At 48.2% G+C, this 71292-nt stretch overlaps 2 protein-coding genes across 4 annotated transcripts; one reads left to right on the top strand and one right to left on the bottom strand.

The window, feature by feature from the left end:
• The first annotated feature begins 33874 nt into the window (after nucleotides 1–33874).
• Nucleotides 33875–48929, top strand: LOC141157591 (histone-lysine N-methyltransferase SETMAR). 3 transcript variants are annotated; one of them, XM_073645043.1, is made up of 3 exons: nucleotides 33875–34016; nucleotides 40327–40492; nucleotides 47299–48929. In XM_073645043.1, the coding sequence occupies exons 2-3, from the start codon at nucleotides 40409–40411 to the stop codon at nucleotides 48067–48069; spliced, it is 855 nt and encodes a 284-aa protein (XP_073501144.1). In that variant the 5' UTR covers nucleotides 33875–34016; nucleotides 40327–40408; the 3' UTR covers nucleotides 48070–48929. The 3 variants fall into 3 exon arrangements, with proteins under 3 accessions (XP_073501144.1, XP_073501143.1, XP_073501145.1); XM_073645042.1 differs by having other exon boundaries at nucleotides 40330–40492; nucleotides 47299–48928; XM_073645044.1 differs by lacking the exon at nucleotides 33875–34016 and adding an exon at nucleotides 39322–39383 and having other exon boundaries at nucleotides 40330–40492.
• SUMF1 (sulfatase modifying factor 1) lies at nucleotides 48702–69722 on the bottom strand. The gene is made up of 9 exons (XM_073645041.1): nucleotides 69473–69722; nucleotides 65190–65363; nucleotides 64877–64951; nucleotides 62671–62753; nucleotides 52560–52682; nucleotides 50025–50139; nucleotides 49809–49922; nucleotides 49082–49141; nucleotides 48702–48967 (listed from the first exon to the last, which is right to left on the bottom strand). The coding sequence occupies exons 1-9, from the start codon at nucleotides 69671–69673 to the stop codon at nucleotides 48869–48871; spliced, it is 1044 nt and encodes a 347-aa protein (XP_073501142.1). The 5' UTR covers nucleotides 69674–69722; the 3' UTR covers nucleotides 48702–48868.
• Between the last annotated feature and the right edge of the window lie 1570 nt (nucleotides 69723–71292).

Genomic DNA, 71292 nt, shown 5'->3' with positions numbered 1-71292 from the left:
AGGACTGCCGGTGACATCTACTACATTATCTGTACTCAGAGAGTTATCACTGTGTTATCTGTGGTGTTACATAGGACTGCCGGTGACATATACTACATTATCTGTACTCAGAGAGTTATCACTGTGTTATCTGTGGTGTTACATAGGACTGCCGGTGACATCTACTACATTATCTGTACTCAGAGAGTTATCACTGTGTTATCTGTGGTGTTACATAGGACTGCCGGTGACATCTACTACATTATCTGTACTCAGAGAGTTATCACTGTGTTATCTGTGGTGTTACATAGGACTGCAGGTGACCTCTACTACATTATCTGTACTCAGAGAGTTATTACTGTGTTATCTGTGGTGTTACATAGGACTGCAAGTGACATCTACTACATTATCTGTACTCAGAGAGTTATCACTGTGTTATCTGTGGTGTTACATAGGACTGCCGGTGACATCTACTACATTATCTGTACTCAGAGAGTTATCACTGTGTTATCTGTGGTGTTACATAGGACTGCCGGTGACATCTACTACATTATCTGTACTCAGAGAGTTATTACTGTGTTATCTGTGGTGTTACATAGGACTGCAGGTGACATCTACTACATTATCTGTACTCAGAGAGTTATCACTGTGTTATCTGTGGTGTTACATAGGACTGCCGGTGACATCTGCTACATTATCTGTACTCAGAGAGTTATTACTGTGTTATCTGTGGTGTTACATAGGACTGCCGGTGACATCTACTACATTATCTGTATTCAGAGAGATATCACTGTGTTATCTGTGGTGTTAAATAGGACTGCAGGTGACATCTACTACATTATCTGTACTCAGAGAGTTATCACTGTGTTATCTGTGGTGTTACATAGGACTGCAGGTGACATCTACTACATTATCTGTGCTCAGAGAGTTATCACTGTGCTATCTGTGGTGTTACATAGGACTGCCGGTGACATCTACTACATTATCTGTACTCAGAGAGTTATCACTGTTATCTGTGGTGTTACATAGGACTGCAGGTGACATCTACTACATTATCTGTACTCAGAGAGTTATCACTGTGTTATCTGTGGTGTTACATAGGACTGCCGGTGACATCTACTACATTATCTGTACTCAGAGAGTTATCACTGTGTTATCTGTGGTGTTACATAGGACTGCCGGTGACATATACTACATTATCTGTACTCAGAGAGTTATTACTGTGTTATCTGTGGTGTTACATAGGACTGCCGGTGACATCTACTACATTATCTGTACTCAGAGAGTTATCACTGTGTTATCTGTGGTGTTACATAGGACTGCAGGTGACATCTACTACATTATCTGTACTCAGAGAGTTATCACTGTGTTATCTGTGGTGTTACATAGGACTGCAGGTGACATCTACTACATTATCTGTACTCAGAGAGTTATCACTGTGTTATCTGTGGTGTTACATAGGACTGCAGGTGACATCTACTACATTATCTGTACTCAGAGAGTTATCACTGTGTTATCTGTGGTGTTACATAGGACTGCCGGTGACATATACTACATTATCTGTACTCAGAGAGTTATTACTGTGTTATCTGTGGTGTTACATAGGACTGCCGGTGACATCTACTACATTATCTGTACTCAGAGAGTTATCACTGTGTTATCTGTGGTGTTACATAGGACTGCAGGTGACATCTACTACATTATCTGTACTCAGAGAGTTATCACTGTGTTATCTGTGGTGTTACATAGGACTGCAGTTGACCTCTACTACATTATCTGTACTCAGAGAGTTATCACTGTGTTATCTGTGGTGTTACATAGGACTGCCGGTGACATCTACTACATTATCTGTACTCAGAGAGATATCACTGTGTTATCTGTGGTGTTACATAGGACTGCAGGTGACATCTACTACATTATCTGTACTCAGAGAATTATCACTGTTATCTGTGGTGTTACATAGGACTGCAGGTGACATCTACTACATTATCTGTACTCAGAGAGTTATCACTGTGTTATCTGTGGTGTTACATAGGACTGCCGGTGACATCTACTACATTATCTGTACTCAGAGAGTTATCACTGTGTTATCTGTGGTGTTACATAGGACTGCCGGTGACATCTACTACATTATCTGTACTCAGAGAGTTATCACTGTTATCTGTGGTGTTACATAGGACTGCAGGTGACATCTACTACATTATCTGTATTCAGAGAGATATCACTGTGTTATCTGTGGTGTTACATAGGACTGCAGGTGACATCTACTACATTATCTGTACTCAGAGAGTTATCACTGTGTTATCTGTGGTGTTACATAGGACTGCAGGTGACATCTACTACATTATCTGTACTCAGAGAGTTATCACTGTGTTATCTGTGGTGTTACATAGGACTGCAGGTGACATCTACTACATTATCTGTACTCAGAGAGTTATCACTGTGTTATCTGTGGTGTTACATAGGACTGCAGGTGACATCTACTACATTATCTGTACTCAGAGAGTTATCACTGTGTTATCTGTGGTGTTACATAGGACTGCAGGTGACATCTACTACATTATCTGTACTCAGAGAGTTATCACTGTGTTATCTGTGGTGTTACATAGGACTGCAGGTGACATCTACTATATTATCTGTACTCAGAGAGTTATCACTGTTATCTGTGGTGTTACATAGGACTGCAGGTGACATCTACTACATTATCTGTACTCAGAGAGTTATCACTGTGTTATCTGTGGTGTTACATAGGACTGCAGGTGACATCTGCTACATTATCTGTACTCAGAGAGTTATCACTGTGTTATCTGTGGTGTTACATAGGACTGCAGGTGACATCTACTACATTATCTGTACTCAGGGAGTTATCACTGTGTTATCTGTGGTGTTACATAGGACTGCAGGTGACAACTACTACATTATCTGTACTCAGAGAGATATCACTGTGTTATCTGTGGTGTTACATAGGACTGCAGGTGAGATCTACTACATTATCTGTACTCAGAGAATTATCACTGTTATCTGTGGTGTTACATAGGACTGCAGGTGACATCTACTACATTATCTGTACTCAGAGAGTTATCACTGTGTTATCTGTGGTGTTACATAGGACTGCCGGTGACATCTACTACATTATCTGTACTCAGAGAGTTATTACTGTGTTATCTGTGGTGTTACATAGGACTGCCGGTGACATCTACTACATTATCTGTATTCAGAGAGATATCACTGTGTTATCTGTGGTGTTACATAGGACTGCAGGTGACATCTACTACATTATCTGTACTCAGAGAGTTATCACTGTGTTATCTGTGGTGTTACATAGGACTGCAGGTGACATCTACTACATTATCTGTGCTCAGAGAGTTATCACTGTGCTATCTGTGGTGTTACATAGGACTGCCGGTGACATCTACTACATTATCTGTACTCAGAGAGTTATCACTGTTATCTGTGGTGTTACATAGGACTGCAGGTGACATCTACTACATTATCTGTACTCAGAGAGTTATCACTGTGTTATCTGTGGTGTTACATAGGACTGCCGGTGACATCTACTACATTATCTGTACTCAGAGAGTTATCACTGTGTTATCTGTGGTGTTACATAGGACTGCCGGTGACATATACTACATTATCTGTACTCAGAGAGTTATTACTGTGTTATCTGTGGTGTTACATAGGACTGCCGGTGACATCTACTACATTATCTGTACTCAGAGAGTTATCACTGTGTTATCTGTGGTGTTACATAGGACTGCAGGTGACATCTACTACATTATCTGTACTCAGAGAGTTATCACTGTGTTATCTGTGGTGTTACATAGGACTGCAGGTGACATCTACTACATTATCTGTACTCAGAGAGTTATCACTGTGTTATCTGTGGTGTTACATAGGACTGCAGGTGACATCTACTACATTATCTGTACTCAGAGAGTTATCACTGTGTTATCTGTGGTGTTACATAGGACTGCAGGTGACATCTACTACATTATCTGTACTCAGAGAGTTATCACTGTGTTATCTGTGGTGTTACATAGGACTGCAGGTGACATCTACTACATTATCTGTACTCAGAGAGTTATCACTGTGTTATCTGTGGTGTTACATAGGACTGCAGGTGACATCTACTACATTATCTGTACTCAGAGAGTTATCACTGTGTTATCTGTGGTGTTACATAGGACTGCAGGTGACATCTACTACATTATCTGTACTCAGAGAGTTATCACTGTTATCTGTGGTGTTACATAGGACTGCAGGTGACATCTACTACATTATCTGTACTCAGAGAGTTATCACTGTGTTATCTGTGGTGTTACATAGGACTGCAGGTGACATCTGCTACATTATCTGTACTCAGAGAGTTATCACTGTGTTATCTGTGGTGTTACATAGGACTGCAGGTGACATCTACTACATTATCTGTACTCAGGGAGTTATCACTGTGTTATCTGTGGTGTTACATAGGACTGCAGGTGACAACTACTACATTATCTGTACTCAGAGAGATATCACTGTGTTATCTGTGGTGTTACATAGGACTGCAGGTGAGATCTACTACATTATCTGTACTCAGAGAATTATCACTGTTATCTGTGGTGTTACATAGGACTGCAGGTGACATCTACTACATTATCTGTACTCAGAGAGTTATCACTGTGTTATCTGTGGTGTTACATAGGACTGCCGGTGACATCTACTACATTATCTGTACTCAGAGAGTTATCACTGTGTTATCTGTGGTGTTACATAGGACTGCCGGTGACATATACTACATTATCTGTACTCAGAGAGTTATCACTGTGTTATCTGTGGTGTTACATAGGACTGCCGGTGACATCTACTACATTATCTGTACTCAGAGAGTTATCACTGTGTTATCTGTGGTGTTACATAGGACTGCCGGTGACATCTACAACATTATCTGTACTCAGAGAGTTATCACTGTGTTATCTGTGGTGTTACATAGGACTGCAGGTGACCTCTACTACATTATCTGTACTCAGAGAGTTATTACTGTGTTATCTGTGGTGTTACATAGGACTGCAAGTGACATCTACTACATTATCTGTACTCAGAGAGTTATCACTGTGTTATCTGTGGTGTTACATAGGACTGCCGGTGACATCTACTACATTATCTGTACTCAGAGAGTTATCACTGTGTTATCTGTGGTGTTACATAGGACTGCCGGTGACATCTACTACATTATCTGTACTCAGAGAGTTATTACTGTGTTATCTGTGGTGTTACATAGGACTGCAGGTGACATCTACTACATTATCTGTACTCAGAGAGTTATCACTGTGTTATCTGTGGTGTTACATAGGACTGCCGGTGACATCTGCTACATTATCTGTACTCAGAGAGTTATTACTGTGTTATCTGTGGTGTTACATAGGACTGCCGGTGACATCTACTACATTATCTGTATTCAGAGAGATATCACTGTGTTATCTGTGGTGTTAAATAGGACTGCAGGTGACATCTACTACATTATCTGTACTCAGAGAGTTATCACTGTGTTATCTGTGGTGTTACATAGGACTGCAGGTGACATCTACTACATTATCTGTGCTCAGAGAGTTATCACTGTGCTATCTGTGGTGTTACATAGGACTGCCGGTGACATCTACTACATTATCTGTACTCAGAGAGTTATCACTGTTATCTGTGGTGTTACATAGGACTGCAGGTGACATCTACTACATTATCTGTACTCAGAGAGTTATCACTGTGTTATCTGTGGTGTTACATAGGACTGCCGGTGACATCTACTACATTATCTGTACTCAGAGAGTTATCACTGTGTTATCTGTGGTGTTACATAGGACTGCCGGTGACATATACTACATTATCTGTACTCAGAGAGTTATTACTGTGTTATCTGTGGTGTTACATAGGACTGCCGGTGACATCTACTACATTATCTGTACTCAGAGAGTTATCACTGTGTTATCTGTGGTGTTACATAGGACTGCAGGTGACATCTACTACATTATCTGTACTCAGAGAGTTATCACTGTGTTATCTGTGGTGTTACATAGGACTGCAGGTGACATCTACTACATTATCTGTACTCAGAGAGTTATCACTGTGTTATCTGTGGTGTTACATAGGACTGCAGGTGACATCTACTACATTATCTGTACTCAGAGAGTTATCACTGTGTTATCTGTGGTGTTACATAGGACTGCCGGTGACATATACTACATTATCTGTACTCAGAGAGTTATTACTGTGTTATCTGTGGTGTTACATAGGACTGCCGGTGACATCTACTACATTATCTGTACTCAGAGAGTTATCACTGTGTTATCTGTGGTGTTACATAGGACTGCAGGTGACATCTACTACATTATCTGTACTCAGAGAGTTATCACTGTGTTATCTGTAGTGTTACATAGGACTGCAGGTGACATCTACTACATTATCTGTACTCAGAGAGTTATCACTGTGTTATCTGTGGTGTTACATAGGACTGCCGGTGACATCTACTACATTATCTGTACTCAGAGAGATATCACTGTGTTATCTGTGGTGTTACATAGGACTGCAGGTGACATCTACTACATTATCTGTACTCAGAGAATTATCACTGTTATCTGTGGTGTTACATAGGACTGCAGGTGACATCTACTACATTATCTGTACTCAGAGAGTTATCACTGTGTTATCTGTGGTGTTACATAGGACTGCCGGTGACATCTACTACATTATCTGTACTCAGAGAGTTATCACTGTGTTATCTGTGGTGTTACATAGGACTGCCGGTGACATCTACTACATTATCTGTACTCAGAGAGTTATCACTGTTATCTGTGGTGTTACATAGGACTGCAGGTGACATCTACTACATTATCTGTATTCAGAGAGATATCACTGTGTTATCTGTGGTGTTACATAGGACTGCAGGTGACATCTACTACATTATCTGTACTCAGAGAGTTATCACTGTGTTATCTGTGGTGTTACATAGGACTGCAGGTGACATCTACTACATTATCTGTACTCAGAGAGTTATCACTGTGTTATCTGTGGTGTTACATAGGACTGCAGGTGACATCTACTACATTATCTGTACTCAGAGAGTTATCACTGTGTTATCTGTGGTGTTACATAGGACTGCAGGTGACATCTACTACATTATCTGTACTCAGAGAGTTATCACTGTGTTATCTGTGGTGTTACATAGGACTGCAGGTGACATCTACTACATTATCTGTACTCAGAGAGTTATCACTGTGTTATCTGTGGTGTTACATAGGACTGCAGGTGACATCTACTATATTATCTGTACTCAGAGAGTTATCACTGTTATCTGTGGTGTTACATAGGACTGCAGGTGACATCTACTACATTATCTGTACTCAGAGAGTTATCACTGTGTTATCTGTGGTGTTACATAGGACTGCAGGTGACATCTGCTACATTATCTGTACTCAGAGAGTTATCACTGTGTTATCTGTGGTGTTACATAGGACTGCAGGTGACATCTACTACATTATCTGTACTCAGGGAGTTATCACTGTGTTATCTGTGGTGTTACATAGGACTGCAGGTGACAACTACTACATTATCTGTACTCAGAGAGATATCACTGTGTTATCTGTGGTGTTACATAGGACTGCAGGTGAGATCTACTACATTATCTGTACTCAGAGAATTATCACTGTTATCTGTGGTGTTACATAGGACTGCAGGTGACATCTACTACATTATCTGTACTCAGAGAGTTATCACTGTGTTATCTGTGGTGTTACATAGGACTGCCGGTGACATCTACTACATTATCTGTACTCAGAGAGTTATTACTGTGTTATCTGTGGTGTTACATAGGACTGCCGGTGACATCTACTACATTATCTGTATTCAGAGAGATATCACTGTGTTATCTGTGGTGTTACATAGGACTGCAGGTGACATCTACTACATTATCTGTACTCAGAGAGTTATCACTGTGTTATCTGTGGTGTTACATAGGACTGCAGGTGACATCTACTACATTATCTGTGCTCAGAGAGTTATCACTGTGCTATCTGTGGTGTTACATAGGACTGCCGGTGACATCTACTACATTATCTGTACTCAGAGAGTTATCACTGTTATCTGTGGTGTTACATAGGACTGCAGGTGACATCTACTACATTATCTGTACTCAGAGAGTTATCACTGTGTTATCTGTGGTGTTACATAGGACTGCCGGTGACATCTACTACATTATCTGTCCTCAGAGAGTTATCACTGTGTTATCTGTGGTGTTACATAGGACTGCCGGTGACATATACTACATTATCTGTACTCAGAGAGTTATTACTGTGTTATCTGTGGTGTTACATAGGACTGCCGGTGACATCTACTACATTATCTGTACTCAGAGAGTTATCACTGTGTTATCTGTGGTGTTACATAGGACTGCAGGTGACATCTACTACATTATCTGTACTCAGAGAGTTATCACTGTGTTATCTGTGGTGTTACATAGGACTGCAGGTGACATCTACTACATTATCTGTACTCAGAGAGTTATCACTGTGTTATCTGTGGTGTTACATAGGACTGCAGGTGACATCTACTACATTATCTGTACTCAGAGAGTTATCACTGTGTTATCTGTAGTGTTACATAGGACTGCAGGTGACATCTACTACATTATCTGTACTCAGAGAGTTATCACTGTGTTATCTGTGGTGTTACATAGGACTGCCGGTGACATCTACTACATTATCTGTACTCAGAGAGATATCACTGTGTTATCTGTGGTGTTACATAGGACTGCAGGTGACATCTACTACATTATCTGTACTCAGAGAATTATCACTGTTATCTGTGGTGTTACATAGGACTGCAGGTGACATCTACTACATTATCTGTACTCAGAGAGTTATCACTGTGTTATCTGTGGTGTTACATAGGACTGCCGGTGACATCTACTACATTATCTGTACTCAGAGAGTTATCACTGTGTTATCTGTGGTGTTACATAGGACTGCCGGTGACATCTACTACATTATCTGTACTCAGAGAGTTATCACTGTTATCTGTGGTGTTACATAGGACTGCAGGTGACATCTACTACATTATCTGTATTCAGAGAGATATCACTGTGTTATCTGTGGTGTTACATAGGACTGCAGGTGACATCTACTACATTATCTGTACTCAGAGAGTTATCACTGTGTTATCTGTGGTGTTACATAGGACTGCAGGTGACATCTACTACATTATCTGTACTCAGAGAGTTATCACTGTGTTATCTGTGGTGTTACATAGGACTGCAGGTGACATCTACTACATTATCTGTACTCAGAGAGTTATCACTGTGTTATCTGTGGTGTTACATAGGACTGCAGGTGACATCTACTACATTATCTGTACTCAGAGAGTTATCACTGTGTTATCTGTGGTGTTACATAGGACTGCAGGTGACATCTACTACATTATCTGTACTCAGAGAGTTATCACTGTTATCTGTGGTGTTACATAGGACTGCAGGTGACATCTACTACATTATCTGTACTCAGAGAGTTATCACTGTGTTATCTGTGGTGTTACATAGGACTGCAGGTGACATCTGCTACATTATCTGTACTCAGAGAGTTATCACTGTGTTATCTGTGGTGTTACATAGGACTGCAGGTGACATCTACTACATTATCTGTACTCAGGGAGTTATCACTGTGTTATCTGTGGTGTTACATAGGACTGCAGGTGACAACTACTACATTATCTGTACTCAGACAGATATCACTGTGTTATCTGTGGTGTTACATAGGACTGCAGGTGAGATCTACTACATTATCTGTACTCAGAGAATTATCACTGTTATCTGTGGTGTTACATAGGACTGCAGGTGACATCTACTACATTATCTGTACTCAGAGAGTTATCACTGTGTTATCTGTGGTGTTACATAGGACTGCCGGTGACATCTACTACATTATCTGTACTCAGAGAGTTATCACTGTGTTATCTGTGGTGTTACATAGGACTGCAGGTGACATCTACTACATTATCTGTACTCAGAGAGTTATCACTGTGTTATCTGTGGTGTTACATAGGACTGCCGGTGACATCTACAACATTATCTGTACTCAGAGAGTTATCACTGTGTTATCTGTGGTGTTACATAGGACTGCAGGTGACATCTACTACATTATCTGTACTCAGAGAGTTATCACTGTGTTATCTGTGGTGTTACATAGGACTGCCGGTGACATCTACTACATTATCTGTACTCAGAGAGTTATCACTGTGTTATCTGTGGTGTTACATAGGACTGCCGGTGACATCTACAACATTATCTGTACTCAGAGAGTTATCACTGTGTTATCTGTGGTGTTACATAGGACTGCAGGTGACATCTACTACATTATCTGTACTCAGAGAGTTATCACTGTGTTATCTGTGGTGTTACATAGGACTGCAGGTGACATCTACTACATTATCTGTGCTCAGAGAGTTATCACTGTGTTATCTGTGGTGTTACATAGGACTGCCGGTGACATATACTACATTATCTGTACTCAGAGAGTTATCACTGTGTTATCTGTGGTGTTACATAGGACTGCCGGTGACATCTACTACATTATCTGTACTCAGAGAATTATCACTGTTATCTGTGGTGTTACATAGGACTGCCGGTGACATATACTACATTATCTGTACTCAGAGAGTTATCACTGTGTTATCTGTGGTGTTACATAGGACTGCCGGTGACATCTACTACATTATCTGTACTCAGAGAGTTATCACTGTGTTATCTGTGGTGTTACATAGGACTGCAGGTGACATCTACTACATTATCTGTACTCAGAGAGTTATCACTGTGTTATCTGTGGTGTTACATAGGACTGCCGGTGACATCTACTACATTATCTGTACTCAGAGAGTTATTACTGTGTTATCTGTGGTGTTACATAGGACTGCAGGTGACATCTACTACATTATCTGTACTCAGAGAGTTATCACTGTGTTATCTGTGGTGTTACATAGGACTGCCGGTGACATCTACTACATTATCTGTACTCAGAGAGTTATTACTGTGTTATCTGTGGTGTTACATAGGACTGCCGGTGACATCTACTACATTATCTGTATTCAGAGAGATATCACTGTGTTATCTGTGGTGTTACATAGGACTGCAGGTGACATCTACTACATTATCTGTACTCAGAGAGTTATCACTGTGTTATCTGTGGTGTTACATAGGACTGCAGGTGACATCTACTACATTATCTGTGCTCAGAGAGTTATCACTGTGCTATCTGTGGTGTTACATAGGACTGCCGGTGACATCTACTACATTATCTGTACTCAGAGAGTTATCACTGTTATCTGTGGTGTTACATAGGACTGCAGGTGACATCTACTACATTATCTGTACTCAGAGAGTTATCACTGTGTTATCTGTGGTGTTACATAGGACTGCCGGTGACATCTACTACATTATCTGTACTCAGAGAGTTATCACTGTGTTATCTGTGGTGTTACATAGGACTGCCGGTGACATATACTACATTATCTGTACTCAGAGAGTTATTACTGTGTTATCTGTGGTGTTACATAGGACTGCCGGTGACATCTACTACATTATCTGTACTCAGAGAGTTATCACTGTTATCTGTGGTGTTACATAGGACTGCAGGTGACATCTACTACATTATCTGTACTCAGGGAGTTATCACTGTGTTATCTGTGGTGTTACATAGGACTGCAGGTGACATCTACTACATTATCTGTACTCAGAGAGTTATCACTGTGTTATCTGTGGTGTTACATAGGACTGCAGGTGACATCCACTACATTATCTGTACTCAGAGAGTTATCACTGTGTTATCTGTGGTGTTACATAGGACTGCAGGTGACATCTACTACATTATCTGTACTCAGGGAGTTATCACTGTGTTATCTGTGGCGTTACATAGGACTGCAGGTGACATCTACTACATTATCTGTACTCAGAGAGTTATCACTGTGTTATCTGTGGTGTTACATAGGACTGCAGGTGACATCCACTACATTATCTGTACTCAGAGAGTTATCACTGTGTTATCTGTGGTGTTACATAGGACTGCAGGTGACATCTACTACATTATCTGTACTCAGAGAGTTATCACTGTGTTATCTATGGTGTTACATAGGACTGCAGGTGACATCTGCTACATTATATGTACTCAGAGAGTTATCACTGTGTTATCTGTGGTGTTACATAGGACTGCAGGTGACATCTGCTACATTATCTGTACTCAGAGAGTTATCACTGTGTTATCTGTGGTGTTACATAGGACTGCAGGTGACATCTACTACATTATCTGTGCTCAGAGAGTTATCACTGTGCTATCTGTGGTGTTACATAGGACTGCCGGTGACATCTACTACATTATCTGTACTCAGAGAGTTATCACTGTTATCTGTGGTGTTACATAGGACTGCAGGTGACATCTACTACATTATCTGTACTCAGAGAGTTATCACTGTGTTATCTGTGGTGTTACATAGGACTGCCGGTGACATCTACTACATTATCTGTACTCAGAGAGTTATCACTGTGTTATCTGTGGTGTTACATAGGACTGCCGGTGACATATACTACATTATCTGTACTCAGGGAGTTATCACTGTGTTATCTGTGGTGTTACATAGGACTGCAGGTGACATCTACTACATTATCTGTACTCAGAGAGTTATCACTGTGTTATCTGTGGTGTTACATAGGACTGCAGGTGACATCCACTACATTATCTGTACTCAGAGAGTTATCACTGTGTTATCTGTGGTGTTACATAGGACTGCAGGTGACATCTACTACATTATCTGTACTCAGGGAGTTATCACTGTGTTATCTGTGGCGTTACATAGGACTGCAGGTGACATCTACTACATTATCTGTACTCAGAGAGTTATCACTGTGTTATCTGTGGTGTTACATAGGACTGCAGGTGACATCCACTACATTATCTGTACTCAGAGAGTTATCACTGTGTTATATGTGGTGTTACATAGGACTGCAGGTGACATCTACTACATTATCTGTACTCAGAGAGTTATCACTGTGTTATCTATGGTGTTACATAGGACTGCAGGTGACATCTGCTACATTATATGTACTCAGAGAGTTATCACTGTGTTATCTGTGGTGTTACATAGGACTGCAGGTGACATCTGCTACATTATCTGTACTCAGGGAGTTATCACTGTGTTATCTGTGGTGTTACATAGGACTGCAGGTGGCATCTACTACATTATCTGTACTCAGAGAGTTATCACTATGTTATCTGTGGTGTTACATAGGACTGCAGGTGACATCTACTACATTATCTGTACTCAGAGAGTTATCACTGTGTTATCTGTGGTGTTACATAGGACTGCAGGTGACATCTACTACATTATCTGTACTCAGAGAGTTATCACTGTGTTATCTGTGGTGTTACATAGGACTGCAGGTGACATCTACTACATTTTCTGTACTCAACGAGTTATCACTGTGTTATCTGTGGTGTTACATAGGACTGCAGGTGACATCTACTACATTATCTGTACTCAAAGAGTTATCACTGTGTTATCTGTGGTGTTACATAGGACTGCCGGTGACATCTACAACATTATCTGTACTCAGAGAGTTATCACTGTGTTATCTGTGGTGTTACATAGGACTGCAGGTGACATCTACTACATTATCTGTACTCAGAGAGTTATCACTGTTATCTGTGGTGTTACATAGGACTGCAGGTGACATCTACTACATTATCTGTACTCAGAGAGTTATCACTGTGTTATCTGTGGTGTTACATAGGACTGCAGGTGACATCTACTACATTATCTGTACTCAGAGAGTTATCACTGTGTTATCTGTGGTGTTACATAGGACTGCAGGTGACATCTACTACATTATCTGTACTCAGAGAGTTATCACTGTGTTATCTGTGGTGTTACATAGGACTGCAGGTGACATCTACTACATTATCTGTGCTCAGAGAGTTATCACTGTGTTATCTGTGGTGTTACATAGGACTGCAGGTGACATCTACTACATTATCTGTGCTCAGAGAGTTATCACTGTGCTATCTGTGGTGTTACATAGGACTGCCGGTGACATCTACTACATTATCTGTACTCAGAGAGTTATCACTGTGTTATCTGTGGTGTTACATAGGACTGCCGGTGACATCTACTACATTATCTGTACTCAGAGAGTTATCACTGTGTTATCAGTGGTGTTACATAGGACTGCCGGTGACATCTACAACATTATCTGTACTCAGAGAGTTATCACTGTGTTATCTGTGGTGTTACATAGGACTGCAGGTGACATCTACTACATTATCTGTACTCAGAGAGTTATCACTGTGTTATCTGTGGTGTTACATAGGACTGCCGGTGACATCTACTACATTATCTGTATTCAGAGAGATATCACTGTGTTATCTGTGGTGTTACATAGGACTGCCGGTGACATCTACTACATTATCTGTATTCAGAGAGATATCACTGTGTTATCTGTGGTGTTACATAGGACTGCAGGTGACATCTACTACATTATCTGTACTCAGAGAGTTATCACTGTGTTATCTGTGGTGTTACATAGGACTGCAGGTGACATCTACTACATTATCTGTACTCAGAGAGTTATCACTGTGTTATCTGTGGTGTTACATAGGACTGCCGGTGACATCTACTACATTATCTGTACTCAGAGAGTTATCACTGTGTTATCTGTGGAATTACATAGGACTGCAGGTGACATCTACTACATTATCTGTACTCAGAGAGTTATCACTGTGTTATCTGTGGTGTTACATAGGACTGCAGGTGACATCTACTACATTATCTGTACTCAGAGAGTTATCACTGTGTTATCTGTGGTGTTACATAGGACTGCAGGTGACATCTACTACATTATCTGTACTCAGAGAGTTATCACTGTGTTATCTGTGGTGTTACATAGGACTGCAGATGACATCTACTACATTATCTGTACTCAGAGAGTTATCACTGTGTTATCTGTGGTGTTACATAGGACTGCCGGTGACATCTACTACATTATCTGTACTCAGAGAGTTATCACTGTGTTATCTGTGGTGTTACATAGGACTGCCGGTGACATATACTACATTATCTGTACTCAGAGAGTTATTACTGTGTTATCTGTGGTGTTACATAGGACTGCCGGTGACATCTACTACATTATCTGTACTCAGAGAGTTATCACTGTTATCTGTGGTGTTACATAGGACTGCAGGTGACATCTACTACATTATCTGTACTCAGGGAGTTATCACTGTGTTATCTGTGGTGTTACATAGGACTGCAGGTGACATCTACTACATTATCTGTACTCAGAGAGTTATCACTGTGTTATCTGTGGTGTTACATAGGACTGCAGGTGACATCCACTACATTATCTGTACTCAGAGAGTTATCACTGTGTTATCTGTGGTGTTACATAGGACTGCAGGTGACATCTACTACATTATCTGTACTCAGAGAGTTATCACTGTGTTATCTATGGTGTTACATAGGACTGCAGGTGACATCTGCTACATTATATGTACTCAGAGAGTTATCACTGTGTTATCTGTGGTGTTACATAGGACTGCAGGTGACATCTGCTACATTATCTGTACTCAGGGAGTTATCACTGTGTTATCTGTGGTGTTACATAGGACTGCAGGTGGCATCTACTACATTATCTGTACTCAGAGAGTTATCACTATGTTATCTGTGGTGTTACATAGGACTGCAGGTGACATCTACTACATTATCTGTACTCAGAGAGTTATCACTGTGTTATCTGTGGTGTTACATAGGACTGCAGGTGACATCTACTACATTATCTGTACTCAGAGAGTTATCACTGTGTTATCTGTGGTGTTACATAGGACTGCAGGTGACATCTACTACATTTTCTGTACTCAACGAGTTATCACTGTGTTATCTGTGGTGTTACATAGGACTGCAGGTGACATCTACTACATTATCTGTACTCAAAGAGTTATCACTGTGTTATCTGTGGTGTTACATAGGACTGCCGGTGACATCTACAACATTATCTGTACTCAGAGAGTTATCACTGTGTTATCTGTGGTGTTACATAGGACTGCAGGTGACATCTACTACATTATCTGTACTCAGAGAGTTATCACTGTTATCTGTGGTGTTACATAGGACTGCAGGTGACATCTACTACATTATCTGTACTCAGAGAGTTATCACTGTGTTATCTGTGGTGTTACATAGGACTGCAGGTGACATCTACTACATTATCTGTACTCAGAGAGTTATCACTGTGTTATCTGTGGTGTTACATAGGACTGCAGGTGACATCTACTACATTATCTGTACTCAGAGAGTTATCACTGTGTTATCTGTGGTGTTACATAGGACTGCAGGTGACATCTACTACATTATCTGTGCTCAGAGAGTTATCACTGTGTTATCTGTGGTGTTACATAGGACTGCAGGTGACATCTACTACATTATCTGTGCTCAGAGAGTTATCACTGTGCTATCTGTGGTGTTACATAGGACTGCCGGTGACATCTACTACATTATCTGTACTCAGAGAGTTATCACTGTGTTATCTGTGGTGTTACATAGGACTGCCGGTGACATCTACTACATTATCTGTACTCAGAGAGTTATCACTGTGTTATCAGTGGTGTTACATAGGACTGCCGGTGACATCTACAACATTATCTGTACTCAGAGAGTTATCACTGTGTTATCTGTGGTGTTACATAGGACTGCAGGTGACATCTACTACATTATCTGTACTCAGAGAGTTATCACTGTGTTATCTGTGGTGTTACATAGGACTGCCGGTGACATCTACTACATTATCTGTATTCAGAGAGATATCACTGTGTTATCTGTGGTGTTACATAGGACTGCCGGTGACATCTACTACATTATCTGTATTCAGAGAGATATCACTGTGTTATCTGTGGTGTTACATAGGACTGCAGGTGACATCTACTACATTATCTGTACTCAGAGAGTTATCACTGTGTTATCTGTGGTGTTACATAGGACTGCAGGTGACATCTACTACATTATCTGTACTCAGAGAGTTATCACTGTGTTATCTGTGGTGTTACATAGGACTGCCGGTGACATCTACTACATTATCTGTACTCAGAGAGTTATCACTGTGTTATCTGTGGAATTACATAGGACTGCAGGTGACATCTACTACATTATCTGTACTCAGAGAGTTATCACTGTGTTATCTGTGGTGTTACATAGGACTGCAGGTGACATCTACTACATTATCTGTACTCAGAGAGTTATCACTGTGTTATCTGTGGTGTTACATAGGACTGCAGGTGACATCTACTACATTATCTGTACTCAGAGAGTTATCACTGTGTTATCTGTGGTGTTACATAGGACTGCAGATGACATCTACTACATTATCTGTACTCAGAGAGTTATCACTGTGTTATCTGTGGTGTTACATAGGACTGCAGGTGACATCTACTACATTATCTGTACTCAGAGAGTTATCACTGTGTTATCTGTGGTGTTACATAGGACTGCAGGTGACATCTACTACATTATCTGTACTCAGAGAGTTATCACTGTGTTATCTGTGGTGTTACATAGGACTGCAGGTGACATCTACTACATTATCTGTACTCAGAGAGTTATCACTGTGTTATCTGTGGTGTTACATAGGACTGCAGGTGACATCTACTACATTATCTGTACTCAGAGAGTTATCACTGTGTTATCTGTGGTGTTACATAGGACTGCAGGTGACATCTACTACATTATCTGTACTCAGAGAGTTATCACTGTGTTATCTGTAGTGTTACATAGGACTGCAGGTGACATCTACTACATTATCTGTACTCAGAGAGTTATCACTGTGTTATCTGTGGTGTTACATAGGACTGCCGGTGACATCTACTACATTATCTGTACTCAGAGAGATATCACTGTGTTATCTGTGGTGTTACATAGGACTGCAGGTGACATCTACTACATTATCTGTACTCAGAGAATTATCACTGTTATCTGTGGTGTTACATAGGACTGCAGGTGACATCTACTACATTATCTGTACTCAGAGAGTTATCACTGTGTTATCTGTGGTGTTACATAGGACTGCCGGTGACATCTACTACATTATCTGTACTCAGAGAGTTATCACTGTGTTATCTGTGGTGTTACATAGGACTGCCGGTGACATCTACTACATTATCTGTACTCAGAGAGTTATCACTGTGTTATCTGTGGTGTTACATAGGACTGCCGGTGACATCTACAACATTATCTGTACTCAGAGAGTTATCACTGTGTTATCTGTGGTGTTACATAGGACTGCAGGTGACATCTACTACATTATCTGTACTCAGAGAGTTATCACTGTGTTATCTGTGGTGTTACATAGGACTGCCGGTGACATCTACTACATTATCTGTACTCAGAGAGTTATCACTGTGTTATCTGTGGTGTTACATAGGACTGCCGGTGACATCTACAACATTATCTGTACTCAGAGAGTTATCACTGTGTTATCTGTGGTGTTACATAGGACTGTAGGTGACATCTACTACATTATCTGTACTCAGAGAGTTATCACTGTGTTATCTGTGGTGTTACATAGGACTGCAGGTGGCATCTACTACATTATCTGTACTCAGAGAGTTATCACTGTGTTATCTGTGGTGTTACATAGGACTGCAGGTGACATCTACTACATTATCTGTACTCAGAGAGTGATCACTGTGTTATCTGTGGTGTTACATAGGACTGCAGGTGACATCTACTACATTATCTGTACTCAGAGAGTTATCACTGTGCTATCTGTGGTGTTACATAGGACTGCCGGTGACATCTACTACATTATCTGTACTCAGAGAGTTATCACTGTTATCTGTGGTGTTACATAGGACTGCAGGTGACATCTACTACATTATCTGTACTCAGAGAGTTATCACTGTGTTATCTGTGGTGTTACATAGGACTGCAGGTGACATCTACTACATTATCTGTACTCAGAGAGTTATTACTGTGTTATCTGTGGTGTTACACAGGACTGCAAGTGACATCTACTACATTATCTGTACTCAGAGAGTTATCACTGTGTTTTCTGTGGTGTTACATAGGACTGCCGGTGACATCTACTACATTATCTGTACTCAGAGAGTTATCACTGTGTTATCTGTGGTGTTACATAGGACTGCAGGTGACATCTACTACATTATCTGTACCCAGAGAGTTATTACTGTGTTATCTGTGGTGTTACATAGGACTGCAGGTGACATCTCCATTATCTGTACTCAGAGAGTTATCACTGTGTTATCTGTGGTGTTACATAGGACTGCAGGTGACATCTACTACATTATCTGTACTCAGGGAGTTATCACTGTGTTATCTGTGGTGTTACATAGGACTGCAGGTGACATCCACTACATTATCTGTACTCAGAGAGTTATCACTGTGTTATCTGTGGTGTTACATAGGACTGCAGGTGACATCTACTACATTATCTGTACTCAGAGAGTTATCACTGTGTTATCTGTGGTGTTACATAGGACTGCAGGTGACATCTACTACATTATCTGTACTCAGGGAGTTATCACTGTGTTATCTGTGGTGTTACATAGGACTGCAGGTGGCATCTACTACATTATCTGTACTCAGATAGTTACCACTGTGTTATCTGTGGTGTTACATAGGACTGCAGGTGACATCTGCTAAATTATCTGTACTCAGGGAGTTATCACTGTGTTATCTGTGGTGTTACATAGGACTGCAGGTGGCATCTACTACATTATCTGTACTCAGAGAGTTATCACTGTGTTATCTGTGGTGTTACATAGGACTGCAGGTGACATCTACTACATTATCTGTACTCAGGGAGTTATCACTGTGTTATCTGTGGTGTTACATAGGACTGCAGGTGACATCCACTACATTATCTGTACTCAGAGAGTTATCACTGTGTTATCTGTGGTGTTACATAGGACTGCAGGTGACATCTACTACATTATCTGTACTCAGAGAGTTATCACTGTGTTATCTGTGGTGTTACATAGGACTGCAGGTGACATCTACTACATTATCTGTACTCAGGGAGTTATCACTGTGTTATCTGTGGTGTTACATAGGACTGCAGGTGGCATCTACTACATTATCTGTACTCAGATAGTTACCACTGTGTTATCTGTGGTGTTACATAGGACTGCAGGTGACATCTGCTAAATTATCTGTACTCAGGGAGTTATCACTGTGTTATCTGTGGTGTTACATAGGACTGCAGGTGGCATCTACTACATTATCTGTACTCAGATAGTTACCACTGTGTTATCTGTGGTGTTACATAGGACTGCAGGTGACATCTGCTACATTATCTGTACTCAGAGAGTTATCACTGTGTTATCTGTGGTGTTACATAGGACTGCAGGTGACATCTACTACATTATCTGTACCCAGAGAGTTATTACTGTGTTATCTGTGGTGTTACATAGGACTGCAGGTGACATCTACATTATCTGTACTCAGAGAGTTATCACTGTGTTATCTGTGGTGTTACATAGGACTGCAGGTGACATCTACTACATTATCTGTACTCAGAGAGTTATCACTGTGTTATCTGTGGTGTTACATAGGACTGCAGGTGGCATCTACTACATTATCTGTACTCAGAGAGTTATCACTATGTTATCTGTGGTGTTACATAGGACTGCAGGTGACATCTACTACATTATCTGTACTCAGAGAGTTATCACTGTGTTATCTGTGGTGTTACATAGGACTGCAGGTGACATCTACTACATTATCTGTACTCAGGGAGTTATCACTGTGTTATCTGTGGTGTTACATAGGACTGCAGGTGGCATCTACTACATTATCTGTACTCAGATAGTTACCACTGTGTTATCTGTGGTGTTACATAGGACTGCAGGTGACATCTGCTAAATTATCTGTACTCAGGGAGTTATCACTGTGTTATCTGTGGTGTTACATAGGACTGCAGGTGGCATCTACTACATTATCTGTACTCAGAGAGTTATCACTATGTTATCTGTGGTGTTACATAGGACTGCAGGTGACATCTACTACATTATCTGTACTCAGAGAGTTATCACTGTGTTATCTGTGGTGTTACATAGGACTGCAGGTGACATCTACTACATTATCTGTACTCAGAGAGTTATCACTGTGTTATCTGTGGTGTTACATAGGACTGCAGGTGACATCTACTGCATTATCTGTACTCAGAGAATTATCACTGTGTTATCTGTGGTGTTACATAGGACTGCAGGTGACATCTACTACATTATCTGTGCTCAAAGAGTTATCACTGTGTTATCTGTGGTGTTACATAGGACTGCAGGTGACATCTACTACATTATCTGTACTCAAAGAGTTATCACTGTGTTATCTGTGGTGTTACATAGGACTGCAGGTGACATCTACTACATTATCTGTACTCAAAGTGTTATCACTGTGTTATCTGTGGTGTTACATAGGACTGCAGGTGACATCTACTACATTATCTGTACTCAGAGAGTTATCACCGTGTTATCTGTGGTGTTACATAGGACTGCAGGTGACATCTACTACATTATCTGTACTCAAAGAGTTATCACTGTGTTATCTGTGGTGTTACATAGGACTGCAGGTGACATCTACTACATTATCTGTACTCAAAGAGTTATCACTGTGTTATCTGTGGTGTTACATAGGACTGCAGGTGACATCTACTACATTATCTGTACTCAGAGAGTTATCACTGTGTTATCTGTGGTGTTACATAGGACTGCAGGTGACATCTACTACATTATCTGTACTCAGAGAGTTATCACTGTGTTATCTGTGGTGTTACATAGGACTGCAGGGGACATCTACTACATTATCTGTACTCAGAGAGTGATCACTGTGTTATCTGTGGTGTTACATAGGACTGCAGGTGACATCTACTACATTATCTGTACTCAGAGAGTTATCACTGTGTTATCTGTGTTGTTACATAGGACTGCAGGTGACATCTACATTATCTGTACTCAGAATTATCACTGTGTTATCTGTGGTGTTACATAGGACTGCAGGTGACATCTACTACATTATCTGTACTCAGAGAGTTATCACTGTGTTATCTGTGGTGTTACATAGGACTGCAGGTAACATGAGGTTATCCCTGTGCTATCTGTGTGTTACATAGGACTGCAGGTGACATCCTCTGTACATAGCCTTATTACAATATACTGGCTCTGCTGACACTTTCAGCTCTGCTACATCTGTGTGTTCTCGGCTCGGTGTATATATCGGCAGCTGGATACATTTTATCTCTGAGGACACATTTTCTATATTCTCTTCTTTCCCTCCAATGAGAGGCATTGGCAGCAGCTCGAGCCCTGGCTGATAACAGAGGACAACAGCTTGCAGCAGGGGAGATGAGGCACCTGTCGCTGAGCTGTGTTATCTCTGGACGGCATTTATATATGAAGTCACCCCTGGGTTTTCTTATGAAGCCTCTTTATCCTGGAGCAGAGAATAAAGTCTGGGACGCAGTGATAACATTGTATCTGTGGGTGACAATGTACAGAGTGTGAGGAGGGGGCTCGTCCGGCCCGTGAGGGGGTCCGCCAGTCTTATGTACCTGCCTGGTCATGTGTCGTCTGATCTGTGCAGCAGTGTGTGCAGAGGATGGGGGTCCGCAGGCCGCTGGGACGCCTCATCCATAAAAGTCACTACTACAGCCCCCATCATATCATTGGTGCAACCTGGGCAGGCGCACAGGGCCCAGAGAGGTCAGGGGGCCACTAACACCTCCAGAGCAGGTGCAATATGAGGAGCTATTGGACTGCAGAGGGCGCATACACTGTACCTGCACAGGGGTCTCTCCTGTCTGTGTCCGCCTGTCACCCCCATTATTCTCCTCCTGTGGCAGCTGGTTGATGCAGATGTAGTTTCTCACTTTTTGGTTCCTACCTCTGATTCCTCAATATTAGTCTGGGGCTGGCGGTGACCCGGATCCTGTGTGTAGAGATCATTCTGCATCGCAGGTGAATGGGGTCACATTGCAAACGGGGACAGCGACAATGAGTCACAACCTGGAGAATCACAAGACCCCATTCCCCAGCATCGTGCTGCGACGTAGCAGAGGCACAGGGCGACTTTTGAGTTGTGTCGCCCCATTTCAGCACCTGAGCAGCGACCAGTGATTGCACTGTAGTCCAATCAGTGACTCCAGGATGGCGGCATTGTCTGCTGGGGTCTGAGGTGGTCTTATATGTGTGCTCCTCTGACGCTGGTGGTCCTCCCCACACATCAGAGAGCCAGTGATGCTGCCCATGAGCCGCCCTGGTGCAGACTGTCACTAGAGGGGTTGCCCGGTGCAAATCATTTATTGATTGTGAGGGTCCGACTGCTTGGACCCCCACCCATCAGCAGGATGTTAGAATAGATCGGGGGTGCACATGCCTAATCACCTCTCCCTTCATTCCCTATGGGGCTGCTCTCGGCTTTTTCCAGCAGCGCCCTAGAAAACGGATGGAGCGTGCACTGGCAATCCAATCTAATGAGGGTCGAGGGCCCCGTTCTGCAAATCGGTGCGGACCCCACAAACGATAAATGATCACTGATCCTGTGAAGCGGTGATAACTTGTTCTCACTGGACAACCCCTTTAAGGGATGAATCTCCTGGATTAATATGAGGAGCCTCATTCTTCACTCCCCTCACCGGCGCTGGGAGGGTTAATCCTGGATCAATGGCTCCGTGCGTGGTCCAGCAGTGATGTGGTGCTGGCAGAGATGAGGATGGGCGCTGCCTGCTGACACAGAGCCCCTCACTACAGCGCCGCAGCCCCAGGAACGACTCTGCTGCGGCAGCGCTGGAGCCGCGGACTCTGCTGCGCCATAAACGTTTTATATGCACTTAGCAGAGAGGAGAGAGTTGTGCGGGGTCAGTGCGGGTTCATCCAGCTCCGGGGCGGCTGCCAGGCACATTACTGCATTATGCCAACTGGTGTGAACAAGATCCAACCAGCAGCATAGAACAGGCAATCGCTCAAATAGCAATCCATCCGTACAATGACATCACCTGAAATGGCTGATAACAGGGAGCAATAGACTGTATTCACCTGGACTGACAATGGAGATGTCCACGGAGAAGAAAGAACCTGTTCTCATCTTATAAAATGATATTTTGCCAGGAAATCCCACCACATGATTGCTCAGGGCCAAACTCCGGGACCCCCACCGACTGCAAGAATGAAGGGGACACAGCAGGGTTGTACATAGAAAGCATGGCGCCCTATAGCAGAAGTTCTAATTGGTCCCCCCCTCCAAAAATAAAAAAATAATGGTCACAGAAGAGCAGATCTCACAACTTTCCAGCCTTTACAGAGTAATTTTCCTCCTGCTGAAGTCTAGATTCCTTTTTCATTGCCCCGTAAAGTATGATTCCAACAAAAGTGCCCCCCAAACACAGCATGATACCCCCATGGTGAATTCCTCCACATGCGCAGTATAATGACCCTAATGTGCCCCACCTCAACTCCCACAACTCCCAGGGCAAAGTATGGTGACCCCAACACAGTATGATCCCCCAACTGTGACCCCCACACAACCCTCCATGCAGTATAATGGCCTGCACAAACCTTCACACTGTATAATTGCTTGCATACAGTATAATGGACCCACATAACCCTCCAAATATTATAATGCCCCCCATAATCCTCCATACAGTATAATGCACTCCCCATGATCCTCCATGCAGTATAATACACTCCCCATAGTCCTCTATACAATATAATGCACCCCAATGGTCTTGTATAGAGTATAATGCTCCCCCCATGGTCCTCCACATAATATAATGCACTCCCCCATGGTCCTCCACACAATATAATGCACTCCCCCCATAGTTCTCCATACAGTATAATGCACCTCCATACAGTATAATGCACTCCCCTCATGGTCCTCCATACAGTATAATGCACCCCCATAGTTCTCCACACAGTATAATGCACACCCTATGGTCATCCATACAGTATAATGGGCACAACATAACCCTCCAAATATTATAATGGTCCCCCATAATCCTCCATATAGTATAATGCACTCCTTGTGGTCCTCCACACAATATAATGCACTCCCCATGGTCCTCCACACAATATAATGCACTCCCCATATTGTATTATGGCCAGGGGTGGATTAAGAGTAGCAAGGGCCCCGGGCAGTTTAGAAGGCGCGGGCCCCCCCCACACCTGATGTATCACGTGACATGTCACATGATCCCCTGTGATAGATCATGTGATAGTTCATGTGAAATTAATTGGCACAATATTAATATATTAATTATAATACATTTTTTTACATTAATTGTGTGACTTAATATTGAGCACAATTAAGTATGCTGACATCCCCTATATACAGTATGAGACCCTACACACAATATGAGCTTCCACAATCCTCCCATACACAGCAGGAGGCCGCACGTAGCCATCTATACACAGCAGGAGGCCGCACGTAGCCATCTATACACAGCAGGAGGCCGCACGTAGCCATCTATACACAGCGGGAGGCCGCACGTAGCCATCTATACACAGCGGGAGGCCGCACGTAGCCATCTATACACAGCGGGAGGCCGCACGGTGCCATCTATACACAGCGGGAGGCCGCACGTAGCCATCTATACACAGCGGGAGGCCGCACGTAGCCATCTATACACAGCAGGGGGCCGCACGTAGTCATCTATACACAGCGGGAGGCCGCACGTAGCCATCTATACACAGCGGGAGGCCGCACGTAGCCATCTATACACAGCGGGAGGCCGCAAGGTGCCATCTATACACAGCGGGAGGCCGCACGTAGCCATCTATACACAGCGGGAGGCCGCACGTAGCCATCTATACACTGCAGGGGGCCGCACGTAGCTGACTTGCCCAGGAGGATGGGGACGACTCGGTACCCGGTCCTTTGCCTGGCCTTGGGGATGTCGCAATGCTCTGCAGCCTATCAATTTCTGGTATATATTTTTCACTGCTTGTGTGATCTGTCCTGAAAACTGCATTATATCTCCATGCAATGCTCTGCAGCCTATCATTTTCTGGTATATATTTTTCACTGCTTGTGTGATCTGTCCTGAAAACTGCATTATATCTCCATGCAATGCTCTGCAGCCTATCAATTTCTGGTATATATTTTTCACTCCTCTAGCTTTTTTATTCCATGATACTTAAAGGTCATCACACTTACTTTAAGAGTTTATGATCCATGCCGAGTTTACTAGTCTGTTTTTTTTTTTTTTTTTCCCTGCACTTTATGGTCTCCTGTTGTCTTTTAAGCTAGTGATTGATTGTTAATGAGTTAAATCTGTGCAGATCTAAGCAGATACGTCCCTATATATTGAGACTTAGTTAAGGGGAGGCATTTATGCGGGGGCATTTATGCATATAGCATTTATGCATACTTTATCGAAGTGCCATAATTTAGCAAAGTGCCCTGGCAGTTAGAAAATGGCAGTTGGACAGGGCAGGAGACAGGTAAGACATGCAAGACAATTAAACAAACTTGCTTCCAGGTCATCTTTTTGGCAAACAGTATTCACCATTTGTATCTGTGCCATTTATACTCTGGTTGCTACAATCATCCACATTCACCGTTCTCCCACAAATGCGGCACACTTCATCCATATTAATCCCTCACTCCTCTCTTCTCCTATGTACAGTTGTCATGCTCTCTTCACAATGTTATACCACGCAGATCCATTCATTCCCACCATACAACGCAGGAAACGCTCTCACAAATCACTCAATCATCTGCTCACTCTCTGTATCTTCCTTCTATTAGTCGCAGGTGATATTTCTCCCAACCCAGGACCCTCCAGTAATAATAACACTAACTCTTTCCCTGTTACATTCAGAAACCCTGCTAATCTCATTAATATTCCCTGCATATCTTCTGTCTCATTCAACTGTGCCCTTTGGAATGCACGCTCAGCTTGTAATAAACTCTCTTACATCCATGACTTTTTCCTCTCTAATTCCCTCAACCTTCTGGCTCTCACTGAAACCTGGATCCAGCAGTCGGACACCACCGCCGCTGCAGCTCTCTCCTATGGTGGCCTACATTTCTCTCATACCCCGCGACCTGACAACAGATCAGGTGGAGGTGTTGGTCTGCTTCTTTCAACAAAATGTACTTTTCAGGTTATCCCCCCTGTACCCTCCCTTATCTTCCCATCCTTTGAGGCCCACACAGTCAGACTCTACCGGCCCTTCTCCCTGCGAGTGGCGGTTGTCTATCGCCCCCCAGGTCCCCCCCGTCAATTCCTGGATCACTTTGCTGCCTGGCTTACAAATTTTCTATCCTGCGACATCCCCACGATAATCATGGGAGACTTTAACATCCCAATTGGCGATCCTCTTTCCCCATCTGCCACGCATCTTTTATCATTAACCTCCTCCTTCGGCCTTTCACAGCTTGCTAATTCTCCTACACATGAGGATGGGAACACATTGGACCTGATCTTCTCCCGGCTTTGCTCAGTACATGACTTTACTAACTCTCCCCTTCCACTCTCTGACCATAATCTTCTTTCATTCTCTGTCAAGAACTGTGACTCTACTCAAGACACTCCCACCGTCCACACTTATAGAAATTTACGCGCCATTAACACCCAGAAATTTATAAAAAGGTTGCAATCATCATTGGCCCCAATCTCCTCCCTCTCATGTCCCGAATCTGCATTGAAGCATTATAACAAAATAATGCTATGCGCCCTGGATGAAGCCGCACCTACTACACAAAGAACAATTCGGCATAGACGGCGACAACCCTGGCACACGCCTCAAACACGTCTTCTCCAGAGGTGCTCCAGGTGCGCTGAACGGCTGTGGAGAAAATCAAATCTGCCCGAAGATTTCCTCCACTATAAATTTATGCTGAAAACATATAACTCTGCCCTTCACCTCTCCAAACAAACCTACTTTAACAACCTCATCATCTCACTTTCCAATAATCCTAAACGACTCTTTGACACGTTTCATTCTCTCCTCAATCAAACAGCACAGGCCCCGACCACCGACCTCAGCGCTGACGATCTGGCTAACTATTTCAAAGAAAAAATTGACCATATCCGACAGGAAATTTTCTCCCAATCCCCAAATGTTATGCATGCTCCCCCCCGCCACATTGTATCTTGCTCATTTTCTGACTTCGAACCAGTCACGGAAGATGAAGTGATCAGGCTCCTTGCATCTTCTCGCCCTACCACCTGCACCAGCGACCCTATTCCCTCACATCTCCTTCAGTCCCTTGCTCCAGCTGTCACCTCTCACCTAACTAAAATTTTCAACCTTTCCCTCTCATCTGGTATCTTTCCCTCTTCTTTTAAACACGCCAGCATACAACCATTACTTAAAAAACCATCCCTCGACCAGAACTGCACGGCCAACTACAGACCTGTTTCCAATCTTCCCTTTATCTCTAAACTCCTGGAACGCCTGGTCCACTCCCGTCTAATCCGCTATCTCTCAGACAACTCTCTTCTTGACCCTTTACAATCTGGTTTCCGCTCTTTACATTCTACTGAAACTGCCCTCACTAAAGTCTCTAATGATCTACTAACAGCTAAATCTAATGGTCACTACTCCCTGCTGATCTCCTGGATCTCTCTGCAGCATTTGACACTGTGGATCACCAGCTCCTCCTCACTATGCTCCGCACTATTGGCCTCAAGGACACGGTTCTCTCCTGGTTCTCCTCTTATCTCTCTGACCGCTCCTTCTCTGTGTCCTTTGCCGGCTCCTCCTCCTCCCTACTTCCTCTTACTGTCGGGGTTCCTCAAGGATCAGTCCTAGGCCCCCTTCTTTTCTCCTTATACACCGCTCCTATTGGACAAACAATCAGTAGATTCGGTTTTCAGTACCATCTCTATGCTGATGACACCCAATTATACACCTCTGCTCCGGACATCACCCCTGCATTACTACAAAACACCAGTGATTGTCTTTCTGCTGTGTCTAACATTATGTCCTCCCTCTACCTAAAACTGAATCTATCAAAAACTGAACTACTCGTCTTTCCTCCCTCCATTAATCTACCTGTGGCCAATATTGCCATCTCCGTTTGTGGCTCAACCATTACTCCCCAGCTACAAGCCCGCTGTCTTGGGGTCATTTTTGATTCAGATCTTTCTTTCACTCCTCACATCAAATCACTCGCTCGTTCATGTCATCTACACCTCAAAAACATCTCAAGAATCAGGACTTTTCTCACCTTTGACTCGGCAAAAACTCTTACTGTCGCTCTTATTCATTCTCGTCTTGACTATTGCAACGCTCTACTAATCGGTCTCCCTCTTACTAAACTCTCCCCTCTCCAATCCGTCCTGAACGCAGCAGCCAGGATCATATTCCTCGCCAACTGCTACTCGGATGCCTCTTCCCTGTGCCAGTCATTGCATTGGTTGCCCATCCAATATAGAGTTCGTTTTAAACTTATCACGCTTACCCACAAAGCGCTCTGTTATGCACACGCCCGGGCTAAGCGGCGTGTGCGTGTGATTGGTAGTGATTCCACTGGACCGTGCCGGAGAGTGAATGCCTGGAGGGGCGTGACTAAGTATTCACCCGATCCGACCAGGGTCGCACGACGGCATACGACGCCAGTGCACCAAGGAGGAACCGAGCAAAGGGACCAGGTGCTACTCCAGGACAGACCCCGGACACGGCTGTTGACCCACACAGGGGAATACAGGAACAGGCTGGTAGGCTGGCACACAGACTGGAGGGTATAGGCAGGCACGACTGGTATGCAGGCAGGCGGGTATGCAGGCAGGGGGGTAAAGGCAAGCACAGCTAGAGTGCAGACAGGGAGGCACTAGCAGGTAGGAACACAGGCGGGATAGGGCCCAGTACACACTGGGACTCAGGAACATTACAGGCAGAGGGGTACAGGCAGGGCAGGACAGGACTGCCGGAGCAGCGGGCAGAAGCAGGGCAGGACAGGACTGCCGGAGCAGCGGGCAGAAGCAGGGCAGGACAGGACTCTGTTCACACGGAACAGACAGGAAGGGAAAGACAGAGCCAGATACTCACACAGTACTTGCAGGGACAACAAGCAGGAGTTAGGTACGAGTTCAGACTCTGCAGAAAAAGGAAGGGAACGGACATAGAGGCAAAACAGGTAAAGGACAGGAGAAAGTTCAGACTGGAACTGAGTGTACGGAGGAGACCGACACTGCAGAGGGATACAGGAGCGGGTCTGGGAATACGGCCCCCAGAGAGGCGGAACGAACAGGCAAGGAGCGTGTTCAGACAGGACAGACCAGACACAGGAGCGGGTCTAGGAAATCGGCCACTAGAAGGCGGAACGAACAGGCAAGGAGCGTGTTCAGACAGGACAGACAAGAGAACACAGAAAGGACTCAGTTCAGACACGGGAACTAATACCGCAAAGCAGGAGACATACAGGACTTAGTTCAGACACGGGAACTAATACCGCAAAGCAGGAGACATAAAGGACTCAGTTCAGACAGGCCTGGAAATACAGCCTCCAGGAAAGGCAGACAAGGAAACAAAGACGGGACCTGGCACCTTCAGAGTGCAAGCACACACTGAAGGAAAACACTATGCTCAGGCAGGGATAGAAGGGAGCAGCTGAGCTATATACCAAGTGTCAGACAGCAATAGGCTGAGGACGCACAAGGGGTGTGACCCACAGCAGGTACAAAAAGCAGGAAGTGATCGGGCGCCGCCCTTAAGCAGCAGAGACAGACACAAACAGACAGCATGGAGGGAAGCCAGAGAGACATTCTGGACAGGAGATCAAGTGCGCGCTCCTGCACAGTGGGAAATGGACCACTATGCAAGGACGCCGCCAGGTATGTTACAGTACCTCCCCCCTTACGCCCCCTCTTCTTCAGGCCTGCCAGAATCTTCCGCAGGGAATTCGAGGACCAGTCGTTCACTGGGTTGGAGGGGGACAGAGACTTGAGGGTAATCTCTGCTTCGAGGTACATCTTGTCAAGCTCACAGGAAAAAATAGACGGGTTATCAGGTACATAATGAGGAAAAGTCACTGTCTCTTTGTTATCTGGTGGTACCCCGGAGGATTCAGGAAACAACTGGAGGTCCTCCGCCGGGTCAGAAGAGTGCAGAGGCTCAGAGAAAACAACTGCTTCAGAGTACACTAGGTCGGACTCACTGGAGGAAGCAGGCGAGGTATCGGGTACCGAGTATAGGAAAGTCTCTGTCCATTCACCACCAGGTGGCACCCCGAAGGGTTCTGAACACAACTGGAGGTCCTCCGCCTGGTCGGAGGGGTGTAGAGACTCGGGAGTAACCTCTGCTTCGGAGTACACTAGGTTGGACTCACTGGAGGAAGCAGGCGAGGTATCGGGTACCGAGTATAGGAAAGTCTCTGTCCATTCACCACCAGGTGGCACCCCGAAGGGTTCTGAACACAACTGGAGGTCCTCCGCCTGGTCGGAGGGGTGTAGAGACTCGGGAGTAACTTCTGCTTCGGAGTACACTAGGTTGGACTCACTGGACTTAGCGAGCGAGGTATCAGGTACAGAGTATAGGAGAGTCTCTGTCCTTTCGCTACCAGGTAGCACCCCGAAGGGTTCAGGAGACAACTGGAGATCCTCCGCCTGGTCGGAGGGGTGTAGAGACTCGGAGGTAACTACCACTTTGGGGTACCCATTGTCAGGCTCACAGGACGAAGCGGACAAAGTATTGAGTACCGGGTGTAGAGAAGTCTCTCTCCATTTGTCATCGAGTGGTATCCCGGAGGATTCAGGAGGCAACAGGGGATCCTCCGCCAGGTAGTAGAGGTGCACAGACTCAGAGGTAACCACAGCTTTGGAGCATCCTTGGACATGCACACCGGTTAAAGAGAGAGAAGCATCTGATGCCGGGTGCAGGAAGTTCTCCTGTGTGGAGTCTGGATGGGCAGAAGTCTCTTCGGGCAGGAGAACTGGTGCACTACCCACGCACATTACCCATTGGGGTTTCTCCGGGATACAGGGAGATGAAGCTTCAGTAGGGACTTCAAGGTTGGGGTCAGGAGGTCTCAGGGAGGACAGACCCTGGCGTGACGGCTTGCCTCTACGTCTAGCACGTCTGGACTGCCTCTTGAGGTTGAGAGAAGTATTCCGGAAAGCGTAGTCACCCTGTGAGGATTCTGGGTGGGCAGTAGTCTCATTGGGCTGGAGGACTATTGCGCTACCCACACACATTACCCATCGGGGCTGCTCCGGGATATTGGGAGGTGAAGCTTCAGCAGGAGCCTCCGGGTTAGGATCATCGAAGACCATTAGAAAGGCCACCAGGAAGGCCATTAGGTCCCGGAGGATCGGATCCTGTGTTTCATATAGGGGGTTGATCCATTCCAAGGCATCACCCGCCAGGTAAGACATAATAAAGGCCACTTTAGCCCAATCGGAAGGAAAATAGAGAGGGTAGGCCTTAAAGTGTAGCATGCATTGCTCCACAAATGCACGACACTGTCTTGGATCCCCATAGTAACGTGGCGGATCCGCAGGAACGAGAGCTGATAGATCCATCTGGACGGTGCGTAATTTCGCCTGGAACTCAGCTAAGAGAAAAAAAAAATTTATTTATTTTATTTTAATGCATATATTCGCTGGAAAACTTCTCAGAGAGCGAAGGCCGTGGGGCTCAACGGGAACCATGGCCTGAGCATGCTGTTATGCACACGCCCGGGCTAAGCGGCGTGTGCGTGTGATTGGTAGTGATTCCACTGGACCGTGCCGGAGAGTGAATGCCTGGAGGGGCGTGACTAAGTATTCACCCGATCCGACCAGGGTCGCACGACGGCATACGACGCCAGTGCACCAAGGAGGAACCGAGCAAAGGGACCAGGTGCTACTCCAGGACAGACCCCGGACACGGCTGTTGACCCACACAGGGGAATACAGGAACAGGCTGGTAGGCTGGCACACAGACTGGAGGGTATAGGCAGGCACGACTGGTATGCAGGCAGGCGGGTATGCAGGCAGGGGGGTAAAGGCAAGCACAGCTAGAGTGCAGACAGGGAGGCACTAGCAGGTAGGAACACAGGCGGGATAGGGCCCAGTACACACTGGGACTCAGGAACATTACAGGCAGAGGGGTACAGGCAGGGCAGGACAGGACTGCCGGAGCAGCGGGCAGAAGCAGGGCAGGACAGGACTGCCGGAGCAGCGGGCAGAAGCAGGGCAGGACAGGACTCTGTTCACACGGAACAGACAGGAAGGGAAAGACAGAGCCAGATACTCACACAGTACTTGCAGGGACAACAAGCAGGAGTTAGGTACGAGTTCAGACTCTGCAGAAAAAGGAAGGGAACGGACATAGAGGCAAAACAGGTAAAGGACAGGAGAAAGTTCAGACTGGAACTGAGTGTACGGAGGAGACCGACACTGCAGAGGGATACAGGAGCGGGTCTGGGAATACGGCCCCCAGAGAGGCGGAACGAACAGGCAAGGAGCGTGTTCAGACAGGACAGACCAGACACAGGAGCGGGTCTAGGAAATCGGCCACTAGAAGGCGGAACGAACAGGCAAGGAGCGTGTTCAGACAGGACAGACAAGAGAACACAGAAAGGACTCAGTTCAGACACGGGAACTAATACCGCAAAGCAGGAGACATACAGGACTTAGTTCAGACACGGGAACTAATACCGCAAAGCAGGAGACATAAAGGACTCAGTTCAGACAGGCCTGGAAATACAGCCTCCAGGAAAGGCAGACAAGGAAACAAAGACGGGACCTGGCACCTTCAGAGTGCAAGCACACACTGAAGGAAAACACTATGCTCAGGCAGGGATAGATGGGAGCAGCTGAGCTATATACCAAGTGTCAGACAGCAATAGGCTGAGGACGCACAAGAGGTGTGACCCACAGCAGGTACAAAAAGCAGGAAGTGATCGGGCGCCGCCCTTAAGCAGCAGAGACAGACACAAACAGACAGCATGGAGGGAAGCCAGAGAGACATTCTGGACAGGAGATCAAGTGCGCGCTCCTGCACAGTGGGAAATGGACCACTATGCAAGGACGCCGCCAGGTATGTTACACGCTCCATGCTTCAGTACCCCCCTACATCTCCTCCCTTGTCTCAGTCTACCACCCTACACGTGCCCTCCGTTCTGCAAATGACTTGAAACTAAAATCCTCCATAATCCGAACTTCCCACTCCCGTCTCCAAGATTTCTCGCGTGCTGTGCCAATTCTCTGGAATGCACTACCCAGGACAGTTCGATTAATTCCCAATACCCACAGTTTCAAGCGAACCCTAAAAACACATTTCTTTAGACTGGCGTATCACCTAAACACACTCTGTCCATCCCAGCTTTCCCCCATATTAAAATCTTCTTCAACTTCGGGTTCAAACCAACCATGTACATAAAAGCCTCTGTCAGGACTGCACACATACTGGCTGGCGACCAGTCCATGTATTATTATTTATCCTATTCAGTATATCAAGGCTGCATTATACAATATATGTACCTTTTACCTTTTGTGTCTCCCCCACTTCCTCATAGACTGTAAGCTCGCGAGCAGGGCCCTCACTCCGTTCGATATGAGATATGCTTATTCTGTATTGTCTGTATAATTCCCCCCTAAAATTTGTAAAGTGCTGCGGAATATGTTGGCGCTATAAAAATAAACTATTATTATTATTATATTATTATATATTATGTCGCGGTGGTCGGCTCCCGGGCCCGTACCCTGGGGTCAGCTTTTAAAAGGGGATTGTTTGTTAATTTTATGGAAGTTCGTGACGCCAACTGTGGTTTCTGGTGAGAATCACCAGCGCTGCGACAGTCCACTGAGGCCGGTGATAAGGCAGCTCGATGGTATAGCTCCCCACAGGTGGAGCTAGGCCTCAGGGCAGCGTACGGAGAGGGGGATGCAAGACAGGCGAGACCCAGCCGGGTCAGAGCAAGAACGGGGCGGGACACGGTAGACACTTCAGTACCTTTTACTGGTGGTGGTTCAGGCACGTCCTGGAGCACTGTAGGGTGAAGGGTGCATATCAGGGTCCTTCCCAATGAGCGGGTGTAGGGCCTCCTGTTTCTTGCCTCTACGTAGTAAGTTCCTGACCTGCCTGAAGCTAGGCCTAACTTTATCTCTGTCCTGCACCGGCTGACGTTGTGGTAGGGCCTTCTCTTGGAGTGCACGCTCCCAGTTTACGGGGCCTATGTGTCTCCTGGCTCTGTTACGTATCAGCTCTCTGGTGAACCTGGGACCTGTAGTTCTCCAGGGATTCCGGTTATGCCTTACTGGGTCGTAGAGATCCCGGTAAGCTCGGACCCGGTGTCCGGTAATTGTTTCGGGGTGAGCTGGGTAAGCTCCTCTGCCCCCACTGCTACTCACTTTCCACTCGCCTTCGGCCACGCTCGGGACCTCACTAGGCTACTCACACTAACGGCAGCTTGCCGCTCTTCACCGCTCTTACAGGCGTCGGCACACCTTGGGCTCACTTACTTGAGCTCCTGAGTCTAGACTGGGCTTCAGGAGCGCTGGAGGCCTAGCTTGCCTACACAGCAACCCACGTGCTTCTCTGCACACACAGCTTTTTCACTCTGTGCACTCCAGACTAACTGAGCTTGACTCTGTATTCAGATCTGTACTTGCTGAACTCTCCAGAGGAACTGCACTGCCTAGCTCCACCTTCCCTATTTATATCCCTAACGGGCTCCCTCTGCTGGTCTGAGATGGAAGGTGGAGATGTGTGAATGTTTATGGGGGCCTCTTGTGGAGGATTCCATTAATGCACCCTTCTAGGATCTGTGGTACCAAGCGAAGCTGGGTGCCACATAGCCATCTATACACAGCGGGAGGCCGCAGGTAGCCATCTATACACAGCGGGAGGCCGCACGTAGACATCTATACACAGCAGGGGGCTGCACGTAGCCATCTATACACAGCAGGGGGGCGCACGTAGCCATCTATACACAGCGGAAGGCCGCACGGTGCCAGCTATACACAGCAGGAGGCCGCACGTAGCCATCTATACAGAGCAGGGGGCCGCACGTAGCCATCTATACACAGCGGGAGACCGCACGTAGCCATCTATACACAGCGGGAGGCCGCACAGTGCCATCTATACACAGCAGGAGGCCGCACGGCACCATCTATACACAGCAGGGGGCCGCACGACGCCATCTATACACAGCAGGGGTCCGCACGGCGCCATCTATACACAGCAGCGGGCCGCATGGCGCCATCTATACACAGCAGGGGGCCGCACGGCGCCATCTATACACAGCAGGGTGCCGCACGGCGCCATCTATACACAGCAGGGGGCCGCACGACGCCATCTATACACAGCAGGGGTCCGCACGGCGCCATCTATACACAGCAGCGGGCCGCATGGCGCCATCTATACACAGCAGGGGGCCGCACGGCGCCATCTATACACAGCAGGGGGCTGCACGGCGCCATCTATACACAGCAGGGGGCCACACGGTGCCATCTATACACAGCAGGGGGCCGCATGGCGCCATCTATATACAGCGGGAGGCCACACAGCGCCCCCCAGAGACAGCGGGAGGCCGCACAACGCCCCCCCAGAGACAGCGGGAGGCCGCACGCAGTCATGCACAAACATATACAGACATATACATACACGCATAAACACATTTGAAACACAAAAATACATATAAACAGACATCACACAATGATATCTACACACATACTCTCACACACACACTCACTCACCATCCCCCGGCTCGGCTCCCGTCATCCAGCTCTTCTCCGGTGGTAAGTAGCAGTGCAGGGCGCGCACTGCGTGACGTCACACTAGCAGACACGGCCGCGCACAGGGAAGTTAACAGGTACAGTACTGGCCCGGCCGAAGAAGAACTGACTGCCGGTATGTGCCGCGGCGCCGCACATATTATAATGAGGGCAATCTGGCCATGGACCCCCCAGAGCCCCAGGCCTCCCGGGGCCCCGGGCGGTAGCCCAGATTGCCCTCATTATAATCCGCCTATGATTATGGCCACCGGTCACTGATTTAAAAAAAATAAATACAATACTCACTTCTCCTGGTTCCAGCCGATGCTCCGGTCCCCTGAGTGTGTGGTGTGAAGCGCCGGACATCTCAGAACAGCATGCGCCCTATAATGATGTAATCGCGCCCCCTGCTCTGAGACGTCAAACACCGAGGAAGAATGATGGGGGTGGAGACGTCTGGACACTCCCTCCTCCATTATCATCGCTCACACTGGGCCCCCCCCTCCAGCCGTCAGTGAGAGCAATGATGATGGAGGAGGGAGCGTCAGCAGACGATTCCACCCCTATCCTGTGCGAGGGGCTGGGTGCTAATGGGCGGAGGCGGGGCCCGGTGCGGGGAGGGCCTGGTGCGGGGAGACCCTGATGCAGTGAGGGCCCGGTGCGGGGAGACCCTGCTGTAGTGAGGGCGTGGTGCGGGGAGGGCCTGCTGCAGTGAGGACCCGGTGTGGGGAGGGCCTGCTGCAGTGAGGGCCCGGTGTGGGGAGACCCTGCTGCAGTGAGGGCTTGGTGCGGGGAGACCCTGCTGCAGTGAGGACCCGGTGTGGGGAGGGCCTGCTGCAGTGAGGGCCCGGTGTGGGGAGACCCTGCTGCAGTGAGGGCTTGGTGCGGGGAGACCCTGCTGCAGTGAGGACCCGGTGTGGGGAGGCCCTGTTGCAGTGAGGGCTTGGTGTGGGGCCCCCCGGCTCACGGGCCCCGAAGCAGTGGTGTGGCATGGCTCGGTCATACACCCTGGACTGCAGCATTTCTATACATTTACCTCCCCAATACTCCTGCACGCTCGGTTCAGCTGAGCATATATGTATTTTTGGGAGGAATAAGTTGCTGCCGGACCCCTGTGACCCCCCCAGACTCGTGCAACAGCAACTAGGGAACATGAGCAAGACTGAGCCTGATCCTTCCCCGACCCGACATCATGTGTAGGGGTCCCGCTGTCCGGGACTGGTCGACTTTAATCCAATGTGTATGGGGAGGGCAGCAATGGTGACCCTGCTATGCAAGAAGACAAGACCAGCTCTGCCGTCCTTCATTCTCAGGATCACAACAAGATGACATATCCTATAATATAGCCTCGTTTTTTCAGAGCAGAGTACCCCTTTAAGCTTTATTTACAGAAGACCAGAAAATCCCTTTAACAAAGTGTAATATTGACATTGTTAAAAGCCAAACAATCAGTTACAAAGTATCAGAGGGAAAATGTGCAGTCACCAAGGAGACGGAGGCCGTAAAGCACAAATGCTGCAATCACAGGAGTCACATCAGAGTCCACGTTGAGCTTTGCTGCCATCTTCTGGTGACTCTGCAGTATTACAGGGGAATTTCCTAAATATTCTTTCTTTACTTGCATCATGGGGTTTATATCAGTTTTTCCTCAACCTTTTAAAATATGACTACCCCACAAAGACAAATAAGTATCCCCCATTTCTGTGTCACTAGTCCAATCTATGATCCTATTGTTACTTCAAACTTTTAAGGGCCACAAACCTTACAGCATAAAGCTGAGATCAGCCGTCTGTACACATGGAAGTGTCTTTTGAGGATCTAGAAATATGTGACAAAGTAATAATAATAATAATCTTTATTTTTATATAGCGCTAACATATTCCGCAGCGCTTTACATACATTATCGTCGCTGTCTCCATCGAGGCTCACAATCTAGATTCCCTACCAGTATGTCTTTGGAGTGTGGGAGGAAACCGGAGAACCCGGAGGAAACCCACGCAAACACGGGGAGAACATACAAACTCCTTGCAGATGTTGTCCTTGGTGGGATTTGAACCCAGGACCCCAGCGCTGCAAGGCTGCAATGCTAACCACTGAGCCACCATACAGTGCTAACCACTGAGCCACCGTGCTGCCCAGATGCGGATCCTCTACACTTTCTCTTCTTTCCTCTTTTTACTTTGCATAGTGTAAGCGACCATATACAAGCTGCTGTTGATGGATCTCATATTTGGCGTTTGTTATAAGACACGTATAGCGCCTGTGGGGAGTCCGATCGGCTAATTAGTTATCGGACTATTATTTCTTTTACTCGCTTATACAGCGTCATAAATTCCACAGCGCTTTACAGACTCTCTATGATGCTCGTGTGTCTAGGTAGACCTGCCACGCTTTCCTGCTTACTGACGGTTTCTATGTAGCAAAATATTTTTCATAATGAGTCAAAACCAAGGAAATATGTAATGAAGATGTCAGTGAAGGTGGCGGAGCCGCCATTACTGCAGAGCGGAGTGCCTCAGCCTTCGGAGATCCCGGCGGGATAAAGGTTATCAGCATTTTTGTTTTATTATTCTGTTTTCATGTGTTTTCCGTTCTTTGGACTCGGGAGGAGGAGGAACATCTCACATTATGGAGGAGGAGGATAAGGCGCAGTCGTTGCATCGAGGTCTCGAATTTACGGCCCCCGGAGGTGCGGAGCAGAGGAAGAATTGTAACAGCTCAGCAGAAAGTCCACAGGAAAGAGGAAAAAAGGGCGAGAAGGCAGGAAGTCATCGCCCTAAATGGGGCTGCAGGGTGACACAAAGCACCGGAGTCCGCAGAGTATTGCACCGGATTAGGGATGTTCGTACCGGAGAGTTACTGTCCGGTGCTAAACGCAGAACACGAGAGAGAGAATTTTCAGCTTCAAAAGTTTGGAATAAAGTTTGGGTCGGGTAGCAGAAGTTCCACGGCTCCGCTTATCCCTACGCCACATCCATTATTTGTGGGGTTTTAACCCCTTTTGCTTTTCAGAACAATCGCTCCTGATCGTCTTTTGCCGTTTCTTCTGGTTTTCGTATGATCCATAAGACGTTGCAGACATTTCAGAAGAAATGACGACTATTTAGTGGCCGGGTTATATCCTATGGAATAAGACACGACCTGCCCCCGCTATAGAGGGGGCAGAGGTGGCGGGTTCACCCGGACCCCACTGAAAATGAGGGGATGAACCTGCCACCCACTGTGCAGAGAGCTGCAGTCAGCAGGATCAATGGGGGTCCCAAAGGTCATAGCACCCATCATCAAGTGATCGCGTGTCCCCCCGCTGTATCGCCAGGGAATACCCCTCTAATTCTTAGGTTTTGACCTTCCACAGGATTAGCACCCTTCCCTTCTGAAATCCTCTGTTCTGCTGTCACCCTTCTCTTTCTATTGTGTAATCTTCATTCTGGGACCTCCGTTCACTCCTCCTGAAATCCTCTGTGCTGCACCTCTTTGTGACTGTCGTTTTTCTGGAGACTGTGAATTACTTATTTCCAGTACCATTTATGTGACAAGAAATAAAGTCAATGTCAGCTGTTGTTGCCAAGATGCTGGGACTTGTGGTTCCTCCAGCCGGCAGATAACAGCCCTGTAATTCTGCTCCCTCCCAGCAGATGGCGCCAGAGACCAGCAATGAGCCGGAAGCTGCAGGTCTCCGCCCGGAGGAGGTCGGTCCCGGCCATGTGAGCAGCGATGGAGCCACGGGACGTGTGCGGGGGGCAGGAGGCGCTGCCAGTGCCGGTGTGCGGGGAGGGGGCGCTGCTGCCGGGCTTCCAGGTGAGAGAAGCAGCGAGGCACCTACCGCACAGCATGCTGGGAGCTGTGGTTCTGTCTGGGGCTCAATGGGTCACGTGTGCAAAAACTAAACATGAAAGCCAATCACAGCTGAGTACACAGTGATGTCACAACTATTTTATAATGCCCTATAGAGCCCCCCCATTGCAGTGCCATTCATAGACCCCCCCAATAACAGTGTCAGCCATAGACCCCCCCCCCAATAACGGTACCAAAAACAGATCCCCCAGTAACAGTGCCATTCATAGACTCCCCAATAACAGTGCCATTCATAGACCCCTTAATAATAGTGCCATTCATACACACCCCCGATAACAGTACCAGCCATAGACCCCCCCAATAACAGTGACATTCATAGAGCCCCCAATAACAGTGCCATAGACCTCCCCCAATAACAGTGCCAGCTACAGATCCCCCCCAATAACAGTGCCATTCATAGACCCCTTAATAATAGTGCCATTCATACACACCCCCAATAACAGTACCAGCCATAGACCCCCCCAATAACAGTGACATTCATAGAGCCCCCAATAACAGTGCCAGCTACAGATCCCCTCCAATAACAGTGCCATAGACCTCCCCCAATAACAGTGCCATTCATAGGCCTCCCCCCAATAACAGTGCCAGCTACAGATCCCCCCCAATAACAGTGCCATTCATAGACCCCCCAATAACAGTGCCATTCATAGACCCCTTAATAATAGTGCCATTCATACACCCCCCCAATAATAGTACCAGCCATAGACCCCCCCAATAACAGTGACATTCATAGAGCCCCCAATAACAGTGCCAGCTACAGATCCCCCCCAATAACAGTGCCATAGACCTCCCCCAATAACAGTACCAAAAACAGATCCCCCCCAATAACAGTGCCATTCATAGACCCCCCAATAACAGTGACATTCATAGAGCCCCCAATAACAGTGACATTCATAGAGCCCCCAATAACAGTGCCAGCTACAGATCCCCCCCAATAACAGTGCCAGCTACAGATCCCCCCAATAACAGTGCCATTCATAGACCCCCCAATAACAGTGACATTCATAGAGCCCCCAATAACAGTGCCAGCTACAGATCCCCCCCAATAATAGTGCCATTCATAGACCTCCCCCAATAACAGTGCCATTCATAGGCCTCCCCCCAATAACAGTGCCAGCTACAGATCCCCAATAACAGTGCCATTCATAGACCTCCCCCCATAACAATGCCATCCATAAAGCCCCCAATAACACTGCCATTCATAGACCTCCCCCCATAACAATGCCATCCATAAAGCCCCCAATAACAATGCCATTCATAGACCTTCCCCCAATAACAGTGACATTCATAGACCCCCCCCCCCCCATAACAGTGCCAGATATTTTAGTGCTTTTTTCCATCTTCCTGTTGAATACCGGACCCTACGTCCTGATCTCAGGTGTGAATACGACCCATCAGCGTCACTGGCGATGACTCATCTGCGGATCCCGGAGGAGCGTTAATTACACGGCCTGATGGGGTAATTACACGTTGTCTCCTCCTCCAAGACATGGATCGTCCTCTTCATCATTCCCCGATAATAATAGCGGACAATCCCATTGCAAGTATGGGAGGGTGTGGGGGTCCCCGGCCAGAAGGAAGCTGCACTGTGGGGGGAACGTGGATGGATCTGTGCAAGAAACCATTGTCCTACACGGCCCAAAACGTTACTGCGCCACCGCTACTGCTGCAGGCAATGGAGAAGGCGCGCAAGCCCGGCCCCGGAGCGATATAACAGGACCGCACCGATATAATAATCTCCCCTCCCCCGGAGCGATATAACAGGACCGCACCGATATAATCATCTCCCCTCCCCCGGAGCGATATAACAGGACCGCACCGATATAATAATCTCCCCTCCCCCGGAGCGATATAACAGGACCGCACCGATATAAATCATCTCCCCTCCCCCAGAACGATATAACAGGACCGCACCGATATAATCATCTCTCCTCCCCCGGAGCGATATAACAGGACCGCACCGATATAATAATCTCCCCTCCCCCGGAGCGATATAACAGGACCGCACCGATATAAATCATCTCCCCTCCCCCGGAGCGATATAACAGGACCGCACCGATATAATAATCTCCCCTCCCCCGGAGCGATATAACAGGACCGCACCGATATAATAATCTCCCCTCCCCCGGAGCGATATAACAGGACCGCACCGATATAATAATCTCCCCTCCCCCGGAGCGATATAACAGGACCGCACCGATATAATCATCTCCCCTCCCCCGGAGCGATATAACAGGACCGCACCGATATAATAATCTCCCCTCCCCCGGAGCGATATAACAGGACCGCACCGATATAAATCATCTCCCCTCCCCCGGAGCGATATAACAGGACCGCACCGATATAATAATCTCCCCTCCCCCGGAGCGATATAACAGGACCGCACCGATATAATAATCTCCCCTCCCCCGGAGCGATATAACAGGACCGCACCGATATAATAATCTCCCCTCCCCCGGAGCGATATAACAGGACCGCACCGATATAATCATCTCCCCTCCCCCGGAGCGATATAACAGGACCGCACCGATATAATAATCTCCCCTCCCCCGGAGCGATATAACAGGACCGCACCGATATAAATCATCTCCCCTCCCCCAGAACGATATAACAGGACCGCACCGATATAATCATCTCCCCTCCCCCGGAGCGATATAACAGGACCGCACCGATATAATAATCTCCCCTCCCCCGGAGCGATATAACAGGACCGCACCGATATAAATCATCTCCCCTCCCCCGGAGCGATATAACAGGACCGCACCGATATAATAATCTCCCCTCCCCCGGAGCGATATAACAGGACCGCACCGATATAATAATCTCCCCTCCCCCGGAGCGATATAACAGGACCGCACCGATATAATAATCTCCCCTCCCCCGGAGCGATATAACAGGACCGCACCGATATAATCATCTCCCCTCCCCCGGAGCGATATAACAGGACCGCACCGATATAATCATCTCCCCTCCCCCGGAGCGATATAACAGGACCGCACCGATATAATCATCTTCCCTCCCCCGGAGCGATATAACAGGACCGCACCGATATAAATCATCTCTCCTCCCCCAGAGAGATATAACAGGACCGCACCGATATAATCATCTCCCCTCCCCCGGAGCGATATAACAGGACCGCACCGATATAAATCATCTCCCTCCCCCGGAGCGATATAACAGGACCGCACCGATATAATCATCTCTCCTCCCCCAGAGCGATATAACAGGACCGCACCGATATAATCATCTCCCCTCCCCCGGAGCGATATAACAGGACCGCACCGATATAATCATCTCCCCTCCCCCGGAGCGATATAACAGGACCGCACCGATATAATCATCTCCCCTCCCCCGGAGCGATATAACAGGACCGCACCGATATAAATCATCTCTCCTCCCCCAGAGAGATATAACAGGACCGCACCGATATAATCATCTCCCCTCCCCCGGAGCGATATAACAGGACCGCACCGATATAATCATCTCCCCTCCCCCGGAGCGATATAATCATCTCCCCTCCCCCGGAGCGATATAACAGGACCTCACCGATATAATCATCTCCCCTCCCCCGGAGCGATATAACAGGACCGCACCGATATGATCATCTCTCCTCCCCCAGAGCGATATAACAGGACCGCACCGATATAAATCATCTCCCCTCCCCCAGAGCGATATAACAGGACCGCACCGATATAATCATCTCCCCTCCCCCGGAGCGATATAACAGGACCGCACCGATATAAACCATCTCCCCTCCCCCCGGAGCGATATAACAGGACCGCACCGATATAAATAATCTCTCCTCCCCCAGAGCGATATAACAGGACCGCACCGATATAACAGGACCGCACCGATATAAATCATCTCTCCTCCCCCAGAGCGATATAACAGGACCGCACCGATATAATCATCTTCCCTCCCCCGGAGCGATATAACAGGACCGCACCGATATAATAATCTCCCCTCCCCCGGAGCGATATAACAGGACCGCACCGATATAATCATCTCCCCTCCCCCGGAGCGATATAACAGGACCGCACCGATATAATAATCTCCCCTCCCCCGGAGCGATATAACAGGACCGCACCGATATAATAATCTCCCCTCCCCCGGAGCGATATAACAGGACCGCACCGATATAAATCATCTCCCCTCCCCCGGAGCGATATAACAGGACCGCACCGATATAAATCATCTCCCTCCCCCGGAGCGATATAACAGGACCGCACCGATATAATCATCTCTCCTCCCCCAGAGCGATATAACAGGACCGCACCGATATAATCATCTCCCCTCCCCCGGAGCGATATAACAGGACCGCACCGATATAATCATCTCCCCTCCCCCGGAGCGATATAACAGGACCGCACCGATATAATCATCTTCCCTCCCCCGGAGCGATATAACAGGACCGCACCGATATAAATCATCTCTCCTCCCCCAGAGAGATATAACAGGACCGCACCGATATAATCATCTCCCCTCCCCCGGAGCGATATAACAGGACCGCACCGATATAATCATCTCCCCTCCCCCGGAGCAATATAATCATCTCCCCTCCCCCGGAGCGATATAACAGGACCTCACCGATATAATCATCTCCCCTCCCCCGGAGCGATATAACAGGACCGCACCGATATGATCATCTCTCCTCCCCCAGAGCGATATAACAGGACCGCACCGATATAAATCATCTCCCCTCCCCCAGAGCGATATAACAGGACCGCACCGATATAATCATCTCCCCTCCCCCGGAGCGATATAACAGGACCGCACCGATATAAACCATCTCCCCTCCCCCGGAGCGATATAACAGGACCGCACCGATATAAATAATCTCTCCTCCCCCAGAGCGATATAACAGGACCGCACCGATATGATCATCTCTCCTCCCCCAGAGCGATATAACAGGACCGCACCGATATAAATCATCTCCCCTCCCCCAGAGCGATATAACAGGACCGCACCGATATAATCATCTCCCCTCCCCCGGAGCAATATAATCATCTCCCCTCCCCCGGAGCGATATAACAGGACCGCACCGATATAAACCATCTCCCCTCCCCCGGAGCGATATAACAGGACCGCACCGATATAAATAATCTCTCCTCCCCCAGAGCGATATAACAGGACCGCACCGATATGATCATCTCTCCTCCCCCAGAGCGATATAACAGGACCGCACCGATATAAATCATCTCCCCTCCCCCAGAGCGATATAACAGGACCGCACCGATATAATCATCTCCCCTCCCCCGGAGCAATATAATCATCTCCCCTCCCCCGGAGCGATATAACAGGACCTCACCGATATAATCATCTCCCCTCCCCCGGAGCGATATAACAGGACCGCACCGATATGATCATCTCTCCTCCCCCAGAGCGATATAACAGGACCGCACCGATATAAATCATCTCCCCTCCCCCAGAGCGATATAACAGGACCGCACCGATATAATCATCTCCCCTCCCCCGGAGCGATATAACAGGACCGCACCGATATAAACCATCTCCCCTCCCCCGGAGCGATATAACAGGACCGCACCGATATAAATAATCTCTCCTCCCCCAGAGCGATATAACAGGACCGCACCGATATGATCATCTCTCCTCCCCCAGAGCGATATAACAGGACCGCACCGATATAAATCATCTCCCCTCCCCCAGAGCGATATAACAGGACCGCACCGATATAATCATCTCCCCTCCCCCGGAGCGATATAACAGGACCGCACCGATATAAACCATCTCCCCTCCCCCGGAGCGATATAACAGGACCGCACCGATATAAATAATCTCTCCTCCCCCAGAGCGATATAACAGGACCGCACCGATATAATCATCTCCCCTCCCCCGGAGCGATATAACAGGACCGCACCAATATAAATCATCTCTCCTCCCCCAGAGCGATATAACAGGACCGCACCGATATAATCATCTCCCCTCCCCCGGAGCGATATAACAGGACCGCACCGATATAATCATCTCCCCTCCCCCGGAGCGATATAACAGGACCGCACCGATATTATCATCTCCCCTCCCCCGGAGCGATATAACAGGACCGCACCGATATAATCATCTCCCCTCCCCTGGAGCGATATAACAGGACTGCACCGATATAATCATCTCCCTCCCCCCGGAGCGATATAACAGGACCGCACCGATATAATCATCTCCCCTCCCCCGGAGCGATATAACAGGACCGCACCGATATAATCATCTCCCGCCCTGATGACGCGTATAGTTGTGATCACATCAGGACCCGTCGTCTCTTCCACCCTAACAAGATAATTTTATACTTTTTTCCCCATTTTCATCTGATAATCCAGAATATCTGATAGTCCAGCACTTCGCCGATTCCAATAATTTTGTATAAAGTCGCAGTTTTGTGAATTATTCATTGTGTTATTTTTTTCTCCATCTCTGCTGCCGGTCAGTGAATGGAAGTATTCCTATTTGTATCCTACAGAGCCAATACTCCTCACAGCTGAGGGTTTGTTACAAGTCTATCTACCCAGAGCTAAACCTTTGTTACATTGTATCAGTCCGCAGTGCAGGGGATTGTCTAGATTGGATACAATTGTCACAGATCCTCAGCTGTGATGCACATTAGGTCAGGGCAGCATTAATTATAATTATTATAACTTCTATCACGTCTTGTAACAGTTTTATAAATCTGGAGCCAGGACAGTGATGGCGGCCGCTCGGCAGTCTGGGCTTTGTAGTGTCTCACGTCTCTTCTCACGCAGTACACCGCAGAGCTGGTCGCCGGTCCCGGTGCGGAGTTGGACCCGAGTGAAGTCACCATCCAGGGCTGCGAGTGCCGGGGGCCGCGCTGCCCGCCGGGGGAGTGCGCCTGCCTGCCTGATGGCGAGAACTACCGCCACCGCCGGTTACACAGCGCCCAGAAGCCCGTCCTGGAGTGTAACGTCTTGTGCCACTGCGGTGAATCCTGCGCCAACCGAGAAACGCAACGAGGACTGCAGTATCGGCTCCGGGTGCGTCCGGTACCAGGGAAGGGCTGGGGCCTCTGCACCCAGGAGAACGTGCCCAGCGGGCGCTTTGTCTGCGAGTACGCGGGCGAGGTCCTGGGTCCGGAGGAAGTGCGGCGCAGGATAAGGGAACAGGACCCCGACTCCAATAACTACATCATTGCTGTACGTGAGCACCTGCACAGCGGGCGCGTCCTGGAGACCTTCGTGGACCCCACCTATGTGGGCAATGTAGGGAGGTTTCTAAATCATTCGTGCCAGCCTAACCTGGTCATGGTGCCGGTCCGTACCCACTCCATGGTGCCCAGGCTGGCCTTGTTTGCTGCCCGGGACATACAGGCCGGGGAGGAATTGTGCTACGATTATTCAGGAATGGCTTTTAATTTTACCCCGGACAGAGAGAGGCGAAGCGAGCGCCGTCACGGCACGGAAAGCAGCAGAAGCCAACGCAAGAAGTGTCTGTGCGGCACTGCCCCCTGCTCGGGGTATCTGCCCTATGATGCCACACTCTACAAAGAAGCAACATGACCGGACTGGTGCCCGCTGCACCGCCTGCGACACGGCATCTCAGCCCGCTGCACCACCTGTGACATGGCATCTCTGCCCGCTGCACCGCGGCATCTCTGCCTGCTGCACTGCCTGCGATGTGGCACTTTTGCCCGCTGCACCGCCTGCAACACGGCATCTCTGCCCGCTGCACTGCCTGCGACGCAGCACTTTTGCCCGCTGCACTGCCTGTGACGCGGCACCTTTGCCCGCTGCACGAAAATCTGAGGGTTTGTGGGTGACAGATAGGATTGTGAACAGATGCGACTTCTATGGAAGATACAAGGTCGTCTGTCAATTGTTTTTTGGTTGTACAATTAAAATCTGGGAGAGATTGGTGAGATTTTTCTTATGCAGTTGTATAATATTCCAGGACAGTCCAATGAGGAGAATGGGGGCTTCGTCCTCTTCCCCTCCCCCGGCCGCGCAGTGAATCCCTCGTCCTCGCGTCTTTGTTCCCGTATACAATGTGTGTAAAGTCTCGTCCCGCGGTGGGCAGATCCCGCAGCTGCGGCTCCTCATCCCGGATTATTATAGCACCGGAGGCGGGAATGTGTCCACCCCCAGAAGTCGTTTTATCTCACCCCCCCTCCCCCACCACAAATACAGCCAGATAGAGAAAATAAAGTTTATTCACCGTTCTGAATTAAACATTTTAAAAAATTCAATAAAAATCTGATGAAATGAGGGATTTTCATTGGTCCATAGACGAGCCCCGGATCGCGCCGCGCGGAGCCCCGGATCGCGCCGCGCGGAGCCCCGGGCATCGGCCGTCCTTGCGTTATCTGCCGCTGGCGGCACAGCGGAAGCCGAGGTTGGAGGAGGCGCTATCGGGGGTGTTCTGACTGCGAGCGGCGCAGCGATATCTGTAGCAGTAAGACTGTGGAGAAAGGAAATAATAGATAAAAACATGGCGGCGCGCCCATCATATAGTGGAGACCATCAGTATGGAGGCTGCTGACCCCCATACACATATATCCCTGCCTCCTCTCACCTTGTGGCACATGTAGGACCCTCCTTTCTTCACTTTGTCCTTTCCTGAGCTCGGACCCTTCTGTACAAAAAACACAAAGAGTTACGGACCCCCGGAAACAGCAAGAAATAAAAAGTAAATTCCTTTAAAGAGCGAATACATAAGATAATACAGAGCTGTGCGCGGTCTCCTGCCAAACGGGAGGACAGACATCAACATAGATCTGAGCTCTAATAGAGCAGAGCTGCAGTGTAAAGCAAGAGGAACAAGCAGGACTGATCAGAGCTGTGACCTCATAGGCCAGACCTGCAGTGTAAAGCATAGGGAAACATATTTGTGCCCCTGATAAGACAGGAGGTGCACTCTAAGCTGGGGTCACTGATCACAGCTATAGATTAATAGGGATGAGCAGCAGTGTAAAGCATGGAGAAGCAACAGTGACATATTGACCAGATAGAAGGTGGATTTCAGCTAAGAAAACAAATTTGGTGTCACTAATCATAGCGGTGACCTAATAGAGCAGCGCTGCCGTGTAAAGCATGTAAAAGCAGCGGTGCAAAATAGATTTCAGTCTCCATCAGATACAAAAGAAAAATCAGTTACAGGAGATTCGCATGCAGTGTAAAGCATGGAGGCTCAGCGTCTGACATGACAGGAGCTGGATCCTCAGACTCCAATAGATGGTGCCGCTCTGGAGAAAGATTAGAGCTGGGCCTTAATATAGCAAATAAGGAAGGCACCCGCTCACCGGGTTGTGCGCCTCGCCGGCCGCGTGCTGCGCACTCCACCAGTCCGATGTCCACTCCCAGGCGTTTCCCACCATATTGTGGAGGCCATAACCGTTGGGAGGAAACGCAGTCACCTGGAGGAAAGAGGACGCAGAAATGAAGCAGCTCCGAAAACTGGTAACAGGAAAAGTGATGATGACCGCGGAGAGCTCCACATCCGCCCTGCGGAGACTCACCGGACATGTCCACACGTAGCCATCCGCGCCGGTGTTAGTATCGGGGAAGTCTCCCTGCCACACGTTGGCGTAATGTTCTCCATTCGGCTCCAGTTTGTTTCCCCACGGGAAAAGTCTGATGGATAAAATACAATCAATGCACAACACAAAGTAACAGAAAAGGGGGCAAAGACCCCGAATACAACAGCGAATACACTACACAGAGGAGAATACACAGGAAGAGACCCCCAAACCAAACTCATTTACTACAGACCACAGTGCCCCACCGAGCAGCAGCCGCCGAGCTGTCAATCACGGCTACTGGCCCACCCCCCCAAGATCATATGCACATATGCAGGACATCACCGAAAAAGATCGTTCAGGATTCTGTACAGGAGCCAATACATAATAAAGACAATTAGTAACAATGATAATTAGACGGATCAATGATCAGCGAAGGCTTCCTGCGCTACATGGGAAATGGGATCCTAAATATAGACTTAACACATTCACAGATCTGGAGGTTCAGAGAAAAAGAAGATCCAATATTAACCCACATATTAGTATATAGACTCCAAGAGCACTGCCAACCATCACATCAAATATCTAGTGGATCAAAAACTAGAATACTGCCCCCTATGTACAAGAATATAACTACTATAATACTGCTCCTATGTACAAGAATATAACTACTATAATACTGCCCCCTATGTACAAGAATATAACTACTATAATACTGCCCCTATGTACAAGAATATAACTACTATAATACTGCCCCTATGTACAAGAATATAACTACTATAATACTGCTCCCTATGTGCAACAATATAACTACTATAATACTGCTCCTATGTACAAGAATATAACTACTATAATACTGCCCCCTATGTACAAGAATATAACTACTATAATACTGCCCCCTATGTACAAGAATATAACTACTATAATACTGCCTCCTATATACAAGAATATAACTACTATAATACTGCCCCCTATGTACAAGAATATAACTACTATAATACTGCTCCTATGTACAAGAATATAACTACTATAATACTGCTCCTATGTACAAGAATATAACTACTATAATACTGCCCCCTATGTACAAGAATATAACTACTATAATACTGCCCCTATGTACAAGAATATAACTACTATAATACTGCCCCCTATGTACAAGAATATAACTACTATAATACTGCTCCTATGTACAAGAATATAACTACTATAATACTGCCCCCTATGTACAAGAATATAACTACTATAATACTGCCCCCTATGTACAAGAATATAACTACTATAATACTGCCTCCTATATACAAGAATATAACTACGATAATACTGCCCCCTATGTACAAGAATATAACTACTATAATACTGCTCCTATGTACAAGAATATAACTACTATAATACTGCCCCCTATGTACAAGAATATAACTACTATAATACTGCCCCTATGTACAAGAATATAACTACTATAATACTGCTCCTATGTACAAGAATATAACTACTATAATACTGCCCCCTATGTACAAGAATATAACTACTATAATACTGCCCCCTATGTACAAGAATATACCTACTATAATACTGCCCCCTATGTACAAGAATATAACTACTATAATACTACCCCCTATGTACAAGAATATAACTACTATAATACTACCTCCTATGTACAAGAATATAACTACTATAATACTGCCCCTATGTACAAGAATATAGCTGCTATAATAGTGCCCTCTATGTCCAAGAATATAACTACTATAATACTGCCCCTATGTACAAGAATATAACTACTATAATACTGCCCCCTATGTACAAGAAAATAACTACTATAATACTGCCCCCTATGTACAAGAATATAACTACTATAATACAGCCCCCTATGTACAAGAATATAACTACTATAATACTGCTCCTATGTACAAGAATATAACTACTATAATACTGCCCCTATGTACAAGAATATAACTACTATAATACTGTCCCCTATGTACAAGAATATAACTACTATTATACTGCCCCCTATGCACAAGAATATAACTATTATAATACTGCCCCCTATGTACAAGAATATAACTACTATAATACTGCTCCTATATACAAGAATATAACTACTATAATACTGCCCCCTATGTACAAGAATATAACTACTGTAACACTGCCCCCTATGTACAAGAATATAACTGCTATAATACTGCCCCTATGTACAAGAATATAACTACTATAATACTGCCCCTATGTACAAGAATATAACTACTATAATACTGCTCCTATGTACAAGAATATAACTACTATAATACTGCCCCCTATGTACAAGAATATAACTACTATAATACTGCTCCTGTGTACAAGAATATAACTACTATAATACTGCCCCCTATGTACAAGAATATAACTACTATAATACTGCCCCCTATGTACAAGAATATAACTACTATAATACTGCTCCTATGTACAAGAATATAACTACTATAATACTGCTCCTATGTACAAGAATATAACTACTATAATACTGCCCCTATGTACAAGAATATAACTACTATAATACTGCACCTGTTCTCTAGACCACCTCGGCATGCATATTCCCATTCCCCTTCGGTTGGGAGCCGCTTCCCGGCCCAGCTGCAGAAGGTGGATGCGTCGTTCCAGGACACGTGCAGAACAGGATGATCCATTCTGGGGGTAACATGAGAGGTGACATTACGCAAAAGATAAAATTGAGGTGAGGGTGGATTAATCCGGCAGAGCGCAGCGTGTGGACACCTATAGCACTGTATATATTTCCTGCACATCAGCACTTTCAGCACAGACGGAGCCTCAGGTATAATTATTTAAGAAGAGACAGGGACATTTACTGAGAAGTCATGAGGGTTGTCGGCAGTTATTTTTACCTCTTACAGAGCTTTATACATTCCCCAGGAGCAGCGCTCGTCTACAGTTTTACAGTTTTAAGAATTGCACTATGTGACTTCTGCAAATCTGATGACAGTGTGATGTTAGAAGCATCAAGTCATCGCTGCAGCTCTGGCTTCCATCCATTAGTGGATGAGTAGTTATCCCGCTCACGCAGCAGAGCAAAGAAAGGAAATTAAAGGGTTATTCCCAAAATCACGTTATTTTTCACAAAGCAAAGTAAATCCAGTTACTGTTATCAGACAGACTAAGCCCAACATAAATCTGATAAAACTACATTTCCCAGCAGCACCTGCTTCTCCTGAGTGCTGCAGACCCCTCCCCAACTGATTTATCATCAAGCTAATCTACAGCTGCATCTCACTACATTAGAATAAAATAAAAAAGTTAATTTATTTCAGTTCTTCAATCCAAAAAGTGAAACTCATTCTATAGAGTCATTACACACAGAGGGATCTATTATATAGAGTCATTACACACAGAGGGATCTATTATATAGTCATTACACGCAGAGGGATCTATTATATAGAGTCATTACACACAGAGGGATCTATTATATAGAGTCATTACACACAGAGGGATCTATTATATAGAGTCATTACACACAGAGGGATCTATTATATAGAGTCATTACACACAGAGGGATCTATTATATAGAGTCATTACACGCAGAGGGATCTATTATATAGAGTCATTACACGCAGAGGGATCTATTATATAGAGTCATTACACACAGAGGGATCTATTATATAGAGTGATTACACACAGAGCGATCTATTATATAGAGTCATTACACGCAGAGGGATCTATTATATAGAGTCATTACACGCAGAGGGATCTATTATATAGAGTCATTACACGCAGAGGGATGTATTATATAGAGTCATTACACACAGAGGGACGTATTATATAGAGTCATTACACACAGAGAGATCTATTCTATAGAGTCATTACACGCAGAGGGATCTATTATATAGAGTCATTACACACAGAGGGATGTATTATATAGAGTCATTACACACAGAGGGATGTATTATATAGAGTCATTACACACAGAGGGATCTATTATATAGAGTCATTACACGCAGAGGGATCTATTATATAGAGTCATTACACGCAGAGGGATCTATTATATAGAGTCATTACACGCAGAGTGATCTATTATATAGAGTCATTACACACAGAGGGATCTATTATATAGAGTCATTACACACAGAGTGGTCTATTATATAGAGCCATTACACGCAGAGGGATCTATTATATAGAGTCATTACACACGGAGGGATCTATTGTATAGAGTCATTACACACGGAGGGATCTATTATATAGTCATTACACACAGAGGGATCTATTATATAGTCATTACACACAGAGGGATCTATTATATAGAGTCATTACACACAGAGGGATCTATTATAGAGTCATTACACACAGAGGGATCTATTATATAGAGTCATTACACACAGAGGGATCTATTATATAGTCATTACACACAGAGGGATCTATTATATAGAGTCATTACACACAGAGGGATCTATTATATAGAGTCATTACACACAGAGGGATCTATTATATAGAGTCATTACACACAGAGCGATCTATTATATAGAGTCATTACACACAGAGGGATCTATTATATAGAGTCATTACACACAGAGCGATCTATTATATAGAGTCATTACACACAGAGGGATCTATTATATAGAGTCATTACACACAGAGTGATACTTGGTCGGGCTCCTTGTGCATCAATTACTGCATCAATACGGCAATGTGGCATGGAGGGATCAGCCTGTGGCATGGAGGGATCAGCCTGTGGCATGGAGGGATCAGCCTGTGGCATGGAGGGATCAGCCTGTGGCATGGAGGCGATCAGCCTGTGGCATGGAGGCGATCAGCCTGTGGCATGGAGGCGATCAGCCTGTGGCATGGAGGCGATCAGCCTGTGGCATGGAGGCGATCAGCCTGTGGCATGGAGGGATCAGCCTGTGGCATGGAGGCGATCAGCCTGTGGCCCTGCTGAGGGGTTATGGAAGCCCAGGTGGCTTTGATAGCAGCCTTCAGCTCGTCTGCATTGTGGGGTCTGGTGTCTCTCATCTTCCTCTTGACAATACCCCATAGATTCTCTATAATAGATTCTCTATGGGGTTAAGGTCAGGTGAGTTTGCTGCCAATCAAGCACAGTGATCCTGTTGTGTGTAAACCAGGGATTGGTACTTTTGGCAGTGTGGACAGGGACCAAGTCCTGCTGGAGAATGACATTTCCATCTCCATAAAGCTTGTCGGCAGAGGGAAGCATGAAGTGCTGTAAAATGTCCTGGTAGACGGCGGCGCTGACTTTGGTCTTGATAAAACACAGTGGACCTCCACCAGCAGATGACATGGCCCCCAAACCATCACTGATTGTGGAGACTTCACACTAGACCTCCAGCAGCTTGGATTGTGGCCTCTCCACTCTTCCTCCAGACTCTGGGACCTTGTGGAGTGTGTCAGTGACTGCCTTCTGGACATCTGTCACGTCAGCAGTCTTCCCCATGATTGTGGAGCCTACTGAAATAGACTAAGGGACCCTTTTAAATGCTTAGGAAGCCTTTGCAGGTGTTTTTTGTTAATTATTCTAATTTACTGAGATAATGACTTTTGTGTTTCCATTGGCTGTAAGCCATAATCATCAACATTAACAGAAATAAACACGTGAAATAGATCCCTCTGCGTGCAACGACTCTATATAATAGATCCCTCTGCGTGCAACGACTCTATATAATAGATCCCTCTGCGTGCAACGACTCTATATAATAGATCCCTCTGCGTGCAACGACTCTATATAATAGATCCCTCTGCGTGCAACGACTCTATATAATAGATCCCTCTGCGTGCAACGACTCTATATAATAGATCCCTCTGCGTGCAACGACTCTATATAATAGATCCCTCTGCGTGCAACGACTCTATATAATAGATCCCTCTGCGTGCAACGACTCTATATAATAGATCCCTCTGCGTGCAACGACTCTATATAATAGATCCCTCTGCGTGCAACGACTCTATATAATAGATCCCTCTGCGTGCAACGACTCTATATAATAGATCCCTCTGCGTGCAACGACTCTATATAATAGATCCCTCTGCGTGCAACGACTCTATATAATAGATCCCTCTGCGTGCAACGACTCTATATAATAGATCCCTCTGCGTGCAACGACTCTATATAATAGATCCCTCTGCGTGCAACGACTCTATATAATAGATCCCTCTGCGTGCAACGACTCTATACAATAGATCCCTCTGCGTGCAACGACTCTATACAATAGATCCCTCTGCGTGCAACGACTCTATACAATAGATCCCTCTGCGTGCAACGACTCTATACAATAGATCCCTCTGCGTGCAACGAGACTATACAATAGATCCCTCTGCGTGCAACGAGACTATACAATAGATCCCTCTGCGTGTAATGACTCTATACAATAGATCCCTCTGCGTGTAATGACTCTATACAATAGATCCCTCTGCGTGTAATGACTCTATACAATAGATCCCTCTGCGTGTAATGACTCTATACAATAGATCCCTCTGCGTGTAATGACTCTATACAATAGATCCCTCTGCGTGTAATGACTCTATACAATAGATCCCTCTGCGTGTAATGACTCTATACAATAGATCCCTCTGCGTGTAATGACTCTATACAATAGATCCCTCTGCGTGTAATGACTCTATACAATAGATCCCTCTGCGTGTAATGACTCTATACAATAGATCCCTCTGCGTGTAATGACTCTATACAATAGATCCCTCTGCGTGTAATGACTCTATACAATAGATCCCTCTGCGTGTAATGACTCTATACAATAGACCCCTCTGCGTGTAATGACTCTATACAATAGACCCCTCTGCGTGTAATGACTCTATACAATAGACCCCTCTGCGTGTAATGACTCTATACAATAGATCCCTCTGCCTGTAATGACTCTATACAATAGATCCCTCTGTCTGTAATGACTCTATACAATAGATCCCTCTGCCTGTAATGACTCTATACAATAGATCCCTCTGCCTGTAATGACTATATAATAGATCCCTCTGCGTGTAATGACTCTATACAATAGACCCCTCTGCGTGTAATGACTCTATACAATAGACCCCTCTGCGTGGAATGACTCTATACAATAGACCCCTCTGCGTGGAATGACTCTATATAATAGATCCCTCTGCGTGGAATGACTATATAATAGATCCCTCTGCGTGGAATGACTCTATATAATAGATCCCTCTGCGTGGAATGACTCTATATAATAGATCCCTCTGCGTGGAATGACTCTATATAATAGATCCCTCTGCGTGGAATGACTCTATATAATAGATCCCTCTGCGTGGAATGACTATATAATAGATCCCTCTGCGTGGAATGACTCTATATAATAGATCCCTCTGCGTGGAATGACTCTATATAATAGATCCCTCTGCGTGGAATGACTCTATATAATAGATCCCTCTGCGTGGAATGACTATATAATAGATCCCTCTGCGTGGAATGACTCTATATAATAGATCCCTCTGCGTGGAATGACTATATAATAGATCCCTCTGCGTGGAATGACTATATAATAGATCCCTCTGCGTGTAATGACTCTATACAATAGACCCCTCTGCGTGTAATGACTCTATACAATAGACCCCTCTGCGTGGAATGACTCTATACAATAGACCCCTCTGCGTGGAATGACTCTATATAATAGATCCCTCTGCGTGGAATGACTCTATATAATAGATCCCTCTGCGTGGAATGACTCTATATAATAGATCCCTCTGCGTGGAATGACTCTATATAATAGATCCCTCTGCGTGGAATGACTCTATATAATAGATCCCTCTGCGTGGAATGACTCTATATAATAGATCCCTCTGCGTGGAATGACTATATAATAGATCCCTCTGCGTGGAATGACTCTATATAATAGATCCCTCTGCGTGGAATGACTCTATATAATAGATCCCTCTGCGTGGAATGACTATATAATAGATCCCTCTGCGTGTAATGACTCTATACAATAGATCCCTCTGCGTGTAATGACTCTATACAATAGACCCCTCTGCGTGTAATGACTCTATACAATAGACCCCTCTGCGTGTAATGACTCTATACAATAGACCCCTCTGCGTGTAATGACTCTATATAATAGATCCCTCTGCGTGTAATGACTCTATATAATAGATCCCTCTGCGTGGAATGACTCTATAGAATAGATCCCTCTGCGTGGAATGACTCTATAGAATAGATCCCTCTGCGTGGAATGACTCTATATAATAGATCCCTCTGCGTGTAATGACTCTATATAATAGATCCCTCTGCGTGTAATGACTCTATATAATAGATCCCTCTGCGTGTAATGACTCTATATAATAGATCCCTCTGCGTGTAATGACTCTATATAATAGATCCCTCTGCGTGTAATGACTATATAATAGATCCCTCTGCGTGTAATGACTCTATATAATAGATCCCTCTGCGTGTAATGACTCTATATAATAGATCCCTCTGCGTATAATGACTCTATATAATAGATCCCTCTGCGTATAATGACTATATAATAGATCCCTCTGCGTATAATGACTATATAATAGATCCCTCTGCGTGTAATGACTCTTTAATAGATCACTCTGCGTGTAATGACTATTTAATAGATCACTCTGCGTGTAATGACTATTTAATAGATCCCTCTGTGTGTAATGACTCTATATAATAGATCCCTCTGTGTGTAATGACTATATAATAGATCCCTCTGTGTGTAAAGACTCTATATAATAGATCCCTCTGTGTGTAATGACTATATAATAGATCCCTCTGTGTGTAATGACTCTATATAATAGATCCCTCTGTGTGTAATGACTCTATATAATAGATCCCTCTGTGTAATGACTCTATATAATAGATCCCTCTGTGTGTAATGACTCTATATAATAGATCCCTCTGTGTGTAATGACTCTATATAATAGATCCCTCTGTGTGTAATGACTCTATATAATAGATCCCTCTGTGTGTAATGACTCTATATAATAGATCCCTCTGTGTGTAATGACTCTATATAATAGATCGCTCTGTGTGTAATGACTCTATATAATAGATCCCTCTGTGTGTAATGACTATATAATAGATCCCTCTGTGTGTAATGACTCTATATAATAGATCGCTCTGTGTGTAATGACTCTATATAATAGATGCCTCTGTGTGTAATGACTCTATATAATAGATCCCTCTGTGTGTAATGACTCTATATAATATAGGAGTTTCACTTTCTGTATTGAAGAACTGAAATAAATTAACGTTCTGATGATATTCTAATTTAGTGAGATGCTCCTGTAAATGTAGGATTCACCTTCTGCCTCTGCACTGTCTGCTCCTGTACAGCATCCTTCCTACGGGATATCATCTTCTGCCATCTACATCAGTATACCTGTCTGTGTGGTTTTACATCATCATTTGCTGGTACTAGCAAAGCTCAACTATTCGGCCATCTTCCACAATGGTAGTGCAGAACTGTTTGCTGCCTGCTGTAGACAGGTCAGTGTTGCGAAACCACATATGCTGCTCTGTTGATGCATACAACAGAAGATAATCCTCTGCAATATGCATCAGTAGAATGGCATTTTCAGTTCCACATGATTGTTGTCTCAGGCCACTAACACAGCTCAACTAATCTCAGCCCCCCCATATAGAGCTCATCCTGTAAAATTGTATATGTCTATCCTTTGCATGTGCAGCCTATCCTGCAGTATATCTCTCCTTTCTATCCCCTGTATATACAGCCCCATTTTGCAGTATATAATCTCAGCTCCCTGTATACAGCCTATACTGCAGTATATTTGTCCTCGCAGCCTCATGTATCATGTATACAGCCCCATCCTGCAGTACATATCTCCCCTCAGCCACCTGTATACAGCCCCATCCTGCAGTACCTCTCTCCTCTCAGCCGCCTGTACACAGCCCCACTCTGCAGTACATATCTCCTCTCAATTGCCTGTATACAGCCCCATCCTGCAGTACATATCTCCTCTCAATTGCCTGTATACAGCCCCATCCTGCAATACATATCTCCTCTCAATTGCCTGTATACAGCCCTATCCTGCAGTACATATCTCCTCTCAATTGCCTGTATACAGCCCCATCCTGCAGTACATATCTCCTCTCAATTGCCTGTATACAGCCCCATCCTGCAGTACATATCTCCTCTCAATTGCCTGTATACAGCCCCATCCTGCAGTACATATCTCCTCTCAATTGCCTGTATACAGCCCCACCCTGCAGTACATATCTCCTCTCAATTGCCTGTACACAGCCCCACCCTGCAGTACATATCTTCTCTCAATTGCCTGTACACAGCCCCACTCTGCAGTACATCTCTCTTCTCAGCCGCCTGTATACAGCTCCATCCTGCAGTACATCTCTCTTCTCTGCCGCCTGTATAAAGCCCCACTCTGCAGTACATCTCTCCTCTCAGCCGCCTGTATACAGCCCCACTCTGCAGTACATCTCTCCTCTCAGCCGCCTGTATACAGCCCCACTCTGCAGTACATCTCTCCTCTCAGCCGCCTGTACACAGCCCCATCCTGCAGTACATCTCTCTTCTCTGCCGCCTGTATACAGCCCCACTCTGCAGTACATCTCTCTTCTCAGCCGCCTGTATACAGCCCCATCCTGCAGTACATCTCTCCTCTCAGCCGCCTGTACACAGCCCCATCCTGCAGTGTCTCTCTCCTCTTAGCCGCCTGTACACAGCCCCATCCTGCAGTACACCTCTCTTCTCAGCCGCCTGTATACAGCCCCATCCTGCAGTACATCTCTCTTCTCAGCCGCCTGTATACAGCCCCATCCTGCAGTACATCTCTCTTCTCAGCCGCCTGTATACAGCCCCATCCTGCAGTACATCTCTCTTCTCAGCCGCCTGTACACAGCCCCATCCTGCAGTACATCTCTCCTCTCAGCCGCCTGTATACAGCCCCATCCTGCAGTACATCTCTCCTCTCAGCTGCCTGTATACAGCCCCATCCTGCAGTACATCTCTCTTCTCAGCCACCTATGCACAGCCCCATCCTGAAGTACATCTCTCCTCTTAGCCGCCTGTACACAGCCCCATCCTGCAGTAGATCTCTCTTCTCAGCCGCCTGTATATAGCCCCATCCTGCAGTACATCTCTCTTCTCAGCCGCCTGTATATAGCCCCATCCTGCAGTACATCTCTTCTCTCAGCCGCCTGTATACAGCCCCATCCTGCAGTACATCTCTCTTCTCAGCCACCTATGCACAGCCCCATCCTGCAGTACATCTCTCCTCTTAGCCACCTGTATACAGCCCCATCCTGCAGTACATCTCTCCTCTCAGCCGCCTGTACACAGCCCCATCCTGCAGTACATCTCTCCTCTCAGCCGCCTGTACACAGCCCCATCCTGCAGTACATCTCTTTTCTCAGCCGCCTGTACACAGCCCCATCCTGCAGTACATCTCTCCTCTTAGCCACCTGTATACAGCCCCATCCTGCAGTACATATCTCCTCTCAGCCGCCTGTACACAGTCCCATCCTGCAGTACATCTCTCCTCTCAGCCGCCTGTACACAGCCTCATCCTGCAGTACATCTCTCTTCTCAGCCGCCTGTATACAGCCCCATCCTGCAGTACATCTCTCCTCTTAGGCACCAGCACACAGACACTGCAGTTTCCAGGTAGGAGTTCTCGGCTTTGCTCCTTTCTGTGACATCCTATGTCCTCATTCTAGACATAGGACCGCTATGGCGGCACAATGCAGCAGACAAGAGAGACAGCGCAGGATCGACCAAGACCCCTGGATCTACAGGAAGGTTCCAAGGGCAACTGAAAAGTAACCGGAGCCCGAGGGGCAAAGCTTAGGGGGGGGGGGGGGAGGTGATATTTGCAAAATGGGGCAGATTTAATAATGGCTTATATGGTCACAAATAAATGTTCAATATTATAAGGCCACATTGTGATTTTGAGAATAACCCTTTATAGTGGATACAATGTTTCACAATGGATACAATGTTTCACAATGGATACAATGTATCCACCAATTCATGTGACAGCAGGGGGCACCTTCACTGGCGAAGTGCTGCAAAACGTGCCCCAAATCAGCTGATATTGGGAGGGATATGATCATTTTCTCTGGCGCACCTCTGTAACAAAAGCATAAGAACGGATCCCACAGATAGAAGTAGTTTGCACTGGATCTAGCATCGCGCTAAAAATCAGGCGAGAAAAAAAAAATACCCCGGTCTAGAGGCCACATTGGGGGTCCGCGGCCACCAGACCAGAACCCCGTGCACCTCCTCCTACCTGCCGCCTCTTCGAATTTCCGTGATGTCATCATTGCAGCCTGATGACATCAGCTGAGCTCATTAATCAGAGGTGTAGGTGATGGCGGCAGGTAGGACGAGGTCCACAGGGCTAACGGCAAATGACCACCGATGTGGCCACTGCTCTGGGGTCTTTTTGGGGACCTCTGGCGGTCATCGACTACCGATGTGGCCCCTGCTCCGGGGTCCTGTGAGCCTTTTTGCTTAGGTCTAAGCACCATCATTCAGCTGCTGTAATGTGAGGTCTTCATCTTGCTACATTGTGTTTTATGCTCCAGTCACATTCAAAGCTGCAATCACAAATTTTCAGATTTCCACTCTGGGGAATGCAGCTTTGGATGTGACTGGAGAACGCTCGGTTGCACATGCAGACGTCAGCTTTCGGATACCTTTCCTGGATATCGGAGTCGGGTCCTTCCGGATGTCTCCAATCTGCTCCTTTCACCGGGAGCCACCAGGGAGCAGCTGCAACCTGAGCAAAGGACGACACCACCATCAGCACAGAGCCGTGTCACCGCGCATCAGTCACACGCCGCTCATCCCGGGCGTGAACGGGACGCGCGTCACAAGCATTCTCCGCTCCGTCTGGATGTGGAGCTGAACAGCGGCGCCCGCAGCCATCACTGTCCATTCCATGTAAGGGGGGCGGCCATACAATAACTCGTATTGTAGACGTGGGTCACGTGACGCCGGAATCTGCTCCCGATTTTAACACTTGACTAGCGCCATATTCAAGAGCAGAATTAACCCCTGCAGTGCCGCCTCCCCCACACATTCACCTTGGGTAAGCGGAGAGCAGCGCTGCACGTCCCAGCAGGGTAACAGGATTATAATTGCGTTTCATCTAATTAGCACAAATGATAATTAGTTTAGAGATGTTCGGGTCCCCTGTGAGCACCGCTGCTAATCAGAGTCTGAGCGAAGCGCGGCCGGCTGCGATCAGAGGAAGGAATCCTCCACCAGAAGAGCTGGGCGATGGCTCGGCTGTGGAACTAAAGATCCCAGCAATCTATTTTCAGCCTCTGTTGTGTGGCGTGCAACATTCTGCTCAAAAGAGGTGTCAATCTCCTGCCCCCTCCTCCGCCCCCCAGCTCCGTCTCCGGCCCCCTCCTCCTCCCCCCCGCTGTCTCCTGCCCCCTCCCCCCCCCCGCTCCGTCTCCTGCCCCCTCCTCCCCCCCCGCTCCGTCTCCTGCCCCCTCCCCCCCGCTCCGTCTCCTGCCCCCTCGCTCCGTCTCCTGCCCCTTCCTCCTCCCCCCCCGCTCCGTCTCCTGCCCCCTCCTCCCCCCCGCTCCGTCTCCTGCCCCCTCCTCCTCCCCCCCGCTCCGTCTCCTGCCCCCTCCTCCTCCCCCCCCAGCTCCGTCTCCTGCCCCCTCCTGCGGCCCCCCCAGCTCCGTCTCCTGCCCCCTCCTGCGCCCCCCCCAGCTCCGTCTCCTGCCCCCCTCCTGCGCCCCCCCAGCTCCATCTCCTGCCCCCTCCTCCTCCCCCCAGCTCCGTCTCCTGCCCCCTCCTCCTCCCCCCAGCTCCGTCTCCTGCCCCCTCCTTCTCCCCCCAGCTCCGTCTCCTGCCCCCGCCTCCGCGCCCCAGGTCCGTCTCCTGCCCCCGCCTCCGCGCCCCAGGTCCGTCTCCTGCCCCCGCCTCCGCGCCCCAGGTCCGTCTCCTGCCCCCGCCTCCGCGCCCCAGGTCCGTCTCCTGCCCCCGCCTCCGCGCCCCAGGTCCGTCTCCTGCCCCCGCCTCCGCGCCCCAGGTCCGTCTCCTGCCCCCGCCTCCGCGCCCCAGGTCCGTCTCCTGCTCCTTCCTCCGCGCCCCAGGTCCGTCTCCTGCCCCTTCCCCTGCGCCCCAGGTCCGTCCCCTGCCCTCTCCTCCGCCCCCCAGCTCCATCCCCTGCCCTTTCCTCTGCCCCCCATCTCCGTATCCTGCCCCCTCCTCCGTCTCCTGCCCCCTCAAAAGAGGTGTAAATTATGAAAGAAACGTGCTTCGGTCCCCGGCCGGAGAACATTCTTGTGGAGGGTCCATGGCAGCAGAAAAATGCGGCACATCCATTATTAGGCGCACGCGTCTGGTGGAGTCGGTGCATTTTACTCTGGCACAATCTTCATCAAGACGAGAGTAAGAAACTCCAGTCCTGAAGAATTGGGGGATAAGCGCTAATTACAGACCTCCGGACGAGGTCACCATGGCGGACACCGAGCACAAAGATGACGCCGATGATTATAAGCTGACAGCGGGCGAAAGGTTTCTTAAAGGAAATCTGTGAATGTTTACTAGTTACAATGTACATAAAGAATAAGTAATAGGCAACTACTGACTGAAAAACCTCCCCGCCTCGTGTCTGCAGCTCCTATACCCACATAGAGTAAAAGTATCGAAAAAAGGGGGAAAGGAAGCAACACAGGACTGTGCACTAAGTCTAGTCTGTAGTCTGTAACCATGGAGACTCATAGCTCTGCATAGGAGCTGCATACGCAAAACAGAAGATTTTCAATCAATACTTTTTGCCAATCTGCCTCTCTTCATTTTAGAAACAATGGGGTAAAATAAGCTCGTTGTACCCTTTAAATACACACATACAGCGTATCAGTCATGTATCGCACTCACCGCCTGGTCAATGCCGCTTTTTATTTCTTCACTTATCAAACCTTCAAATACAAACGAGTCCCCGAACGTCTCAGCCTGGAAATCAGAAGGGAAGACGTGACAATCAGCAGCATGGAAAAACAACGCAACCGTCAGCGGCTCCCCAGCCTGCAATGGTTGACGACTGCAAGGTTACTGCCCCTTTAAGAGCATAATAACAATGTAACAGGATTAAAGTCCTGATGGGAATATGACCTGCAGATAATGGGAGCAGTAGTACATCACCCGTGTGCAGCAGTATCGGGATACAGGACGCACTGTCTGCAGTTCTCACCTCGGTCACATAACCAGTCGCCCCCACAAACTTTTCAAACTCCAAGTTGCTGACTTCATATTTGTCCATATAGAACGAGTCAATGTGGACTCTCCGTGCCGGACTCTCACCGTCCAGGGGAATCGCTGGCTCATCCGTTCCCATAGTAAATGCCCCCGAGGGCAGCAGGACCATCTGTGGGGAGTAAAGTGTTAACTACCAGGATTCAGTGACTGACACGGCTCCTTCTGTCACCAAAATCCTCCCCGAGGTCCCTCTCCTGCCTCTTCCTCCGCCTCCCCCAGGTCCCTCTCCTGCCTCTTCCTTCGCCTCCCCCAGGTTCCTCTCCTGCCTCTTCCTCCGCCTCCCCCAGGTCCCTCTCCTGCCTCTTCCTCCGCCTCCCCCGGGTCCCTCTCCTGCCTCTTCCTCCGCCTCCCCCAAGTCCCTCTCCTGCCTCTTCCTCCGCCTCCCCCGGGTCCCTCTCCTGCCTCTTCCTCTGCCTCCCCCGGGTCCCTCTCCTGCCTCTTCCTCCGCCTCCCACAGGTCCCTCTCCTGCCTCTTCCTCCGCCTCCCCCAGGTCCCTCTCCTGTCTCTTCCTCTGCTTCCCCAAGGTTCCTCTCCTGCCCCCTCCTCCCTCTCCTGCCCCCTCCCGCCCCAGTTTCCTCTCCTGCCCCCTCCCGCCCCAGTTTCCTCTCCTGCCCCCTCCTCCCTCTCCTGCCCCCTCCCGCCCCAGGTCCCCCACCTGCCCCCTCCACCGCCCCCAGGTCCCTCTCCTGCCTCTTCCTCCGCCTCCCCCGGGTCCCTCTCCTGCCTCTTCCTCCGCCTCCCCCGGGTCCCTCTCCTGCCTCTTCCTCCGCCTCCCCCGGGTCCCTCTCCTGCCTCTTCCTCCGCCTCCCCCGGGTCCCTCTCCTGCCTCTTCCTCCGCCTCCCCCGGGTCCCTCTCCTGCCTCTTCCTCCGCCTCCCCCGGGTCCCTCTCCTGCCTCTTCCTCCGCCTCCCCCGGGTCCCTCTCCTGCCTCTTCCTCCGCCTCCCCCGGGTCCCTCTCCTGCCTCTTCCTCCGCCTCCCCCGGGTCCCTCTCCTGCCTCTTCCTCCGCCTCCCCCGGGTCCCTCTCCTGCCTCTTCCTCCGCCTCCCCCGGGTCCCTCTCCTGCCTCTTCCTCCGCCTCCCCCGGGTCCCTCTCCTGCCCCCTCCTCCGCCTCCCCCGGGTCCCTCTCCTGCCCCCTCCTCCCTCTCCTGCCCCCTCCCGCCCCGGGTCCCTCTCCTGCCTCTTCCTCCGCCTCCCCCGGGTCCCTCTCCTGCCTCTTCCTCCGCCTCCCCCGGGTCCCTCTCCTGCCTCTTCCTCCGCCTCCCCCGGGTCCCTCTCCTGCCTCTTCCTCCACCTCCCCCGGGTCCCTCTCCTGCCTCTTCCTCCGCCTCCCCCGGGTCCCTCTCCTGCCTCTTCCTCCGCCTCCCCCGGGTCCCTCTCCTGCCTCTTCCTCCGCCTCCCCCGGGTCCCTCTCCTGCCTCTTCCTCCACCTCCCCCGGGTCCCTCTCCTGCCTCTTCCTCCGCCTCCCCCGGGTCCCTCTCCTGCCTCTTCCTCCGCCTCCCCCGGGTCCCTCTCCTGCCTCTTCCTCCGCCTCCCACAGGTCCCTCTCCTGTCTCTTCCTCCGCCTCCCCCAGGTCCCTCTCCTGTCTCTTCCTCCGCCTCTCCCAGGTCCCTCTCCTGTCTCTTCCTCTGCTTCCCCAAGGTTCCTCTCCTGCCCCCTCCTCCCTCTCCTCCCCCGGGTCCCTCTCCTGCCTCTTCCTCCGCCTCCCCCGGGTCCCTCTCCTGCCTCTTCCTCCGCCTTCCCCGGGTTCCTCTCCTGCCTCTTCCTCCGCCTCCCCCGGGTCCCTCTCCTGCCTCTTCCTCCGCCTCCCCCGGGTCCCTCTCCTGCCTCTTCCTCCGCCTCCCCCGGGTCCCTCTCCTGCCTCTTCCTCCGCCTCCCCCGGGTCCCTCTCCTGCCTCTTCCTCCGCCTCCCCCGGGTCCCTCTCCTGCCTCTTCCTCCGCCTCCCCCGGGTCCCTCTCCTGCCTCTTCCTCCGCCTCCCCCGGGTCCCTCTCCTGCCTCTTCCTCCGCCTCCCCCGGGTCCTTCTCCTGCCTCTTCCTCCGCCTCCCCCGGGTCCCTCTCCTGCCTCTTCCTCCGCCTCCCCCGGGTCCCTCTCCTGCCTCTTCCTCCGCCTCCCCCGGGTCCCTCTCCTGCCTCTTCCTCCGCCTCCCCCGGGTCCCTCTCCTGCCTCTTCCTCCGCCTCCCCCGGGTCCCTCTCCTGCCTCTTCCTCCGCCTCCCCCGGGTCCCTCTCCTGCCTCTTCCTCCGCCTCCCCCGGGTCCCTCTCCTGCCTCTTCCTCCGCCTCCCCCGGGTCCCTCTCCTGCCTCTTCCTCCGCCTCCCCCGGGTCCCTCTCCTGCCTCTTCCTCCGCCTCCCCCGGGTCCCTCTCCTGCCTCTTCCCCCGCCTCCCCCGGGTCCCTCTCCTGCCTCTTCCTCCGCCTCCCCCGGGTCCCTTTCCTGCCTCTTCCTCCGCCTCCCCCGGGTCCCTCTCCTGCCTCTTCCTCCGCCTCCCCCGGGTCCCTCTCCTGCCTCTTCCTCCGCCTCCCCCGGGTCCCTCTCCTGCCTCTTCCTCCGCCTCCCCCGGGTCCCTCTCCTGCCTCTTCCTCCGCCTCCCACAGGTCCCTCTCCTGTCTCTTCCTCCGCCTCCCCCAGGTCCCTCTCCTGTCTCTTCCTCCGCCTCCCCCAGGTCCCTCTCCTGTCTCTTCCTCTGCTTCCCCAAGGTTCCTCTCCTGCCCCCTCCTCCCTCTCCTGCCCCAGGTCCCTCTCCTGCCTCTTCCTCCGCCTCCCCCGGGTCCCTTTCCTGCCTCTTCCTCCGCCTCCCCCGGGTCCCTCTCCTGCCTCTTCCTCCGCCTCCCCCGGGTCCCTCTCCTGCCTCTTCCTCCGCCTCCCCCAGGTTCCTCTCCTGCCTCTTCCTCCGCCTCCCCCGGGTCCCTCTCCTGCCTCTTCCTCCGCCTCCCCCGGGTCCCTCTCCTGCCTCTTCCTCCGCCTCCCCCGGGTCCCTCTCCTGCCTCTTCCTCCGCCTCCCCCGGGTCCCTCTCCTGCCTCTTCCTCCGCCTCCCCCGGGTCCCTCTCCTGCCTCTTCCTCCGCCTCCCCCGGGTCCCTCTCCTGCCTCTTCCTCCGCCTCCCCCGGGTCCCTCTCCTGCCTCTTCCTCCGCCTCCCACGGGTCCCTCTCCTGTCTCTTCCTCCGCCTCCCCCGGGTCCCTCTCCTGTCTCTTCCTCCGCCTCCCCCGGGTCCCTCTCCTGTCTCTTCCTCCGCCTCCCCCAGGTCCCTCTCCTGTCTCTTCCTCCGCCTCCCCCAGGTCCCTCTCCTGTCTCTTCCTCTGCTTCCCCAAGGTTCCTCTCCTGCCCCCTCCTCCCTCTCCTGCCCCCTCCCGCCCCAGGTCCCCCACCTGCCCCCTCCACCGCCCCCAGGTCCCTCTCCTGCCTCTTCCTCCGCCTCCCCCGGGTTCATCTCCTGCCTCTTCCTCCGCCTCCCCCGGGTCCCTCTCCTGCCTCTTCCTCCCCCAGGTCCCTCTCCTGCCTCTTCCTCCGCCTCCCCCGGGTCCCTCTCCTGCCTCTTCCTCCGCCTCCCCCGGGTCCCTCTCCTGTCTCTTCCTCCGCCTCCCCCGGGTCCCTCTCCTGCCTCTTCCTCCGCTTCCCCCGGGTTCCTCTCCTGCCTCTTCCTAGGCCTCCCCCGGGTCCCTCTCCTGCCTCTTCCTCCGCCTCCCCCGGGTCCCTCTCCTGCCTCTTCCTCCGCCTCCCCCGGGTTCCTCTCCTGCCTCTTCCTCCGCCTCCCCGGGGTCCCTCTCCTGCCTCTTCCTCCGCTTCCCCAGGGTCCCTCTCCTGCCTCTTCCTCCGCCTCCCCCGGGTCCCTCTCCTGCCTCTTCCTCCGCCTCCCCCGGGTCCCTCTCCAGCCTCTTCCTCCGCCTCCCCCGGGTCCCTCTCCAGCCTCTTCCTCCGCCTCCCCCGGGTCCCTCTCCTGCCTCTTCCTCCGCCTCCCCCGAGTCCCTCTCCTGCCTCTTCCTCCGCCTCCCACAGGTCCCTCCTCCTGCCCCAGGTCCCCCACCTGCCCCCTCCTCCGCCCCCAGGTCCCTCTCCTGCCTCTTCCTCCGCCTCCCCCAGGTCCTTCTCCTGCCCCCACCTCCTCTGTCCCCAGGTCCCTCTCCTCCGCCCCCAGGTCCCTCTCCTGCCTCTTCCTCCGCCTCCCCCAGGTCCTTCTCCTGCCCCTCCTCCCTCAGGTCCCTCTCCCGCCTGTACCTTGTCCCGGTGCTCGGCTTCGGTCCCCGTTGCTGGCGGCTCATTGGCTCCCCGGGAGTACCTGTAGGCCGCCCCCTGCTGGTGGCTGTGTGCACTGCCCGCTCTCTGCGCAGAGTTACAGCCGCAGTCTCCGAGCAGCGGTACCGGGCGGAGCAGCACAGAGCACAGCAGCGCCCACAGCCCGGGGTACAGCGCCGCCATGGCCGGGTCATGTGACTGCAGTCAGGTGACCTGTGGTACCGGCTGCGCTACATCCGGAGCGGGAGACATTGATTGATACATACAGGCGGGTAACAGAGCGCAGCGCGGAATATCACACGTCTGAGCTGCTGCGGAACTTCTTTAGTGGAGGCCATTCACATAAAACTAGTATCGCCCAGAAGTAATCAGATTGTCCCGCAGATCCCGAAATCGTGCGTCCTGTCTGGTGCACTGCTGGTGACGTCACATGCGACGTCTAACGATCTGATCGCCGTCGTACATTGGATTTCAGGGATCCGGTGGATCCGACCGTTGCCGTCACCAAGATCCCCACATTGTAACTGCGACACGACTAATATAACGAGAGGTTCCCCAAACCCGGCACTCGGATTATTCACCCCTTCATGACCAGTGTCTAGCACTTAGTGCGGCCCCTCTGGCTGTTATAACCTGCTGCATGGCCGGCTGTATCTGTACAGGTGATGTCTTGACGTTTCGCCTTAGAGACCTCCAGCACTTGGCATCTTAGACTGAGGCTTCAACGCCGGCTGCCATCATGACTGACTGGGGGTCTTCGGCAGACAGTGGACCCCTGACCTCAGGAATCCGGTGACCGCCATGTAGAGTAGACTGCTCCCCTTTATTTTGTCTTCCTCTCATCTCTAGAACCTTCAGTGACTTTGTATCTTTTTGTTTCCTTTGTGCAAAACACTGATAACGTCTCTTAAAGGGATTGTCCAGTTAAAGGGAATCTGTTACCAGGTTTTTGCCACCTATTCTGAGCAGCATTATATAGAGACAGAGACCCTGATTCCAGCGATGCGTCACTTACTGGGCTGCTTGCTGCAGCTTTATCAGCAAGAAATTATCACTACAGGACTAGTTGTCTGGTGCCTCTTAGTCAACTGCTCTGTATAACCGCCCCCACCACTGATTGGCAGATTTCTGCCTATGCACAGTTTACACAGCTGTCAATCAGAGGTATGGGCGGGGTTATACAGAGCTCAGCATTTAGAGAACTGCAAGATCTGCAGCAGAGAAAATAATGATTTTATCAAAATTGCAGCAAGCAGCCTCATAAGTGACACATCGCTGGAATCAGGGTCTCTGCCCCAACATCATGCAGCTCTCAGATTATGTAGCAAAAACCTGAGGATAGGTTCCCTTTAAAACAAGCTATCCTCAGGGTAGGTGATAACTTGCTGATCGGTGGGTGTCGGACTGCTGGGACCCCCATCAGTCCGCAGATGGGGGAGTTTTTATCCCCATTACAAAATGGAGCGGTTGGTGAGGAATCCGAGTGTCGCCCCTTCCGGTAACTATACTGCCAGAAAGAGCCGAGCGCAGCCCTGTAGAGAATGTAGTCGTGTTCGGGAACCTGCACTGCTGCTCTAGTCTCCTGGGTAGAGAAGACCCCCTTCCCAGTGGTCGGACCCCCAGATCCTGTGGGGACGGAGCTGATCGGATTGATGTACATTTTTGTCAGAAAAGTTTCAGTAAAATTTGCATTTTATTGATTGAGATCCCTGGTGTTTGCAGTCATGAGTCCAGTGGGCGGATCTAGTCAGTGATTGACAGTTTTATATGTATGCAGAGGTAGCTGTCAGTCACTGAGTAGC

Source organism: Phyllobates terribilis, unplaced genomic scaffold (assembly GCF_046119375.1).
Source record: "Phyllobates terribilis strain yellow unplaced genomic scaffold, ASM4611937v1 Scaffold_8__6_contigs__length_399053987, whole genome shotgun sequence".
Taxonomy (NCBI): Eukaryota; Metazoa; Chordata; class Amphibia; order Anura; family Dendrobatidae; genus Phyllobates; species Phyllobates terribilis.
The sequence above is the reverse complement of the archived record's forward strand: the minus strand, read 5'-3'. Positions and strand labels throughout refer to the sequence as shown.

Excerpts from the sequence above, each read along its gene's own strand:
- SUMF1 (XM_073645041.1), bottom strand. The coding sequence starts at position 69,673 with ATGGCGGCGCTGTACCCCGGGCTGTGGGCGCTGCTGTGCTCTGTGCTG. Across the intron at positions 49,142-49,808 it reads CCGGCGAGGCGCACAACCCG|AAGGGTCCGAGCTCAGGAAA; the intron begins GTGAGCGGGTGC and ends TTTTTTGTACAG. Across the intron at positions 48,968-49,081 it reads GGTCCTACATGTGCCACAAG|TCTTACTGCTACAGATATCG; the intron begins GTGAGAGGAGGC and ends CTTTCTCCACAG.
- LOC141157591 (XM_073645043.1), top strand. The coding sequence starts at position 40,409 with ATGGAGCCACGGGACGTGTGCGGGGGGCAGGAGGCGCTGCCAGTGCCG. Across the intron at positions 40,493-47,298 it reads CGCTGCTGCCGGGCTTCCAG|TACACCGCAGAGCTGGTCGC; the intron begins GTGAGAGAAGCA and ends CTTCTCACGCAG.